This window comes from Coregonus lavaretus (assembly GCF_964263955.1).
Source record: "Coregonus lavaretus genome assembly, chromosome: 17".
Taxonomy (NCBI): Eukaryota; Metazoa; Chordata; class Actinopteri; order Salmoniformes; family Salmonidae; genus Coregonus; species Coregonus lavaretus.
In genome coordinates this window covers 13,155,238-13,227,326 of record NC_140004.1, presented here as the reverse complement: position 1 = coordinate 13,227,326, position 72,089 = coordinate 13,155,238, and the positions used below count along the sequence as shown (strand labels likewise).

The 72,089-nt window shown below is 44.6% G+C and overlaps 1 protein-coding gene across 3 annotated transcripts; it reads right to left on the bottom strand.

Annotated features, from left to right (window-relative positions):
• Nucleotides 1-29,733: 29,733 nt before the first annotated feature.
• LOC311144700 (leucine zipper putative tumor suppressor 1-like) lies at nt 29,734-46,059 on the bottom strand. 3 transcript variants are annotated; one of them, XM_084180796.1, is made up of 5 exons: nt 45,626-46,059; nt 36,104-36,576; nt 33,814-34,656; nt 33,374-33,568; nt 29,734-31,720 (listed from the first exon to the last, which is right to left on the bottom strand). In XM_084180796.1, exons 2-5 carry the CDS (start codon nt 36,452-36,454, stop codon nt 31,211-31,213), a joined length of 1,899 nt encoding a protein of 632 aa, XP_084036922.1. In that variant the 5' UTR covers nt 36,455-36,576; nt 45,626-46,059; the 3' UTR covers nt 29,734-31,210. The 3 variants fall into 3 exon arrangements, with proteins under 3 accessions (XP_084036922.1, XP_084036923.1, XP_084036924.1); XM_084180797.1 differs by lacking the exon at nt 45,626-46,059 and adding an exon at nt 37,588-37,703; XM_084180798.1 differs by lacking the exon at nt 36,104-36,576 and having other exon boundaries at nt 45,626-45,980.
• Nucleotides 46,060-72,089: the final 26,030 nt, after the last annotated feature.

Genomic DNA, 72,089 nt, shown 5'->3' with positions numbered 1-72,089 from the left:
ACGACTGTCTGTGAGATGCGGTAAACGAAGTCAGGCGCAGGACACAGAACTCTCGGATACGTACTTTTAATACAAAAAGGATCCAAAAGGACACAGAAAATAACTCCACGCAGGGAGGAAATAACCCGCTCACAAAATAGACAACCGTGAGGGGGAAAACAATCACACACAAAGTACAGATGAGAGACAGGGGTAATTATAAGGGAAACAATTAACATAATGACGAACAGGTGTAAACAATACAGACAAAACTAAACAAACACCGATAACATTGAACGGCAGTAGCTAGTACTCCGGGGACGACGAACGCCGAAGCCTGCCCGAGCAAGGAGGAGGAGCAGCCTCGGCAGAATCCGTGACAGTACCCCCCCCTTGACGCGCGGCTCCAGCCGTACGCCGACCCCGGCCTCGGGGACGGCCAGGAAGACGCGGAGCAGGGTGAGTTGGGTGACTCCGGTGGAACTCTGTCAACAGGGAGGGATCTAGGACCCAGCACCGTTCCTCCTAGGGACCCAGCACCGTTCCTCCGGACCGTACCCCTCCCACTCCACAAGATACTGCAGACCGACGCCTCGAATCCACGATGGAACGGACTGAGTACGCCGGAGCCCCGATGTCTAGTGGGGGCGGAGGGGCCTCTCGTACCTCATTCTCCTGGAGTGGACCAGCTACCACCGGCCTGAGGAGAGACACATGGAACGAGGGGTTAATGCGATAATTAACAGGCAGCTGTAACCTATAACATACCTCGTCCAATCTCCTCAGGACTTTAAATGGCCCCACAAACCGCCGGCCCAGCTTCCGGCAGGGCAGGTGAAGGGGAAGGTTTCTGGTCGAGAGCCAGACCCGATCTCCCTGTGCATAAACCGGACCCTCACTGCGGTGGCGATCAGCGCTCGCCTTTTGCCGTCTGATGGCCCGCTGCAGAGGGACGTGCGCAGCGTTCCATGTCTCCTCCGAGCGCCGAAACCATTCATCCACCGCAGGAGCCTCGATCTGGCTCTGATGCCAGGGTGCCAGAACCGGCTGATAGCCCAACACACACTGGAAAGGAGTGAGATTAGTGGAGGAGTGGCGGAGTGAGTTTTGGGCTATCTCTGCCCAAGGAATATACCCCGACCACTCCTCCTGCCGGTCCTGGCAGTCGGACCTCAGAAACCTACCCACATCTTGGTTTACTCTCTCCACCTGCCCATTACTCTCAGGGTGAAAACCCGAGGTAAGGCTGATTGAGACCCCCAAACGTTCCATAAACGCCCTCCACACTCTAGAGGTGAACTGGGGACCCCGATCAGACACTATATCCTCAGGCACCCTGTAGTGCCGGAAAACGTGAGTAAACAGGGCTTTGGCCGTTTGTAGGGCTGTAGGAAGACCTGGCATAGGGATGAGATGGCAGGCCTTAGAAAACCGATCCACAACGACCAAGATCGTGGTATTCCCCTGGGAGGGGGGAAGGTCCGTGACAAAATCCACCGACAGGTGAGACCACGGCCGTTGTGGAACGGGGAGAGGTTGTAACTTCCCCCTGGGCAGGTGTCTAGGCGCCTTACACTGGGCGCACACCGAGCAGGAAGAAACGTAAACTCTCACGTCCTTAGCTAAGGTGGGCCACCAGTACTTCCCGCTAAGACAGTGCACCGTCCGACCAATACCAGGATGACCAGAGGAGGGTGACGTGTGAGCCCAATAAATCAGTCGGTCACGGACCTCGAGCGGCACGTACCTCCGTCCCTCTGGACACTCTGGGGGAGAAGGGTCGGTACGTAACGCTGCTCGATTTCCGTGTCGACCTCCCACACCACCGGTGCCACGAGATAAGACTCCGGTAGTATGGGAGTGGGCTCAATGGACCTCTCCTCTGTGTCATATCGTCGGGACAGGGCGTCTGCCTTAACGTTCTGTGACCCGGGGATATACGTGATCTGAAAGACAAACTGGGCCGGAAACATGGCCCACCTATCCTGACGAGGGTTCAGTCTCTTCGCTGCCCGGATGTACTCCAGGTTACGATGGTCAGTCAGAATGAGAAAAGGGTGGTTAGCCCCCTCAAGCCAATGTCTCCACACCTTCAGGGCCTGGACCACAGCTAGCAGCTCCCTGTCCCCCACGTCATAATTGCGCTCCGCCGGACTGAGCTTCTTAGAATAGAAAGCACAGGGGCGGAGTTTTGGAGGCGTGCCCGAGCGCTGAGACAGTATAGCACCGATCCCCGCCTCGGACGCATCCACCTCGACTTGGAACGCCAAAGAGGGATCCGGATGTGCCAGCACCGGAGCTGAGGTGAACAGGTCCTTCAAATGACTAAACGCCCTGTCCGCCTCAGCCGACCACTGCAAACGCACCGGGACCCCTTTAGCAGGGAGGTAATGGGAGCCGCTACCTGTCCAAAACCCCAGATAAACCTCCGGTAGTAATTGGCAAAACCCAAAAACCGCTGCACCTCCTTTACTGTAGTTGGAGTCTGCCAATTACGCACGGCTGAAATGCGGTCAATCTCCATCTCCACCCCTGACGCAGACAACCGGTGTCCCAGGAAGGAGATGGACTCCTGGAAAAACAGACATTTCTCTGCCTTCACATACAGATCATGCTCCAACAGTCTACCCAGCACCTGACGTACCAGGGACACATGCTCGGTACGTGTAGCGGAGTATATCAGAATGTCATCAATATAGACCACTACCCCCTGTCCATGCAAATCCCGGAAAATCTCATCTACAAATGATTGGAAGACTGAAGGAGCATTCATTAGACCGTATGGCATGACGAGGTACTCATAGTGACCCGAGGTGGTACTGAAGGCTGTTTTCCACTCATCTCCCTCCCGAATGCGCACCAGGTTGTAAGCGCTCCTGAGATCCAATTTTGTGAAGAAGCGCGCCCCGTGTAATGACTCCGTCATACTAGCAATCAGAGGGAGAGGATAGCTGTATTTAATAGTGATCTGATTGAGACCACGGTAATCAATACACGGGCGTAAACCCCAATCCTTCTTCTTCACAAAAAAGAAACTTGAGGACGCAGGAGAAGTGGAAGGCCGTATGTATCCCTGTCTCAAGGATTCGGCGACATATGTCTCCATAGCAGCCGTCTCCTCCTGAGACAGAGGATACACATGGCTGCGAGGGAGCGCCGCGCCAACCTGGAGGTCTATCGCACAATCCCCCTGTCGATGAGGTGGTAATTTAGTCGCCTTCTTCTTACAGAAGGCGCTTGCCAAATCGGCATACTCAGGAGGAATGTGCATTGTGGGCATTTGGTTCGGACTCTCCACCGTCGTTGCCCCTACGGAAACACCTACACACCACCCCACACACTGATCAGACCATCCCTTGAGAGCCCTCTGTTGCCATGAAATGTTGGGGTCATGAGATATTAACCAGGGAAGTCCCAACACCACTGGAAACGCAGGAGAGTCAATTAAATACAACTGTATAGTCTCCTCATGACCCTTCTGCGTTTTCATCTTCAGTGGCGCTGTGACCTCCCTAATCAATCCCGACCCCAAAGGCCGGCTATCTAGGGCATGGATAGGGAAGGGCACATCGACTGGTAATATAGGGATCCCTAACTTATATGCGAAATGGCGATCAATAAAATTCCCAGCTGCGCCTGAATCGACTAGCGCCTTATGCTGGGAGAAAGAAGAAACTTCTGGAAACATCACTTGGATACACATATGAACAGCAGAGAGCTCTGGGTGAGTTGGGACCTTACTCACCGGGAATGACTCATCAGTGTGCTGCCTGCTGCCTCGAATCCGAGGAGACCCTCCCCAGCACCGAACCGCCGCGGCCACAGTTGGTGCAGGGGACAGCCTCCTTCCTGGCCTCCCTACTACCAGCACCCCCGAGCTCCATAGGGCTCGGCTCGGAGGTGCTGGGGGATGGAATGGACGGCTCGGAGGTGCTGGGGGATGGAAGGGTATCCAAGCGAATCGACATGTCCACCAGCTGATCGAAGCTTAGGTTGGTGTCCCTGCAGGCCAGCTCTCGACGAACGTCCTCCCTCAGGCTGCATCTGTAGTGGTCGATGAGGGCCCTCTCATTCCATCCCGAATTGGCAGCCAGAGTCCGGAAGTCCAGTGCGAATTCCTGCGCGCTCCTACTCCCCTGTCTGAGGTGGAATAGACGCTTACCCGCCGCCTTCCCCTCCGGGGGATGATCGAACACTGCCCTGAAGCGGCGGGTGAACTCTGCATAGTTCACAGTAGCGGCGTCTATCCCTCCCCACTCGGCGTTGGCCCACTACAGTGCCTTGCCGGACAGACAGGAGATGAGGGCGGACACGCTCTCGTATCCCGAGGGTGCCGGGTGAATGGTTGCCAGGTAAAGTTCCACCTGGAGCAGGAAACCCTGACACCCGGCTGCGGTGCCATCATAAGCCCTCGGGAGCGAGAGCCGAATCCCACTGGACTCCGGATGTGAGACGATAGGAGTAGCCGATGGTGGTGGTATCGTTGGAGGAGGTGTGGGCAAACCTCCTCTCTCCCATCGTCCCAAAGTGTTCATAACGTTATCCATAGCGGCACCAAGATTTTGGAGCATCGCTGCCTGTTGTAGGACGCTCTCCTCGAGTGATCCAGTCGGTGCCGTCGCTCCTGCTGACCCCATGGTAAGGTGTGTGATTCTGTCACGACTGTCTGTGAGATGCGGTAAACGAAGTCAGGCGCAGGACACAGAACTCTCGGATACGTACTTTTAATACGAAAAGGATCCAAAAGGACACAGAAAATAACTCCACGCAGGGAGGAAATAACCCGCTCACAAAATAGACAACCGTGAAGGGGAAAACAATCACACACAAAGTACAGATGAGAGACAGGGGTAATTATAAGGGAAACAATTAACATAATGACGAACAGGTGTAAACAATACAGACAAAACGAAACAAACACCGATAACATCGAACGGCAGTAGCTAGTACTCCGGGGACGACGAACGCCGAAGCCTGCCCGAGCAAGGAGGAGGAGCAGCCTCGGCAGAAACCGTGAAACCGAGAGAAAATGTTGCTGTTTTAAAGCTCATTTCCTGCAATTCTACGCATAATGCCATCGGGCAGAGAGAAACATTCGCCGTTTTATAGCAAATCATGCTATTTTTACTTGGCTCATCAGGCTCTAGCAACTCCTTGTGGCGGGCAGGGCACCTGCAGGCTGACTTCGGTCGTCAGTTGAATGGTGTTTCCTCCGACACATTGGTGCGGCTGGCTTCCGGGTTAAACGGGTGGGTGTTAAGGAGTGTGGTTTGGCGGTCATGTTTTGGAGGACGCATAACTCGACCTTCGCCTCTCCTGAGCCCGTTGGGGAGTTGCAGCGATGAGACAAGATCGTAATTGGATATGATGAAATTGGGGAGAAAAGGGGGGGGTAAAATACAAAGAAAAGTATTTTTTTAAAAGTGGCAATATGTAACTTTTTGGGCAACTGACCAAATGCACATAGAAATGTGAGTTATACAGTGCATTTGGAAAGTATTCAGACCGCTTGACTTTTTCCATATTTTGTTACGTTACAGCCTTATTCTAAAATTGATTACATCTTTTTTTCGTATATCAATCTACACACAATACCCCATAATAACAAAGCGAAAACAGGTTTTTTGAAATTTGTGCTGATTATTGAAAAATAAAAAAACTGTGGTAAATTAAATTGATTGCACATGATTTGGAAAGGCACACACCTGTCTATATAAGGTCCCACAGTTGACAGTGCATCAGAGCAAAAACCAGGACCATGATGTCGAAGGAATTGTCTGTAGAGATTCTGGAGAAGGCGCAAACGACAATCAAAGTTTGGAATGATCGAAAGGCCCGAAGCCGCACTTTCGATGTGGTTGACCAAGTCCTGGTGTTGTTGCCCATTCTGGGGCACCGTTGCAAGCTCGCTTGTCAGGTCCTTACTCCATAGTGAAAAAATGGGTAATCTGGATTAGGTCATTGCCACACTGGACTGCAGAAGAAAAAAAACGTCTGTGTCATGTCAACATTTTGAAACCATACTTCACCCGCTACGACCAGGCAGAGAAGTCAATGGAAACCGGTAGTGATGTTCTGCCTGTAGCCACTGCTGTCACTGTTGACTATAGTCTTCCTCAAGAGCACGAGGAAAGCCCAATACACCCTGTGCCTGTGGGACAGCTGAGTAACTCAGAGATTCTAGAAAACCTTGATGTCTTTTTGGCATACTTGTCTCCGGAGGAAAAAGGTGACTTTGTTACACTGCTTTTAGAATATCAGGGTTTATTCTCAGATGTGCCAACTCAGAGAAATGTACTAGAGCATGACATTCACTTTGGGGACTCTGCCCCAATCAAACAAAATGTCTATTGAGTAAATCCTGAAAAGAGAGAGAAGCTCCGCAGTGAGTTGGAGCTCATGCTGGAGCACGGCATTGCACAACATGGCAACAGTCCATGGATATTAGTACCTGTATATCAGTACCTAAGTCGGATGGGTCTCTGCAGTTTTGTTCCGATTTTCGGAAACTCAGTGCCGTTACTAAGTTGGACTCGTACCCTTTGCCCAGGGTTGACGAGTGTGTGGACCGGGTTGGCGCTGCTAAGTACGACGCTGCTAAGTATGACGATAACATGTGGAGCACCCTGTGGGGTACTTTTCCAAAAAATTCACCTCAAATGAAAAATACTACTCGACTATCGAGAAGTAGACGCTCGCTTTGGTACTGGCTCTTCAGCACTTCGAGGTTTATGTATCGGTCTCTACCCCTATGGTGGTTTATACCGATCATAACCCTCTCGTTTCCATGCAAAAGACGAGCTCCGCAAATCGCTGACTCCTTTGCTGGAGTCTTATATTGCAGGAGTTTCCCCTTGAAATCAGACATGTCTGTGGTAAGGACAACTTGGTTGCTGATTGTCTTTCAAGGGTGGGCAGTCAATACGTTTTGTGTTTAACCAGTGTGTAGCCCTAGCTCATGATGTATTTTGACTGCACATTTTGCGTTTTGGAAATGAGTTTAGGTTTGGTTGGACTCGTTCCAAGTGGATGAGAGTTATAGAAACATACTTGATTTTACCCATTTCTCAAAACATCAGAGATTTAGTTAGCTATATACACTGAACAAAAATTTAAACGCAACATGTAAAGTGTTTCATGTGCTGAAATAAAAGATCCCCGAAATTGTCCATATGCACAAAAAGCTTATTTCTCTCAAATGTTGTTTACATCCCTGTTAGTGAGCATTTCTCCCTTGCCAAGATAATCCATCCACCTGACGGGTGTGGCATATCAAGAATATGATAAACAGCATGACCATTACACAGGTGCACCTTGTGCTGGGGACAATAAAGGGGCACCCTAAAATGTGCAGTTTTTTCACACAACACAATGCCACAGATGTATGAAAAAAATATAGATATTTATATGATCTTCCCTGTTTTCGTTTTGCTCCACTTTTTGGGTTTGCTTCCTTCTGAGTTTTTCTTTTGTTTGCCTCTTCTTGGGAAAATGTAATGGGCACTAAAAAACAGTCATGGGGTGTCTTTTAGGTCCCAGTTATTGTTGCTAGTCAAATGTTCATGAGCGTCTTTCAGAACCCCTCCTAAAACCCCACCTGTTTTGTTTTGGTTGTTGTCAGTGACTCCTTCTGTTTCAGTGACAATTCTAGGTTTTCTTGCTGGGGAACATAACAACCCCTAGCGGTCATACGCAGGACCATATCTGAATTGTGAATTCACATGTAAAACTATAAAAAATGGCTGTTCAGATGTTAAGAAAAATCATACATTTGTCACATCCCTATAAAAGTGTGCTGTTTTCTGTCGATTTATACAGCTTGTGTCATAAGGGGAGGTTCAAGACAGGTTGGATAATTTGCATATAGGGAAAGACCAGGGAATCTGGTCACAATATGGATGCAGTGGGCAGGTAGAGACACATTTTATTACCATGTGTAGACGCAACAAATCTTGATCAGACAGGGATTGGATCATCTTGATAGGATGACGACAACCATATGTTAATGCAAGGTGTAACCATGGCTAGAAGGACGAAATCATGTTGTTCATAAAGCTGAAGTTGTAACGAGTCTGCAGCGATTTGAATGGTGTCTTTGCATCGCTCAGAGGAGGCTTGGCAGAAAATGCTCTGTCTATATGAAATGGGGCCAAATTTGTACTGTCAGTAAATATATAGTTTTTTATATTTTAATAATATTTGTACTATATACAGTACCAGTCAAAAGTTTGGACACACCTACTCATTCAAGGGTTTTCTTTATTTTTACTATTTTTTACATTGTAGAATAATAGTGAAGACATCAAAACTATGAAATAACACATATGGAATCATGTAGTAACCAAAAAAGTGTTAAGCGAATCAAAATATATTTTAGATTTTAGATTCTTCAAAGTAGCCACCCTTTGTCTTGATGACAGCTTTGCCCACTCTTGGCATTCTCTTAACCAGCTTCATGAGGTAGTCACCTGGAATGCATTTCAATTAACAGGTGTGCCTTGTTAAAAGTTAATTTGTGGAAATTCTTTCCTTCTTAATGTGTTTGAGCCAATCAGTTGTGTTGTGACAAGTTAGGGGTGGTATACAGAATATAGCCCTATTTGGTAAAAGACCAAGTCCATATTATGACAAGAACAGCTCAAATAAGCAAAGAGAAACGGCAGTCCATCATTACTCATCAAGAACTTTGAAAGTTTCTTCAAGTGCAGCTGCAAAAACCATCAAGCGCTATGATAAAACTGGCTCTCAAGAGGACCGCCACATGAAAGGAAGACCCAGAGTTACCTCTGCTTCAGAGGATACATTCATTAGAGTTACCAGCCTCAGAAATTGCAGCCCAAATAAATGCTTCACATAGTTCAAGTAACAGACACATCTCAACATCAACTGTTCAGAGGAGACCGTGTGAATCAGGTCTTCATGGTCGAATTGCTGCAAAGAAACCACTACTAAAGGACACCAGTAAGAAGAAGAGACTTGCTTGGGCCAAGAAACACGAGCAATGGACATTAGACCAGTGGAAATCAGTCCTTTGGTCTGATGAGTCCAAATTTGAGATTTTTGGTTCCACCCCTGTGTCTTTGTGAGATGCAGAGTAGGTGAATGGATGATCTCCGCATGTGTGGTTCCCACTGTGAAGCATGGAGGAGGAGGTGTTATGGTGTGGGGGTGCTTTGCTGGTGACACTGTCTGTGATTTATTTAGAATTCAAGGCACAGTTAACCAGCATGGCTACCACATTATTCTGCAGTGATTCGTAGGACTATCATTTGTTTTTCAACATGACAATGACCAAACACCTCCAGGCTGTGTAAGGGCTATTTGACCAAGAAGGAGAGTGATGGAGTGCTGCATCAGATGACCTGGCCTCCACAATTACCCGACCTCAATCCAATTGAGATGGTTTGGGATGAGTTGGACTGCAGAGTGAAGGAAAAGCAGCCTACAAGTGCTCAGCATATGTGGGAACTCCTTCAAGACTGTTGGAAAAGCATTCCAGGTGAAGCTGGTTGAGAGAATGCCAAGAGTGTGCAAAGCTGTCATCAAGAGAAAGGGTGACTACTTAGAAGAATCTAAAATGAAACATTTATTTTGATTTGTTGAACACTTTTTTGGTTACTACATGATTCCATATGTGTTATTTCATAGTTTTGATGTCTTCACTATTATTCTACAATGTAGAAAATAGTAAAAGTAAAGGAAAATCCTGGAATGAGTAGGTGTGTCCAAACTTTCGACTGGTACTGTATATATATATATATATATACACAAAATAATGTGGACACCCCTTCAAATTAGTGGATTCGGCTATTTCAGCCACACCCGTTGGTGACAGGTGTATAAAATTGAGTGCAGAGCCATGCAATCTCCATAGACAAACATTGACAGTAGAATGGCCTTATTGAAGAGCTCAGTGACTTTCAAAGTGGCACAGTCATAGGATGCCACCTTTCCAACAAGTCAGTTTGTCAAATTTCTGCCCTGCTAGAGCTTCCCCGGTCAACTGTAAGTGCTGTTATTGTGAAGTGGAAACATCTAGGAACAACAACGGCTCAGCCGCGAAGTGGTAGGTTACACAAGCTCACAAAATGGGACTGCCGAGTGCTGAAGCGCGTAGCGCGTAAAAATCGTCTGTCATCGGTTGCAACACTCACTACCGAGTTCCAAAATGCCTCTAGAAGCAATGTCAGCACAATAACTGTTCATCGGGAAATGGGTTTCCATAGCCGAGCAGCCGCACACAAGCCTAAGATCACCATGCGCAATGCCAAGCGTCGACTGGAGTGGTGTAAAGCTAGCTGCCATTGGACTCTGGAGCAGTGGAAACGCGTTCTCTGGAGTGATGAATCCAGCTTCACCCTCTGGCAGTCTGACGGATGAATCTGGGTTTGGCGAATACCAGGAGAATGCTACCTGCCTGAATGCATAGTGCCAACTGTAAAGTGCCCGACCTCACTAATGCTCTTGTGGCTGAATGGGAGCAAGTCCCCGCAGCAATGTTCCAACATCTAGTGGAAAGCCTTCTCAGAAGGCCGTATGCTTATTCTAGTCCTCCTCTGTTCCTCTGGTGATGTAGAGGCTAACCCAGGCCCTGCAGCCCCCAGTATCACTCCTACTCCCCAGGAGTTATCATTTGTTGACTTCTTTAACCGTAAAAGCCTTGGTTTTCTGCACGGTAACATCAGAAGCCTCCTTCCTAAGTTTGAGTTATTCACTGCGTTAGCACACTCCGCCAACCCTGATGTTCTAGCAGTGTCTGAATCCTGGCTTAGGAAGGCCACCAAAAATTCAGAAATGTCCATCCCCAACTACAACATTTTCCGTCTAGATAGAACTGCCAAAGGGGGTGGAGTTGCAATCTACTGTAGAGATAGCCTGCAGAGCTATATCATACTATCCAGGTCTGTGCCCAAACAGTTTGAGCTCCTACTTCTAAAAATCCACCTTTCCAGAAATAAGTCTCTCAATGTTGCCGCTTGCTACAGAACCCCCTCAGCCCCCAGCTGTGCCCTGGACACCATATGTGAATTGATTGCCCCCCATCTATCCTCAGAGTTCGTACTGCTTGGTGACCTAAACTGGGATATGCTTAACACCCCGGCCATCCTACAATCCAAACTAGATGCCCTCAATCTCACACAAATTATCAACGAACCTACCAGGTACAACCCTAAATCCGTAAACATGGGTACCCTCATAGATATCATCCTGACTAACTTACCCTCTAAATAGACCTCCGCTGTCTTCAACCAGGATCTCAGCGATCACTGCCTTATTGCCTGCGTCCATAACGGGTCCGCGGTCAAACAACCACCCCTCATCACTGTCAAACGCTTCCTAAAACACTTTAGCGAGCAGACCTTCCTAATTGACCTGGCCCAGGTATCCTGGATGGATATTGATCTCATTCCATCAGTAGAGGATGCCTGGTTGTTCTTTAAAAGTGCTTTCCTCTCAATCTTAAATAAGCATGCCCCATTCAAAAAATTCAGAACTAAGGAACCAATATAGGAACCAATATACACAAGCAGTTAGGAAAGCAAAGGCTAGCTTTTTCAAACAGAAATTTGCATCCTGTAGCACTAACTCCAAAAAGTTTTGGGACACTGTAAAGTCCATGGAGAATAAGAGCACCTCCTCCCAGCTGCCCACTGCACTGAGGCTAGGAAACACTATCACCACCGATAAATCTACAATAATCGAGAATTTCAACAAGCATTTTGCTACGGCTGGCCATGCTTTCCACCTGGCTATGACTACCCCGGCCACCAGCTCTGCACCCTCCGCTGTAACTTGCCCATGCCCCCCCCCCCCCGCTTCTCCTTCACACAAATTCAGACAGCTGATGTTCTGAAAGAGCTGCAAAATCTGGACCCCTACAAATCATCTGGGCTAGACAATCTGGACCCTTTCTTTCTAAAAATAGCCACCGAAATTGTCACAACCCCTATTACTAGCCTGTTCAACCTCTCTTTCGTAACGACTGAGATCCCCAGAGATTGGAAAGCTGCCGCGGTCATCCCCCTCTTCAAAGGGGGTGACACTCTAGATCCAAACTGTTACAGACCTATATCCATCCTGCCCTGCCTTTCGAAAGTTTTTGAAAGCAAAGTTAACAAACAGATCACCGACCATTTCAAATCCCACCGTACCTTCTCCGCTATGCAATCCGGTTTCTGAGCTGGTCATGGGTGCACCTCAGCCACGCTCAAGGTCCTAAATGATATTATAACCGCGATCGATAATAGACAGTAGTGTGCAGCCGTCTTCATCGACCTGGCCAAGGCTTTTGACTCTGTCAACCACCACATTCTTATTGGCAGTCTAAATAGCCTTGGTTTCTCAAATGACTGCCTCGCCTGGTTCACCAACTACTTCTCAGATAGAGTTCAATGTGTCAAATTGGAGGGCCTGTTGTCTGGACCTATGGCAGTCTCTATGGGGGTGCCACAGGGTTCAATTCTTGGGCCGACTCCTTTCTCCGTATATTTCAATGATGTCGCTCTTGCTGCTGGTGACTCTCAGATCCACCTCTATGCAGACGACACCATTTTGTATACATCTGACCCTTCATTGGACACTGTGTTAACAAACCTCCAAACGAGCTTCAATGCCATACAACACTCCTTCCGTAGCCTCCAACTGCTCTTAAACACTAGTAAAACTAAATGCATGCTCTTCAATAGAACGCTGCTGGCACCCGCCCACCCGACTAGAATCACTACTCTCGACGGGTCTGTGGACAACTACAAATACCTAGGTGTCTGGTTAGACTGTAAACTCTCCTTCCAGACTCACATTAAGCATTTCCAATCCAAAGTTAAATGTAGAATCGGCTTCCTATTTCGCAACAAAGCCTCCTTCACTCATGTTGCCAAACATGCCCTCGTAAAACTGACTATCCTACCGATCCTTGACTTCGGCGATGTCCTTTACAAAATAGCCTCCAACACTCTACTCAGCAAATTGGATGTAGTCTATCACAGTGCCATCCGTTTTGTCACCAAAGACCCATATACTACCCACCACTGTGACCTGTACGCTCTTGTTGGCTGGTCCTCACTACATATTCGTCGCCAAACACACTGGCTCCAGGCCATCTATAAATCACTGCTAGGCAAATCTCCGCCTTATCTTAGCTCATTGGTCACCATAGCAACACCCACCCGTAGTATGCGCTCCAGCAGGTATATCTCACTGGTCATCCCCAAAGCCAACACCTCCTTTGGCCGCCATTCCTTCCAGTTCTCTGCTGCCAATGACTGGAACGAACTGCAAAAATCTCTGAAGCTGGAGACTCTTATCTCCCTCACTAACTTTAAGCATCAGTTGTCAGAGCACCTTACCGATCACTGCACCTGTACACAGCCCTTCTGAAATTAGCCCACTCAACTACCTCATCCCCATATTGTTATTTATTTTGCTCATTTGCACCCCAGTATCTAATATCTAATCTCTATTTTCACATCTATCATTCCAGTGTTAATACTAATTGTAATTATTTTGCACTATGGCCTATTTATTGCCTTACCTCCATAACTTGCTACATTTGCACACACTGTATACATATTTTCTGTGGTATTTTTGACTTTATGTTTTGTTTTACCCCATATGTAACTCTGTGTTGTTGTTTTTATCGCACTGCTTTGCTTTATCTTGGCCAGGTCGCAGTTGTAAATGAGAACTTGTTCTCAACTGGCTTACCTGGTTAAATAAAAATAAAAAAAGAGTGGAGGCTGTTATAGCAGCAAAGGGGGGACCAACTCCATATTAATGCCCATACATTTGGAATGGTAAGCAAGTTAGGTCCAAAAAACGGATTTTCACCAAGTCAAATTCATTTATTGTGTTTAGAAGTTTAATAATGCTTGTATCTAAACCAATGTAGATAATTTTAAGATTGTTCTGTACATCAATTGGGGTATCTATATGCTTCAGTATGAGGTCCTAAACCTAGCATGAAAGTGAATTATTGTAGCTGTGTGGGCAAATATAGTCAAAATGTTTGCCTTGTGGTAAGTTGAGCCAACTGTTGAGCCAATGGCAAGTTGAGAAAATTGAAGTGTTTTCTTCACAGGAATAATGCAAGGCATTATTGCTGGGATATGAGGTAACAAAAGGGCCTGTCCTATGTTAAAAGTGTTAAAAAAAGTACAAAATGTTTATTTGTTAAAAGACTCTTAAAATGATCAAAAAACTGTATGTTTACATGATTTCTGATTATTTACATGATTTCTGATTATTTCCAGGGATACACAACATCCTGAAATATATGTAGATATCTTTGTTAGAAAGAATACTATATTTCCCTTGACGGAGTGATGCTGAATATAAAAAATTGCTCAACTTACTTAATGGCCTGCTCTCCAGTTCAGTTCACCTAACCGGGTTGACCTCAAAATGAGGGACAGATGTAAATGAATCATTACATTAAATAAATAATAAACTTCAGAATTGACTTTGTCAAAGCAACAAAATAACTATGGCTTTACAATGACGGCGAAACTTTAACATTTTGGGGATTCAATCTTCCTAGAAGTAACACAGGGTTGATGGAGGGACATGTCAAAATGCTGAATTTTGGCACTTTAGCAAGTCTTTATTCATATACAAAAATCTGATTTATTGAATTCTCCATGTGGTCTCGGCCTATGTTAAAGGGCACTTCATTTAATATAACTGGCTTTTAAAATTCAATATTGGTGCACAATTTCTACTTAAAATATCAGAGACGTAAAAGGTACTCATTTCGTGGAATGACTCTGGCCTACCCTGCCTGTTACGATGTTGATGATGATGTTTTAACAAACTCTGAGTTATGTTGACTAGGAGCAGTGATGGTGACTGGTTAGTCATTGTGACATTCAGAAATACATGTACAATAGAAGTGAGGGTAATGGCTTTGCCTCCTGTAGTTTTCATACAAAAAGCCAGATTCCATACTTACTGAGCAGTGGGGCGGCAGATAGCCTAGAAGTTCGAGTATTGGGCCAGTAACTGAAAAGTCGCTGGTTTGAATACCTCAGCCGACAAAGTGAAAAAATCTTCACCCTAATTTCCTCCAGGGGCGCTGTAATCCTATGGCTGACCCTGTAAAACAACACATTTCACTGCACCTATCCAATGTATGTGACAATAATAATAATAAAAAATAAAAATAAAATCTGTTTGCTCAGGGTATAGCGCAGGCTGTGGTCTGTAGGGTGTTACTGTAGAATCAAAATACATGTCCATATGACCTTTCAGACAAGAGGACCTTTGTTGGCTTAGTAGTGCCATCTTCTGTTTGCTCAGGGTATAGGCTGTAGTCTTCATCGCAACTGTAGAATCACACTTTTAGGTTTAATGTTTATTATGCTTTTTAATATGTTTTATCTTCCTACCCAGGGTTTGCAGTTGAAAACTAGTTAGCGGGCTGAATCTGGCCTTGTTTTGTTGACACAGCCTCTAACACAGAATATCAAATAAACCGTAATTAACTGTAAAACCACCCATGCCATCTACTGACTGGAATGTCCATTGTGCAACGTGTTCTACATTGGATGGACAAAGAGACGTCTCCAGGATCGCATGGCAGAACATAAATACCCCATACATGTAGGTAATAAGTACTACCCCATGGCAAACACTACAAGTCCTTACACCACAGCCGTCCTACCTCTCTAGCCGGACTATTTGCATTGACCCCCCCCACTTTTTTACGCTGCTGCTACTCACCGTTCACTATCAATGTATAGTCACTTTACCCCTACTACATACAGTTGAAGTCGGAAGTTTACATACACCTTCGCTAAATACATTTAAACTCAGTTTTTCACAATTCCTGACATTTAATCCTAGTAAAAATTCCCTGTCTTAGGTCAGTTAGGATCACCACTTTATTTTAAGAATGTGAAATGTCTGAATAATAGTAGAGACTGATTTATTTAAGCTTTTATTTATTTATTCACATTCCCAGTGGGTCAGAAGTTTACATACACTCATTGCCCTTAAATTGTTTAACTTGGGTCAAACGTTTTGGGTAGCCTTCCACAAGCTTCCCACAATAAGTTGGGTGAATTTTGGCCCATTCCTCCTGACAGAGCTGGTGTAACTGAGTCAGGTTTGTAGGCCTCCTTGCTCGCACACGCTTTTTCTATAGGATTGAGGTCAGGGCTTTGTGATGGCCACTCCAATACCTTGACTTTGTTGTCCTTAAGGCATTTTGCCACAACTTTGGAAGTATGCTTGGGGTCATTGTACATTTGGAAGACCCATTTGCGACCAAGCTTTAACTTCCTGACTGATGTCTTGAGATGTTGCTTCAATATATCCACATAATTTTCATTCCTCATGATGCCATCTATTTTGTGAAGTGCACCAGTCCCTCCTGCAGCAAAGCACTCCCACAGCATGATGCTGCCACCCCCGTGCTTCACGGTTGGTATGGTGTTCTTCGGCTTGCAAGCCACACCCTTTTTCCTCCAAACATAACGATGGTCATTATGGCCGAACAGTTCTATTTTTGTTTCATCAGACCAGAGGACATTTCTCCAAAAAGCACGATCTTTGTCCCCATGTGCAGTTGCAAACCATAGTCTGTCTTTTTTTATGGCGGTTTTGGAGCAGTGGCTTCTTTTTTGCTGAGTGGCCTTTCAGGTTATGTTGATATAGGACTCGTTTTACTGTGGATATAGATACTTTTGTACCTGTTTCCTCCAGCATCTTCACAAGGTCATTTGCTGTTGTTCTGGGATTGATTTGCACTTTTCGCACCAAAGTACGTTCATCTCTAGGAGACAGAACGTGTCTCCTTCCTGAGCGGTATGACGGCTGTGTGGTCCCATGGTGTTTATACTTCAGGCATTTGGAAATTGCTCCCAAGGATGAACCAGACTTGTGGAGGTCTTGGCTGATTTATTTTGATTTTTCCATGATGTCAAGCAAAGAGGCACTGAGTTTGAAGGTAGGCCTTGAAATACATCTACAGGTACACCTCCAATTGACTCAAATTATGTCAATTAGCCTATCAGAAGCATCTAAAGCCATGACATCATTTTCTGGAATTTTCCAAGCTGTTTAAAGGCACAGTCAACTTAGTGTATGTAACTTCTGACCCACTGGAATTGTGATACAGTGATTTATAAGTGAAATAATCTGTCTCTAACAATTGTTGGAAAAATTACTTGTGTCATGCACAAAGTAGATGTCCTAACCGACTTGCCAAAACTATAGTTTGTTAACAAGAAATTTGTGGAGTAGTTGAAAAACGAGTTTTAATGACTCCAACCTAAGTGTATGTAAACTTCCGACTTCAACTGTATATGAGCCTACTACTATTGTAATGCCCATACGGTTATGGTATCACATTTTATGTATGAAACATAAGATATTGTTGTTGTAATCCACTATTATTTTGGGCTGAGTTCTCCAAGGCTTTCCATTGGGAATTGTTTATGCCTGTTGCCGCCAGCAGGGGCCGCGGTAGGATCATAGCCATTTGTGTCTCAACACTCGAGGAAGACGCCTGTTACAAATAACTGTTTCCTCCTGTCTCCTTTTTCTTTATTCTGTTTAACATTCTGTTTATCAGTGGAGGCTCCTCAGAGGAGGAAGGGGAGGACCATCCTCCTTAGTGAATTTCTTAACATTTAAAAAGTTATCCTTTTTAGATAAAACTATACTACATATAATCACGTCACCAAATAATTGAATAAAACACACTATTTTGCAAAGAAGGTCTACAGTAGCCTCAACAGCATTATGTAGGGTAGCACTGTGGTGTAGCCGGAGGACAGCTAGCTTCCGTCCTCCTCTGGGTACACTGACTTCAATACAAAACCTAGGAGGCTCATGTTCTCACCCCCTTCCATAGACTTGCACAGTAATTATGACAACTTCTGGAGGATGTCCTCCAGCCTATCAGAGCTCTTGCAGCATGAACTGACATGTTGTCCACCCAATCAAAGGATCAGATAATTAATCTAGTACTGAAAGCATAAGCTACAGCTAGCTAGCACTGCAATGTATAAAATGTGGTGAGTAGTTGACTCAAAAAGAGAGAAAGACAATAGTTAAACAGTTTTTAACAAATTAATTTCTTCCAAAATGAAGGAGAAGCAAGAGAGAAACAGAGAGAGAGTCATTTTTTCCCACTTTTAGTTTCACTTACTTAGCTACCGAAACACCCTGATCAAACAGAGAGGGATGATATGTTAGCTAGCTGGCTATGACTTTCAAACACAACACTGGAACTCTTCCAAGTCAAGGTAAACTTTTGGGATTACTAATTTATTGCCACCAGGTCCCGCCGGTGTAACTGCTTACTGACTGTACACTGATACATTACTGCATGATTATAGCGGGTTTACTAACGCATTAGTTCTATTAGCTATGCTGACTATGACATTACTTTAGCTAATATGATGACAACGATGTAGGCTGTGTGTAGCGGTTTTTGCTTGGAAAGGTTTTTTCGCCTGGTCATATTCAGCTGCTGTGTTGTGCATTGAAGTCCACAAGCAAAGAGAAGAGGTGAGAGGAGGAGAGATGCGAGAAGGAATACAACGTGGCTGCTATGACAACATTATTTAATGCTTTATCAAATGAAAAGAGAATAAACACTTGAGGAAGACGCCTGTTACAACTCTAACAGTTTAGTTCTGTCTCCTTTTTCTTAATTATGTTTAACAGAAACACAATATTATCTGGACATGTGTCCCTGCCACCTGGGACCTGTAACACTATTCAAGGCTAGAACTGGATTGTCTTTTCAAATATTTCAACCTTTAATATGTATTGTGATGCTCATATCTATTTCACTATGTTGAATTGACATTGCCTATTGTTGATAACTGTGCTGTCCACTAATGACTATATAGTATATAACCACTCCCTCAATCAGGGAAGGGGGGACCAGATGGATTCCTGGCTAAGCAGCTAGACCATCCAGAACGACTGCTCAAACAAAATGCCCAGGCTCCTCTGTGTTATTTCAAGCCAGTCATCAGCAAAAATTGCTGAGCACAGTATTGACCCTGTGGGACTTACTCCCCAATTACAGTGTTTACTGTGGAGTTACACATTATACATATTGCAGCAAGCTAATAAAATGTGCAAGCTGGGCAAGCTAATAAAAATACAAGATACTAACTTTATAGGATAACATTTTACCTCAACAAAACGGCACTTCACTAAGCACACCTTACAGTAATACTCCCAATATTGTTGCAAGAATTATATTGTAATTGAGCTTTTACGATGTCAGTAGGAAACAACTGCATTGTATTAATGTATATTTAGTGAAGACAGAATATAAAATTGACAACATATTAACAATTCCATCTGTAGAAGTCAGGAAAATATATCTAAGGATACAACATTTGAAGAGTTTATTTCCAAAACGCTATATCCACACATAAAAGTACATTTGTTTTTTCAGCATAAATTATTGCTTATGGGTAGCTTCATGTGTGTAAAATATTACTGTTCTCAGATGTTTTATTCATAGATTTTAGATGTGTATGAAAATCAGGGTTGTTGAATTGCCTCCAATTCAACTCATGAGTTGAAATTTAAATTGAATTGGCCACACCCCACAGGATGTAGAATTTGAGTTTGAGTGAAAGGAAATTCCACTGTCTATGAACATGAGAGTTTCACTGAATTGGACAGCTCACACTTCTAGATACCAAAGAATATTTCACTTTTCTCTGTAAACAATGTTCATATTCTCTTTTAACCTTAGTGCTTAGAATAGCCAATTATATTTCCACCAACCATTTAATTTGTTTGGATTCTTTATGAAGGCTTTAGGGTCAACAAACTAATGCATTCTGGGAAATGTAGTATTTCCCCCATAATGAACAAAAAGTGATTCATGAAATATAATAACTTAGAATATTCGCATACAGGTTTTGTTTTCGTTGATCACTCATTTCAAGAGTTTGTAGTGAAAATCAATTGTTTCATCAATATTTTATATGCATCGGCAGGATAGAACGGCTGACTCCTGTAAGACAAGGGGTGGCGGTCTGTGTATTATGTAAACAACAACTGGTGCACAAAATCAAATACTAAGGAAGTCTTGAGGTTTTGCTCGCCTGAGGTAGAGTATCTTATGATAAGCTGTAGACCACACTATTTACCAAGAGAGTTTTCATCTATATTTTTTGTTGTTGTCTATTTATCACCACAAACCAATGTTTGGCATTAAGATTGCACTCAATGAGCTGTATAAGGCCATAACTAAACAGGAAAATGCTCATCCAGAGGAGGTGCTCCTAGTGGCTGTGGACTTTAATGCAGGGAAACTTAAATCCATTCTACCTAATTTCTACCAGCATGTTAAATGTGCAACCACAGGAAAAAAAACTCTAGACCACCTTTACTCCACACACAGTGATGCATACAAAGCTCTCCCTCGCCCTCCATTTGGCAAATCTGACCATAACTCTATCCTCCTGATTCCTGCTTATAAGCAAAAACTAAAGCAGGAAGCACCAGTGACTTGGTTAATAAAAAAGTGGTCAGATGACGCAGATGCTAAGCTACAGGACTGTTTTGCTAGCACAGACTGGAACATATTCCGGGATTCTTCAGATAGCATTGAGGAGTACACCACATCAGTCACTGGCTTCATCAATAAGTGCATCGATGACGTCGTCCCCACAGTGACCGTACGTACATACCCCAACCAGAAGCCATGGATTACAGGCAACATCCGCACTGAGCTAAAGGGTAGAGCTGCCGCTTTCAAGGAGCGGGACTCTAACCCGGACGCTTATAAGAAATCCTGCCATGCCCTCCGACGAACCATAAAAACAGGTAAAGAGTCAATACAGGACTAAGATTGAATCGTACTACACCGGCCCTGACGCTCGTTGGATGTGGCAGGGCTTGAAAACTATTACAGACTACAAAGGGAAGCACAGCCGCGAGCTGCCCAGTGACATGAGCCTACCAGACAAGCTAAATCACTTCTATGCTTGTTTAGAGGCAAGCAACACTGAAGCATGCATGAGAGCATCAGCTGTTCCTGATGACTATGTGATCACGCTCTCCGTAGCCGATGTGAGTAAGACTTTTAAGCAGGTCAACATTCACAAGGCCGCAGGGCCAGACGGATTACCAGGACGTGTACTCCGAGCATGCGCTGACCAACTGGCAAGCGTCTTCACTGACATTTTCAACATGTCCCTGTCTGAGTCTGTAATATCAACATGTTTCAAGCAGACCACCATAGTCTCTTTACCCAAAAACAATAAGATAACCTGCCTAAATGACTACCGACACGTAGCACTCACGTCTGTAGCCATGAAGTGCTTTGAAAGGCTGGTCATGGCTCACATCAACACCATTATCCCAGAAACCCTAGACCCACTCCAATTTGCATACCGCCCCAACAGATCCACAGATGATGCAATCTCTATTGCACTCCACACTGCCCTTTCCCACCTGGACAAGAGGAACACCTACGTGAGAATGCTATTCATTGACTACAGCTCAGCGTTCAACACCATAGTGCCCTCAAAGCTCATCACTAAGCTAAGGACCCTGGGACTAAACACCTCCCTCTGCAACTGGATCCTGGACTTCTTGACGGGCCGCCCCCAGGTGGTAAGGGTAGGAAACAACACATCTGCCACGCTAATCCTCAACACGGTGGCCCCTCAGGTGTGCGTGCTCATTCCCCTCCTGTACTCCCTGTTCACCCATGACTGCATGGACAGGCACGATACCAACACCATCATTAAGGTTGCCGACGACACAACAGTGTTAGGCCTGTTCACCGACAATGATGAGACATCCCATAGGGAGGAGGTCAGAGACCTGGCCGTGTGGTGCCAGGATAACAACCTCTCCCTCAATGTGATCAAGACAAAAGGAGATGATTGTGGACAGCAGGAAAAAAAAGAGGAATGAGCATGCCCCCATTTTCATCGACGGGGCTGTAGTGGAACAGGTTGAGAGCTTCAAGTTCCTTGGTGTCCACATCACCAACAAACTATCATGGTCCAAGCACACCAAGACAGTTGTGAAGAGGGCATGACAAAGCCTATTCCCCCTCAGGAGACTGAAAAGATTTGTCATGGGTCCTCAGATCCTCAAAAAGTTATACAGCTGCACCATCGAGAGCATCCTGACTGGTTGCATCACAGCCTGGTATGGCAACTGCTCAGCCTCCGACCGCAAGGCACTACAGAGGGTAGTGCGTACGGCCCAGTACATCACTGGGGCCAAGCTTTCTGCCATCCAGGACCTCTACACCAGGCGGTGTCAGAGGAAGGCCCTAAAAATTATCAAATACTCCAGCCACCCTAGTCATAGACTGTTCTCTGTGCTACCGCACGGCAAGCGGTACCGGAGCGCCAAGTCTAGGTCCAAAAGGCTACTTAACAGCTTCTACCCCCAAGCCATAAGAATCCTGAACATCTAATCATGGCTACCCAGACTATTTGCATTGTACATATTACCTCAATTACCTCGACTAACCGGTGCCCCCGCACATTGACTCTGTACCCCCTGTATATGGCCTCCCTACTGTTATTTTATTTTACTGCTGCTCTTTAATTATTTGCTATTTGTAATTTTTTATGTATCTATTTTTTACTTAACATTATTTTCTTAAAAACGGCATTGTTGGTTAAGGGCTTGTAAGTAAGCATTTCACTGTAAAGTCGACAGCTGTTGTATTATGTGCTCCCGAGTGGCGCAGCGGTCTAAGGCACTGCATCTCAGTGCTTGAGGCGTCACTACAAACCACCTGGTTTGATTCCAGGCTGTATCACAACCGGCCGTGATTGGGAGTCTCATAGTGCGGTGCACAATTGGCCCAGCGTCGTCCGGGTTTAGCCGGTGTAGGCCGTCATTGTAAATAAGCATTTGTTCTTAACTGACTTGCCTAGTTAAATAAAAAAAATGTAAAAAAATAAAACTTGGCGCATGTGGCAAATAACATTTGATTTGAATTTATTATTTGATGTTTTATGTACAATATGTATATTTGTATAGACTACACCTAATGAACAAAAATATAAATGCAACATTTAAAGTGTTGGTCCCATGTTTCATGAGCTGAAATAAAAGATCCCAGAAATGTTCCATACGCACAAAAGGTTTATTTCTCTCAATGTTTATGCACAAATTTGTTTACATCCCTGTTATTGAGCATTTTTCCTTTGCCAAGATAATCCATCCACCTGACAGGTGTGGCATATCAAGAATCTGATTAAAAGCATGATCATTACACAGGTGCACCTTGTGCTGAGGACAATAAAAGGTCCCTCTAAAATGTGCAGTTCTGTTACACAACACAATGCCACAGATGTCTAAAGTTTTGAGGGAGCTTGCAATCGGCATGATGACTGCAGGAATGTCCCCCAGAGCTGTTGCCAGAGAATTTTGCAGTACGTCCAGCCGACCTTACAACTGCAGACCACATGTAACCATGCCAGCCCAGGACCTCCACATCCGGCTTCTTAAACTGCGGGATCGTCTGAGACCAGCCACCCGGACAGCTGATGAAATTGTTGGTTTGCACAACCAAAGAATTTCTGCACAAACTGTCAGAAACCGTCTCGGGGTGCTCGTTGTCCTCACCAGGGTCTTGACCTGACTGCGGTTGGGCATTGTAACCGACTTCAGTGGGCAAATGCTCACCTTTGATGGCCACTGGCACACTGGAGAAGTGTGCTCTTCACGGATGAATCCCGGACAACTATGGACAATGAACACAATTGCATTTTATTGATGGCAATTTGAATGCACAGAGATACCGTGACGAGATCCTGAGGCCCATTGTCGTGCCATTCATATGCCGCCAGCACCTCATGTTTCAGCATGATAATGCACATCCCCATGTTGCAAGGATCTGTACACAATTCCTGGAAGCTGAAACTGTCCCGGTTCTTCCATGGCCTGCATACTCATCAGACATGTCACCCATTGAGCATGTTTGGGATGCTCTGGATCGACGTGTACGACAGCGTGTTCTAGTTCCCGCCAATATCCAGCAACTTCGCACAGCCATTGAAGAGGAGTGGGACAACATTCCACAGGCCACAATCAACACCCTGATCAACTCTATGCGAAGGAAATGTGTCGTGGTGCATGAGGCAAATGGTGGTCACACCAGATACTGACTGGTTTTCTGATCCACGCCCCTACTTAAAAAAAAAAGGTATCTATGACCAACAGATGCATATCTGTATTCCCAGTCATGTGAAATCCATAGATTAGGGCCTAATGAATTTATTTCAATTGACTGATTTCCTTTATATGAACTGTAACTCTGTAAAATTGCATGTTGCGTTTATATTTTTGTTCAGTGTAGAATAGAAGAGGCATTTGAATTTAATTTAATTTCACTGATTGAAATTATATTTCCTTTCATTCTAATTGCAATTCTGTATCCTGTTTACTACTGAAATTCAATAAAAATTCAAGAATTGAATTAGAATTGGAAGCATTCTCAATGCAATTCTGAATTGAGCACAACCTTGATGAAAATGTATTTTTTTGCAAAACACTGTATATCCATTGTTTAGCTGGAATGGAATGTTCATATCCTGTATATTTGAATGTGATATGTGGTTGTCTCACGGTCACCTATCTATCTTTAAGAGTGACTGCCCCTAAAAACCAACTAATCCCTTTGAAAACGGCCTATGTGGCATCGATACGAGTCAGAAACATTTATTCTAGTGTCAAAATTGACAACAAAGTATAAAAATAATAATTTTGGTCAAAGTCAATCTTGTCTAAAACGGAGTTTGGAACCTGAGTGCGTTACAAACCAGTAAATGTAGTTTGAAGTTTTGAAGTTTGAGTTTATTTATTCTTGCTCACAGCTAAAACTGAAGAAATGCAGAATTGACATTACTAATAATTGCAAAACACTCATTTAAAATACATGACACATAATACGTGACAAAAATAGAATACAGAACACTTGAAACATCACAGGACATTTTTCATGATGGAAATTGAAATGTTAAAATGTGATTGTAAAAAATATACTTTTTGGGAAATCCATTTAAGAGCTAGAGTTATTGTACAGTCTGACAGCAGTGTGTAGAGTGGCGTTTCACAGGTGGTTCGTACGGGCAGTTATACAGGACAGTTCGTGGCTGTTTCTCAGGAGCCTGGTGGTGCAGTTACCTCTTTTTGGAGGGAGCAGGTCGTTCAGTGGATGGTCAAAAGTGTGCATGTCCTTCACCATGTGCACTGCAGCCTGCTCTTGCCTGCTCCGCAGTGACGGGAGCTGTGGTTGGACTGCTCCACCTCTGGAGATGATCCTCAAGGCTCTCCTCTGCACCCTGTCTAGTTGGACCTGCTGCTTTTTACTGCATCCAACTAACAGCACTCCACCGTATTCCAGACAAGGCCTGACCAGTGTAGTGTATACTGTGACCAGATCTTCAGTGGGTAGGCCATTTCTGGCAAGAACAGTCAAAAAGTGCAGGCGTTTTGAGGCCTTCCTCACTGACTGCTCCACATGTGTGTCACCACTGAGGTTAGAGTCTAGATGAAAACCAAGATACTTGGTTGTTGCTACCACTGGTACTTCCTGTCCTCCAAGGATTAGTGGTGCAGGTTGTGGATGGTCTCTAGAAAAATATTTTTTCCACAGACTTTGTCCCATTCAGGAGCATGTTGTTGGATGTGGCCCACTCTTCCAGCTGCTTTGCCTCCAAGCCCATGGAAGTGTCCTCTTGGATGCTGATTAATGGTATGGCTCGGGACAGCCCTACATCGTCTGCATACCCAGGGTCCAGAGTGTCACTGAAGACAATTTTTCAGGTGGACATGTGAAGGAGAAACAGATATGGTAAAACCACGCCCCCTTGTGGTACACCAGAGGTGACCTCTGACCAAGGGCTAAATGTGCGATTTGCCATCACTCTCTGCCTTCTTCCGTTGGTGTAGCTGTGGAGCCAGGCTAGTAACCTTGAACACAGTTCAATGTCAGACAGAAGTTGCAGGAGCTTTGCGTGATCTACTCGATCAAAAGCTTTGGAGATATGAGCAAGTAACACCCATCACCATTGTTGGTTTTCTGGAGTCTGTAGCTGTCAGCCAGGAGTGTGTGGATTTCACAAGGGCGGGAGTAGTGCTGGACTTTAGGAGGAAGGCATACTGATTTGTGCACTCAGATAGAACTGTTGGCATGAGTTTTTTCATGATGAAGCTCTCCTGGATTTTTCCAAGGGCCTTCAGTCAATCATTGTACATGGGTTTGACACTTTTGGTATGGGACACACATTGGCAATTTTACAGGCAGCAGGAATAGTCCCCTGCCAGTAGGAAGTGTTAACAACGTGTGTGATGACAGGGGCTAGATCTTCTGCATGCTCTTTTAGTAGCCCGGCTGGAATGCCATCAGGCCCAGACGCTTTACGTGAGCTGAGTCTGGTCAGAGCTTGCTTTACAGTCGGGGTATTGTAGTAATTCTTCAGATTTGTAATGATCAGATCGAGGATGGAGTCCCTTCTGGTCTTATTTTTGACCACTTGTTTCATGTCTGGATGGGAGTTTGTCAGCATCTTGATGGGAAGTCTCCACACAGGATGAGACCCATTTGGGGAGAGGAGATCCTGATCACATTGACAGTGTTTATGAGATAATCCACAGTGTTCTGCTAAAGTGTTTTCTCTTTCGCCCATGGTGGATGGTAGAGTACTCCCACTACCATAGTTGAAACTGAGCTGGGGAGTCATTTAGGATGAAGCGGAAGCCACATACAGTGCTTTCAAAAAGTATTCTGAACCCTTGACTTTTTCCACATTTTGTCACGTTACAGCCTTATTCTAAAATTGATGAAGTTATTTTTTTCCCTCATCAATCTACACACAATACTCCATATAGACAAAGCAAAAAAAGGTTTATTATTTACATTTTAAAAAATCTTATTTACAAAAGTATTCATACCCTTTGCATCCTGTTTCCATTGATCATCCTTGAGATGTTTCTACATCTTGATTGGAGTCCACCTGTGGTAAATTCAATTGATTGGACATGACTTAGGAAGACACACACCTGTATATGTAAGGTCCCACGGTTGACAGTGTATGTCAGAGCAAAAACCAAGCCATGCGGTCAAAGGAATTGTCTGTAGAGCTCCGAGACAGGATTGTGTCGAGGCACAGATCTGGGGAAGGGTACCAAAATAATTCTGCAGCATTGAAGGTCCCCAAGAACACAGTGGCCTCCATCATTCTTAAATGGAAGATGTTTGGAACCACCAAGACTCTTCCTAGAGCTGTCCACCTGGCTAAACTGAGCAATCGGGGAAGAAAGGCCTTGGTCAGGGAGGTGACCAAGAACCCGATGGTCACTCTGACAGAGCTCCAGAGTTCTTCTGTGGAGATGGGAGAACCTTCCAGAAGGACAACCATCTTTGCAGCACTCCACCAATAAGGCCTTTATGGTAGAGTACATTTACATTTACATTTTCGTCATTTAGCAGACACTCTTATCCAGAGCGACTTACAAATTGGTGCATTCACCTTATGATAGCCAGTGGGACAACCACTTTACAATAGTTTTTTTGGGGTGGGGTAAGGGGGGGGGTAGAAGGATTACTTTATCCTATCCCAGGTATTCCTTAAAGAGGTGGGGTTTCAAGTGTCTCCGGAAGGTGGTGAGTGACTCCGCTGTCCTGGCGTCGTGAGGGAGCTTTTTCCACCATTGGGGTGCCAGAGCAGCAAACAGTTTTGACTGGGCTGAACGGGAACTGTGCTTCCGCAGAGGTAGGGGAGCCAACAGCAGTGTCTTGACTGTTTTCAGTTGCAGGTGGAACTCCATAAACCAGAGAATATTCCCGAAAAGATGATTAAATCCACTTTTTGCTTTGAATGAGGAGTTCCCTCACCATTTTAGTTGCCGGACATCTTGCATTTCCCAAATTATTTTGCTGGAATTAGTCATTTCTAAGCGACGTGGCCACGACCACATGTACTGTGAAGCCTGTCACATGCTTCCCAGTCTAAACAGTTTGCGCATATATTATGACAACATTTTGTGACGTTTTTGTTCAATTTGGTGTTCGGCAGGGGGTTTTTCCCGGCTGTTCGAGCACACACATTTTTTTCTTGAGGCAAGTCAAAATTCAGTAGCTGACGTCTACACCCCTTCGGTGGTGATCGGTCAACAGAACTACTGCTAGTAGGAGCAATAACTATGGAAGGGATTCTTCAATTAAGTGTTTGTTGTCATTCAACAAGATATGACTAGTTTTCATGCAAATTTTTTCACAGAAAGACTGCACCAAACGTTTTAGTTAGATGTAAAATTGACCTCCTCGGCAAGACCTCCTAGGCAAAAACATCTAAATTAATGACAGATTTCATGCAGACACCTTTAGATGACAACGCATCACACAGCACGACCCAAACAACACAAACAAAGATCTACACACATGCGAGAGACATTTCTCACTCTGTACAATTAAATATCTTTCTGAATATTTCCTCGTTATCAGAGCTCCACCAGCAATTAGCCTTCCAAATCGAGAATTAATTAGTATTGCCAACTAAAGGTAGGTTGAAAATATCTCTACCATGCATATCACTTGCCACTAACGTTAGCGTCTATTCACGAAGGTATCTTCCGTCCGGGGGGGTTTTGTTAGCAGCTTCGATGCTCGGTCTGAAATGTTAATATGCTTCGCTTGCTGTACGGTTTTGGAAAAATTATCTTTCATATCAGCTAGAAAGAATAATACAATTTTGGTTAAATTACAACACACCGTATAGGGTTAGGGTTCCCATATGGCCATATTTCCATGTTACAGCGATTGTTTACGGAAGACTGAGGCGACCACTTGTGCTAATTAGCTATCTAGCGTGCTCCGAACACCTATGTGTAACGGAAGGAAGGATGCCAGAATAGCGTTGTAACTGAAAAATATAGTCAAATGCAACTGTGTTAAATAGTGTACAGTAAGTGTATATTTTGCATTTGTGAAATTGGTTTTACGTGATATGCAAGTAAAGGGATTCATTTTTCTAGAACCATATTTGAGAATTGATTTACGTTTAGATGGAGTATTTGTTTTGGCTGCCAGAGCCAGTCTCCCTCTAAACATAACATATACAGCAAGGTCCTTGGAGGTTAAGGAGTAACGGTAGGCTCGCCTACACTCCTTAACAGTACATTTTTGGGCTATTGCCAAGCTAGAACCCTATGGAGGATATCCATCCATCCAAAATACAGCCATGTTTATGTTTACTTTGTACTTTTTAAGTACTAATGTTATAGGACCAAAATACCAAAACATGTCATTTTAGCCTGTGGTGCCTGGCTGTAAGATCATTTGTTGAACTTGATTAATTATACATGCACTTGTACATATTCCATATTCCAAATTGTAAATAATATATATACAGTATTCTGTTTCATAATTAATGTGTGGATTTATTGAGTGCTTGGTTATTATACATCTGCAAAACAGCTAGTTTTTCTATGACCAGAGACCGTAAAAATAGCCAGTGTCCTTCTTTTGTACATTGCACATGTGCCTCCCCCTGCTAATTTATTCAAACCTCTTTGTGCTTGAGTGTTGTCTGTCCATCAGAATCACAGCAGGATAAGGCTCCATTATCATACTATCTCATGTGCTTAACTAGTGTCCAATTACTGATACAGACTGGACTGCCTCTATTGGTCTGAGAAAACCTATGCTTCCCTTTCTAAACTTTATGGTGTCATGTTAGAAAGGTAGATTGAAAAACATCCATGTGATGGCAGAAAAAGATTTGCAGAGATCTGAGTACCCATGTATTGTATTTATTATTGGTTTGTGATTCTCTATTATCTTGCGGTCTCAATAAAAGTATCTGTAACCCTTACATTTATGTAAACGTTATTGCTATTCTCTATAGAAACACAGTGCCAATATAGAATAACATTTAATAGCCTCTCTGCCTTTTACTGACTGTAATTATTTGTATTATTTGTGTGATTTACTTTATGTTTCTGAAATTCCTTGGTTGAGCTGTGTTTGTGTTTTCATTGGTTTGCATTGCATGTCAAGCACATCAGATAAAAGTTGGAATGACGTTCTCAGCCTGGTGACCACATTGTTCCATTTACAGCCTTGTAGGCCTATATCCTAACAATAGTCCTTAATTAAATTTCAGCCTTGATGCTGTATGTCACAATCAGGCTAGGCTGAGAGTGAACAGGATGTTGTGCCAAATTTACCTCTGTGAGATATCTGTACCAGTGAGACAGTCTCAGTGTAGTGTAGGATGTACTTTGACAATCATGTTCTCCTAGTCCCTCTTACAATGGAAGTGCATTGATGTACATTCTTTATCATCTCAGTTTAATTAGTTCCTTTCAAACAGTAATCAGTACAATACTGTGTTGAACATCTGTGTCACTTCTATCAATAAATAATACTGATGATAATTCACAAAATATACATCCAGTGGTTTGACACTTAGGCAGACTCAGCCATACGGTTACCACAAAGAGTGGGGCGACTTCCGACAAAAATAAAGACTGTGTGACGCAGGAGGCTGCACTCCTCAGCATTTGTTGCCATGCAGCTACTATATCACGTTGCAGGAGAGAGATGTGAAGTCCCATACACATGCAGATGCCAGCCAGTATCTGTGTGGGTGCTGACGAGGGCATCCTCTTGCCTCACACTCTCTGCAATATCTCTGGCCACAGTGATGCTTGTGATCAAAAAAGTTAAATACAAATAAATCACGTCATATCGATGAGTCTCAGAGGTTGTTGTGGAGACTTGCAACATCCTATGTAGGACTTGTCACATGCAGAACGAATGCCTTAATTTAACTATAGTACTGGGAAACTGCTGAAGAGGAATAACCACTTTGTAGGCTACTGTCAATTGAACATTATGGGACGGTTTCCTGGACACAGATTAAGCCTCGTCTTGAATCTCCATCAAAAATAATTTTTGGTCCAAGACTAGGCTTAATCTGTTTCTGGGAAATCAACCCTATGGGTAACGTAACAAAAGCTTAAAGCCTGCTTTACACAGTCATAGAGAATTACAGTGATTTTAGTAGTCAGACCTGACCCCAATTCTGTCATATTGTGCAGCAATATGTTAGCCAACTTGATAACCTTTAAAAAGCTGCACCTGCCAAGGCAGCAATGGATCATCTGTTTTCTGGCCAGATATAACAAATTATATGTTTAATATGATTGTTTAATTACCCTGTTATAACAGTTGATTATATTGTTTTATTATTCTCTGTGCATTTCTCCCTCAAATTTCTGTGGCGATCATATCCTCATAGTGAAACCCTGAGCTGTGGATGTCCACGTCGAGCTCCGACCGACTCTCCAGCTCCACTGTGAGCTCCAGCAGGATTCTCTCCAAGTCTTGGTTCTTCTTGTGCATCTGCAGATAGTTGAGCTGAAGCTGGTTCTGGTACTTGATGACTCTGTCCTTCTCCTTGTTCCACGTCTGTCTCTCATGCTCAAAGCTGTTCGACAGCCTCTCCTGAATCTCTCTCTCTTCCCTGAGCTCTCCTTTCAGTCTCTCCACCTCTCCCTGGAGGGAGTAAGTGCTCATGCACCCTTCACTCCCCCCACTCTGGTCTGACCTCTGCTGGGCCTGGGCCTGGGCCTCCAGTTTGGCCTTCTGCTGCTGCTTCTGTTCTTTTGCAAGGGCCAGATCCTTTTTCATTCCTTTGATGTCTGTCTCCAGTATGCCCACCTTTGTTCTTAGAAGATCAGCCTCGTTCTTCTTGCGCTGGAGCTCATTGTGGCATACCTGGGGTGGAATAGATTAATTGTGTCATTATAAAATGCACTTTGCTGTTGAACATGGAGGCCAAGTACAGTCGTGGTCAAAAGTTTTGAGAATGACACAAATATTAATTTTCACAAAGTCTGCTGCCTCAGTTTTTATGATGGTAATTTGCATATACTCCAGAATGTTATGAAGAGTGATCAGATTAATTGCAATTAATTGTAAAGTCCCTCTTTGCCATGAAAATGAACTTAATCCCCAAAACATTTCCACTGCATTTCAGCCCTGTCACAAAAGGACCAGCTGACATCATGTCAGTGATTCTCTCGTTAACACAGGTGAGAGTGTTGATGAGGACACGGCTGGAGATCACTCTGTCATGCTGATTGAGTTAGAATAACAGACTGGAAGCTTTAAAAGGAGGGAGGTGCTTGAAATCATTGTTCTTCCTCTGTTAACCATGGTTACCTGCAAGGAAACACGTGTCGTAATCATTGCTTTGCACAAAAAGGGCTTCATTGGCAAGGATATTGCTGCTAGTAAGATTGCACCTAAATCAACCATTTATCAGATCATCAAGAACTTCAAGGAGAGAGGTTCAATTGTTGTGAAGAAGGCTTCAGGGCGCCCAAGAAAGTCCAGCAAGCGCCAGGACCGTCTCCTAAAGTTGATTCAGCTGCGGAATCGGGGCACCACCAGTGCAGAGCTTGCTCAGGAATGGCAGCAGGCAGGTGTGAGTGCATCTGCTCGCACAGTGAGGCGAAGACTTTTGGAGGATGGCCTAGTGTCAAGAAGGGCAGTGAGGAAGCCACTTCTCTCCAGGAAAAACATCAAGGACAGACTGATATTCTGCAAAAGGTACAGGGATTGGACTCCTGAGGACTGGGGTAAAGTAATTTTCTCTGATGAATCCCCTTTCCGATGGTTTGGGGCATCCGGAAAAAAGCTTGTCCGGAGAAAACAAGGTGAGCGCTACCATCAGTCCTGTGTCATGCCAACAGTAAAGCATCCTGAGACCATTAATGTGTGGGGTTGCTTCTCAGCCAAGGGAGTGGGCTCACTCACAATTTTGCCTATGAACACAGCCATGAATAAAGAATGGTACCAACACATCCTCAGAGAGCAACTTCTCCCAACCATCCAAGAACAGTTTGGTGACGACCAATGCCTTTTCCAGCATGATGGAGCACCTTGCCATAAGGCAAAAGTGATAAGTAAGTGGCTCGGGGAACAAAACATCAACATTTTGGGTCCATGGCCAGGAAACTCCCCAGACCTTAATCCCATTGAGAACTTGTGGTCGATCCTCAAGAGGCAGGTGGACAAACAAAAACACACCAATTCTGACAAACTCCAAGCATTGATTATGCAAGTCAGGATGTGGCACAGAAGTTAATTGACACTTATGGAACGCTTGTAATTATACTTCAGTATACCATAGTAACGTCTGACAAAAATATCCAAAAACACTGAAGCAGCAAACTTTGTGAAGACCAATACTTGTTTCATTCTCAAAACTTTTGACCACGACTGTAGATAATGACCTAGATTCAGCATTGTCACTCACACTTAAATGCTCACCACTAGTGTAGCGTCCGCACTTTACTAAAGAAATCTATTCTGTATGCATATCATACTATCTCTAATTTTATTTTAACAAAAGAGACCCAATACCTCGACCTCCACACTGTGAGAGCGTATCTTGTCCTCTTGTTCTTTGTTCTGCTGCTCTAATGCCTCCATTTTGGCCCGAGTCTCCTTCAGCAAGGCCTTGAGGCTGACGATGTCATTCAGCTTGTGAGTGACATCAGCCTGGGAGTCCCTGAGCTGCTGCTTCAACAGGGAGATCTCCCCAGTCTTTTGACATACCTAGTAAAGAATGCAAAAAGTAAAAATTGCAATTGAATTACTGGCTGCTTTCGAGAAATTTTAGAAATTACATACTCTCTGGCCTGTGCAAACCCTGTGCAATGTGCTCAGTACCTATAACTAGTTTTTTCTAGTGACTTGACCAGGAAATACTTTTGGCCCACTCAGTCACAACTAGGGTCCTGATTTTCATGGTAAGGCCATGTGGTCAGGAAAAATGTATAACACATGCTGGCCACACTCACCTCCCACTGGGTCTCCTCTAAGGTGGGCTCTAGCTGGGTTTTCTCCCTCTCAAATGACCTCAGTTTGACCTCTGTCAGGTCCTTCTCCTGGGTCATCCTGGCCAGATCATCCTGGAGCTTCTGCTTGTCCTGTTGCAGCTGACTGACCTGCAGCTGCAAGGCCTGGTGGTTCCTCACGGCCCTCTGCGAGACCTGCCTGAGCTTGGTGGAGCACCGCTGCTTCAGGCCCTCCATCTCCTCAACACAATACCTCTGCCTCTCCTCAAACAGCTGGCAAGTGTCCACCTCTTTCTCCTCAAAGCTCACCTGCAGCTCCTGCAGCTCTGTCTCACTCTCCAGCAGCCTCTGCTCCAGCAGCTCAATGAGGGACTCGTCCATTGAGATGGGAGAGCGATTACAGCCTCCCATCTCCTCCAATAGAGGAATAGGCTGCTGAGTGGACAGTATGGAGATGGAATCCCTGTTAGCCTTCACTGCCCCACCATTACTTAGAGCTGCGACCCTAGCACTGGCAATAATGCCATTCCCATTGGTCCATGTAGAGCGGGGGGGCTGCAGGGGATGGGTCATGCCATGGGCTGAGCCTCCTGCACACTGAGACAATGGGCCTGTGGAAGCACTGAGGCTTCCATTGGTGCTGTGAGTAGGCAGGCTGGACATTGAATCCTGCCCAGAGTCTGAGAGTGTCCCTGAAAAGGTGTCCTGTTTGGGCCCCTGGGAGTCTCTGGTCCTTTCTGGGGGAATAAGCAGGTGGGTGAGATTGTCGCGAGTCTCTGTGGAAGAGGTGCTCCTAGGGATGACTGGCTTGAAGGCTGTGGGCCGGATCAAAGCTTTCTCAATATTCTAGAGACGGAAGGAGAGCAAATAGTCGATCAGAGAACCTGTTGGTTTTGGTTTTCAACCTTCATTTTAGCAATGGAGATGATCATGTAAGCAAATAGTGCTACCAATGAATAATCAATTATTTAGTGCTGACGAGAACAGATAACCACCCAGAAATTGGAGATTTGTACATGTAAAAGTGCAATGTAAGAATATACAGAATACATGAAACTGTCATGAAAGATGTGAAACATGAGTTTATTCCACATGTCCCATCTGTGCTGTCTGGAAACACCACCAGTTTTACCCAACCTCCTACTCCACCCTGTTGTACTGTCTGAGAAAATATGAATAGTCCTACTCTGTGATATTAATAATGTGTTGCGCTGTTGAAGTGGGAGTGGTAATCTTGTGGACTCAGCATTCCTGTCCAGTGACTTCATCCCTGGAAAGCACTTTTTCTACTGGGGCATAAAGGCCTATTCAGAGAGCAGGGTTTGGAGAAGAACATCACTGATGACATCTTACAAAAGATCAAGGCATTGCAATCTGCAATATTTAATATGATTTTAATTAATAAAAATAGCCTACACATTCATTCTTGAAGAATATCACTTATAATGCCTCATAAGCTTAGTACAACTGTCCAACCCAATCATTAGGTTGTATAAGGTTATTTTACACCATTGTTTGTTTCTGCTGTCATTTTAGTCTTTCTAAACTAATAATGTATAGCTTAAAAATATGTTTAAAATTATAATTTAAATCTCTTGGACTGTCAGTCCTTGCATCGAGCTCTGTGTATGACTTTGAGTGTGGTTACATGCATCTGCAGTTAGGCTGAAAACCAAACTCAAAATTATTGCTTAAGTCATCAACCTTGGAGATGGTTAAAAAGACTGGACATGTGACGAGGTGTGAAAGAAGGAGTCAGGTGCAGGAGGTAAAATACCGAAGTCCAGAGTTTAATCCGTTTGCATAAATCAAACGCCCCAAGCGTCAAACTACACTGTACAAGGGAAAACATCCACCTTGGCAATAACACAGTGAAATGTAGCTCAACCGAGCTACACGCTCTCACAACAAAACAATCACTCACAAAGACAAGGGGAACAGAGGGAACATTTATACACATACTAATTAGGGGAATGAGCGCCAGGTGTGTGTGATTGACAAGACATGACAAGTGGAGTGATGAGAATGGGATCGGCAGTAGCTAGTACTCCGGTTACGACGAACGCCGAAGCCTGCCCGAACCAGGAGGTGGGGCAGGCTCGGCGGAATCGTGACAGGACAACACAAAGCTTGGTGTTTCAACAGGGGTAATGTTTTTGTTTGCTATCTACTGTGCTTGTCTGATCTTGAAGTTGTGTTTGAAATTGTCTTCCTGGCTGTCAATTGTACAACACAGAAATATTGACACAGACAAGTATGTTGAGCAAGTATGTTGAGCAAGTCAGAGACTCACCTTCTCCAGTTTCCCAGATGTAGGCAGCAATTTAGGTGGCACTCTACTGTCTGGTTCCATATCAGTACAATGTCCCTCTCCTAAATGGTCCTCTGCTGGGATGCCTCTGTGGTGAGTCATCCACGGCTTGTGGCTCACTTTTATGTAAAAGAAGTCCTCACTCCTGCCTGCCTGAGAGATCGCTTTAGGTGTGTGGTTGGAGGATCCCTGTGCAAAGCTGTACTTCAGTAGACCATCCAGGCTCCGGCCTGTCTTCCGGTGATGGCCCGCTTTCTTTAATTTGTACTCTGTGGCCTGACAGTGCTTGCTGTGAAGACTGTGACCTGAGATGAGGCTGCCGACGCTTCCCATGGTCTCTGAGCATAGGGGAGGGCAGAAGGAATGTCCTGACAACTTTAACGTATGCTGTTGAAGAGGTACTTGTAGTGGGGGATAAACTCATGACCCCAGGGAGATATTGTCAATGTTTCGATCTGAAGGGAAGAAATTGAGATTTAAATTGAGATTTTTTGTTGTCGTTGAATTTTGTAAATGCTACTTTTCTCACTATTACTTTCGCAACAAACCATATTGTAGACGTACCCTCTTTTCATCATCCCTGCCCTGGGAGACACAAGGTCCCAGATGTTTCTAGCCATGATCTCTAACCCTCTAGGGAACAGACTTAGTGCCTTTCAGTTGTCACTAGTTACTAAGTATCAGAGGTCTCCAAAGTGAATGATATTACCCATGGGCTCCCCAGCCACCTGGTGTCCTTTCTTTAAGCATAATGTCGACAGGAACAAAAGCATGGCGCAACGGGCCAACTATAATAGTCACATTAAGTAGTACGTATCTGACAGCTAATCCGTTGCAAATCATTCTTTCCACGGTGTGGCTGGCCTAGAAGACATGCATTGCTGTCACTGTTAGTGTTATTTTTTTATTAGAGCATGGTGTAAGTGCTGTTGTTTTGAATTAATAAGGAGTGTTAGTATTGTACTGTTTGTCTCTCAGGACGAGATGAAAAGACTGACAAAACATGCACCAAGTAAGAACTCTTCTGCTCACCTTATCTTTTCATAGAAAATGCAATAATAGCTATGTGGACATGGACTAGAATCACAATGGACGAAACAGAATACAGCCTCTTGGCCACTATCCAATACAGCATGTCAGAAACAAACAAATATTTAGCTTCGTTCAGGAGGAGGATACATTCTACGTGTTTATACTGTTTGACATGGTACTGTTTGGCATGATACCTCTCACAATTTTCCTCAAATAATAGCTAATTATTGTTTTGATTTGTACCAGTTCAAGTACAGAACAAATGCCAGATGCCATATGTAAACAATCTTTGACATCATTCTCTCCCCCCCACCCCCCGCCTATCTGTCTGTCTGACAGTTGTATCTCACCTCATTCTTTCACAATCCCTCTCAAATTCTAGAATTCACCACCAAAATTAATCACAAGACTAGAAAATATTCACATTGACTTACTGCCATGGCAAAGCATCCATCTACAGACTAACGCGCAGCAATCCCTTCAGTCCTGGAAATACCATGTAGCCGTGTGTGTCTGAGTGTGTGTGTCCTGAATAAACCATTCATGCAGTGAACACACCACCACTATCACCAGCCAAGAGGGTACCATTCTGAGGGGGTGGGTCTTTCTTTGCTTTATTCAGAGGCGGCCTTTGCATAACTGACATGTAAATTCAGCTAGACGGGAGATTGGACCTTGGAAGCCCCCCAGGGAATGGGGTGTACAGCATGTGCTCCTTTTACACTGGCACACTGCGCTCAAGTGATTAACTCCTTTTCTTCACAATAGATTCTTTAAACCCCCTGTACACCCCCAAAACTCCCTCCGCCCCCTTTTCTCCATCAACTGACTGCGTAATACCCCCTTCCCTTCCCTGTTCCTCCCACACTGCCCTGCACCCACTCTGAACAAACACCTCTCTGGCTGAAGAGAAATAACCCCTCTTTCTCTTTATCTGCTGAAGTGTGCCAGTCTTTGTGTGGACTTTTGTCTGGTAGTTGATTTATTCCTACTGAACTGCAAACACCATATTTGAGTGTTAAATAAACGGCTACACTTTAGAATAAGGGGCAAATTGTGCAGTAAGAGTGATTTACTGCTGAGGGCTTTGAGCAGCTTTTGAGCGGCTTTGAGTTGCTCTTAGTGCTGCTGTATCAGTTTCAGCTTGCCCACTTTCTCAGCCTCTCTAGGAATATACTGTAGAAGTAAACCCTTGTTTTAGGCAAGCAGCCTAAATTGATTCAATCTTTTAACATACAAACATTAATTGATCAACTTTTTTTGGTTGATCAAAGGAATATTTTGTACAATGTTTACAGATGGAACATGATTGATTTTAAGAAGATCCATTGCTTTCTAAATAAATCAATTTGTTGAGTTTCAACTCCTGATGAACAACAGGGCACAACTGTATTAGCAGTAGGGAAATATTTCCCCCAAAATCTATCGCTTTCCTTTTAGTCTATAATAGATATCCAAGATTATGTATGTGAGCTGTCCTTACTACACCCTATCAGAGGCTCTTCTTGTATTTAGGAAGATTTTGTAATTTCATCAAGATTACATAATTGAAATGTATTATACAAATCCATCTGACCCTCAGGCCTTCTAGGATCACCATGATGTAAGGCCTTCAGTCACTGGAGAACGATTGGGGGTATTTGGGGCGACACTGAGAATGGGGTTTGGGGGAGTGATCTCTTAGCGTGAGTGTGTGCATAGTGAGGGGGAGGGTTTGAAACACGTGCCCCACCAAGCCACAGCTGACCTGCCTGACACAAAGGCCTGCCACACAGTGGACCAGCTGACACTCAGACACACAGTGACGCGTAGCCAATCCATTACCTCATAGAGGCGAGAGCAGGGCCATACAGGACAGGATGTATACCTGTCCCACAATGAACAAGCTGCTCTGCTGTACTGTACCTCTTTAGCAGGGGTTCCCAACCTAGGGGGTCCTGTTTCGTGGGGACCTCTGTTAAAGAGGTACAGTAGAGCAATTAGCGATTGTTTATACTGATCTAAAACGACTCCTAAATGCGTAATGCTTTAGGCTAGACACAAGCGATAAAATGCCAGATGAAGTCGCGACTCTAGTGCACATGGGAATATATTTGGTTTGTCTCTATGACATTCAGAAGCTGAGCTATGACCTAGTCAAGGAGTCAAAGAAATTGGAAGTAATCTTCCACAATGTGTGACTCTGTCACTATCAATTGATCAAATCACTTTCTGTGAAATAGAATATGTATAATTAAATTGATGGTTCATATAAATTATCATATAATAAATAAAACATATTTGGTAGCAGAATAACAGGGGGGGTCATGCAATTTTGTGTCACACAGCCCAGTGTTATTTTCAGTAGAAATATGGTTAGGCTTCCTCGTGGCGCGTAAACTGCGAATAGATGGACTGAAGAGACATAATTATAAAGCGTTTTTAGCCTTAAGTCCTTGCAGTCATGACAGTATTCAGACCCCTTGACTTTTTCCACATTTTGTTACATTACAGCCTTATTCTAAAATCCAATCTACATACAATACCCCATAACGACAAAGAGAAAACAGGTTTTTAGAAAATACCTTATTTACATAAGTATTCAGACCCTTTGCTATGAGACTAGAAATTGAGCTCAGGTGAATCCTGTTTCCATTGATCGTCTTTGAGATGTTTCTACATCTTGATTGGAGTCCACCTGTGGTAAATTCAATTGATTGGACATGATTTGGAAAGGCACACAACTGTCTATATAAGGTCCCACAGTCAGAGCAAAAACCAAGCCATGAGGTCGAAGGAATTGTCCATAGAGCTCCTAGACAGGATTGTGTCGAGGTACAGACCTGGGGAAGGGTACCAAAAAATGTCTGCAGCATTGAAGCTCCCCAAAAACACACTGGCCTCCATCATTCTTAAATGGAAGAAGTTTGGAATCACAAAGACGCTTCCTAGAGCTGGCCGCCCGGCCAAACTGAGGAATCGGGGGAGAAGGGCCTTGGTCAGGGAGGTGACCAAGAACCCAATGGTCACTCTGACAGAGCTCCATAGTTCCTCTGTGGAGATGGGAGAACCTTCAAGATTGACAACCATCTCTGCAGCACTCCACCAATCAGGCCTTTATGGTAGAGTGGCCAGACGGAAGCCCCTTCTAAGTAAAAGGCATATGACATCCCACTTGGAGTTTGCCAAAAGGCACCTAAAGGACTCTCAGACCATGAGAAACAAGATTCTCTAGTCTGATGAAACCAAGATTGAACTCATTGGCCTGAATGCCAAGCGTCGTGAATGGAGGAAATCTGGCACCTTCCCTACGGTGAAGCATGGTGGTGACAGCATCATGCTGTGGGGATGTTTTTCAGTGGCATGGACTGGGAGACTAGTCAGGATCGAGGGAAAGATGAAAGGAGCAAAGTACTTGATGAAAACTTCAGACTGTGGTGAAAGTTAAATTTCCAACAGGACAACAACCCCAACAGATCCACAGATTGCGCAATCTCAATTGCACTCCACACTGCCCTTTCCCACCTGAACAAAAGGAACACCTATGTGAGAATGCTGTTCATTGACTACAGCTCAGCATTCAACACAATAGTGCCCACAAAGCTCATCACTAAGCTAAGGACCCTGGGACTAAACACCTCCCTCTGCAACTAGATCCTGGACTTCCTGATGGGCCGCCCCTAGGTGGTAAGGGTAGGCAACAACATGTCTGCCACGCTGATCCTCAACACTGGGGCCCATCAGGGGTGTGTGCTTAGTCCCCTCCTGTACTCCCTGTTCACCCACGACTGCGTGGCCAAACACGACTCCAACACCATCATTAAGTTTGCTGACGACACAACAGTGGTAGGCCTGATCACCAACAACGATGAGACAGCCTATAGGGAGGAGGTCAGAGACCTGGCAGTGTGGTGCTAGGACAACAACCTCTCCCTCAATGTGAGCAAAACAAAGGAGCTGATCGTAGACTACAGGAAAAGGTGGGCTGAACAGGCTCCCATTAACATCGACGGGGCTGTAGTGGAGCGGGTCGAGAGTTTCAAGTTCTTTAGTGTTCACATCACCAACAAACTATCATGGTCCAAACACACCAAGACAGTCGTGAAGAGGGCACGACAACACATTTTCCCCCTCAGCAGACTGAAAAGATTTGGCATGGGTCCTCAGATCCTCAAAAAGTTATACAGCTGCACCATCGAGAGCATCCTGACCAATTGCATCAACACCTGGTATGGCAACTGCTCGGCATCTGACCGTAAGGCGCTACAGAGTATAATGCGTACGGCCCAGTACATCACAGGGGCCAAGCTTCCTGCCATCCAGGACCTATATACTAGGCGGTGTCAGAAGAAAGCCCAAAAATGGTCAAAGACTCCAGTCACCCAAGTCATAGACTGTTCTCTCTGCTACCGCACGGCAAGCGGTACCGGAGCGCCAAGTCTAGGACCAAAAGGCTCCTTAACAGCTTCTTCCCCCAAGCCATAAGACTCCTGAACAATTAATAAAATGGCCTACCTAGATGTACAAATTACCTCGACTAACCTGTACCCCTGCACATTGACTCGGTACCAGTACCCCCTGTATATAGCCTCATTATTGTTATTTTATTGTGTACTTTTTACTTTAGTTAATATAGTAAATATTTTCTTAACTCTATTTCTTGAACTGCATTGTTGGTTAAGTGCTTGTAAGTAAGCATTTCACAGTAAGGTCTACACCTGTTGTATTCGGCGCATGTCACAAATAAAGTTTGATTTGATGTGAACCCTAATAACACAGCCAAGACAAGAGTGGCTTTGGGACAAATCTCTGAATGTCCTTGAGTGGCCCAGCTATAGAGCCCGGACTTGAACCCGATCTAACATCTCTGGAGAGACCTGAAAATAGCTGTGCAGCGATGCTCCCCATCAAACTTGACAGCGCTTGAGAGGATCTGCAGAGAAGAATGAGAGAAAGCTTGTAGCATCATACCCAAGAAGTCTCGAGGCTGTAATCGCTGCCAAAGGTGCTTCAAGAAAGTACTGAGTAAAGGGTCTGAATACTTATGTAAATGTGATATTTCAGTTTTTTATTTGTAATACATTTACACACATTTCTAAAAACCTGTTTTGCTTTGTCATTATATGGTATTGTGTGTAGATTTAATCCATTTTAGAATAAGGCTGTAACGTAACAAAATGTGGAAAAAGTCAAGGGGTCTGAATAGTTTCTGAATGCACTGTAGATTGTGTGTGTGTGTGTGTGTGTGAATGTGAGCCATCAAAAATGACAGCAAAAGCATTTCCAGTGTGTGATGAGGTGAATAATTGAAAAGGAAGGCCCTGTCTCTATCTCTGTATGCTGTCAAGGATTCCCCTCACATCGCTTGACATTGTCCCTTATTCATTGTGTGGTCATGTAGAAAGTATGAGTTATCTTCTTTAGACTAAATGACACTATGCTGGGAAACAGAGACAAGAATCGATCTGTCACTTTCCCTCTTAATTCCCCTGCTATCCATCCATCCAGGCTATGCATGCCCTAGTGTGATGTATCCTCAGAGCATACAATGGAAGCTAATTGAATATTCCACTTAGTACATTGGTGAGGAGGCTGTGAGTGAATGACCCCTCAGCGCTGAAGAGGGAATCGCACACACTCATTACTACTGCCACTGAGGGAAGAGAGAGAGTTTTTGTGTTTGTGTGTCTGTGTGCGGGGGGCCAGTATGAAAAATGTATGCACTCACTAATTGTAAGTTGCTCTGGATAAGAGCGTCTGCTAAATGACAACAACAAAAAAATGAGTGAGTGATATCAATTAAAATGTCTACTTCATGTTTGAATGTGAGGTTGCATGATATAGTGGTGGAGGAAAGGGCCTTGTGTGGATGGGGGGCAAGGTTAAATGAGTGGTTGTGGTGAAGTGAGCACGCACTAGTCATTAATAAAACTCTATTGCTTTTCATTAAGGTAAGAACAGCCAGGTCTGTTTTAATGGAGGCATATCTCTGAAATTAGAATGCTTGCCTGAAGCGATTCAACCCTTTCAAATTAGACTTTAGGCCGACAAACAATCAACCGTTACTCTACAAAGGTGATGTCCATTCTATTAATTGCATATCTGGGCTGCCCGGTGTTAACATTGTGAAATTAATTTGCATAAGCCTAGCAGCTGGGCTCTGTGCAAGGAGAAACGTGTCCTTAATTGCATCCAAATGGTACCCTTAATTAACGACCAGGCCAAGAAAATTATGTTTGTAAGTGACAAGGCTTTATGCCTAATGTACATATTGTTTTACATTTCCTTATTGAGAAACAATATACACATTCTACATTTATTAATCTTCTCTGATGTCTGTACACTTAACGTTCCTCAGCATTGAAGTGGCTGGAATCTATCCAAAAATTGTTTTAGAGAGTTGTGTGCGTCGTACATTAGATTCTACAGATCAGTAGCCTCTCCGTAATCATAAAATATTTACTTCTTAGGCTTTTATCTCTGAGAGACTGAAAATGAAATGCCACAGTGAGAAAGTATGGCAGCAAATAGCAGTATTTATCTACCTTTATCTAAAAGTGAAACTGTAGAGACTGATACTACTTGCATCCACTTATAGATAAGTAGTTACTTTCAAAGTAAGTTCGTAAAAGTATCTCTAGGCCTATCCTTCTTCAATAATGCAGGACCACAGACAGAAAGCTTGTGAACCCCCACAAACAATCAGAGGCCCCCAAAAAGTGACAAGAGTGTCTTCTGAGATACATTAGAGGGGAAGTAAATTTAGCTCCAAACTTTCCAGCCTGGCCTCAAAGACATTTACTATATGTATTTCTGTCTAAAGTCTAGTTACTTGAAACAGAAACGAAAGTGGGGAGGATGGGTGGGCGAATAACGCGACTGTCTAGCAATCCAAAGGTTGCGTGTTTGAGTCACCTGTAGCATTTTAGTTAACCCTTCCCCTAACCCTTATTCTAACCTTAACCCAATTCACCTAACCTGCTACGAAAAATTATCCTAACCTTTGTCGTTAGTTCTCCTAACCACTAACGTTAATTCTCCCTGTAATTCTCCTTTGTTGTTATGACGCAACAAGCAACCAATTATACCAAGACGTATGATAAGTTACAGCATCCAATTTGTATGCTATTGCACGACCGGGTAAGACGTATGATATTATACATCCTCTATGTCATATGACATTGTACGACCGCTATTTCATTCATAATGTAAAATAACGTAACGTAATATATCAACCAAACGGAGGGACAGATTTACATACCAAATCCTACTAATTTCCATGAGACCAGGTTGAACTTGCAAATCACCATTGGCATATTAACAGTTTGAATAAAAGAGAAGGTATTGGATAAATGAAATCCTGATAACTGTAAGTGATAAAAGACATGAGCCACAAGTAGGGCCTGGAATTTTTCCTGGTCAGATGTTGTGGTCAGAAAAACAAATGTATAAGGCATGAATTTGAGAGTGGTTACATTTCTTCAATCCCACCCCTCAAGCTTATGTGGCGAGGCAGCTGTTGGGCTGAAATACAAATTCCAAATTGTGGCTTTAAGACTCATTCTGAAGTTTATAACTAGTGTGCAAGGTTAACATTAGCCATTGATTGCACAGCCGACTTTTGAGGACTACATGTACTTTATGTACACATTTTTTAAGGAGATCAATTTATACATCAGATTTGGGGTGGGGAAGCAAATATTTGTACTTATTCACTGCAATAGCATCCCTACATTAGCATCGCTGAACCAAGCCTCGTATACAGATGCTGTATCTGGGTATCTGGGCCAGTTATTTTGAGAGCTTCTTTAGCAGGTCATGACAGTTTTAATGGTTAGTCTGAAGAGACTACAGATGGGATATTAAAAAAATACAGTTCTGTGCTGCTCTCCAAAGCCTGTCATCTCCAGTTTTTCTACACCCACACATTTCTGTATTCCTTTTGATTCCCCTGCATAAAGCTGCACTACAATGCATGTCTGTGCAGGTGCCCTGTTTATCCAATGTCTCATCTTGTCACCAGAACCTGTATTTAAATCTGTCTGCAGGTTTCAACACATAATGTGGTCACAATGTTTTGTGGTTATAGCAGCACACACTCATTTCCTTGTTTGATGTACACTGGGGAGGTCTGTTGTCTGTTAGAGAGTAATTACAAGCTGTTGAAAAGCTGTAGTCTGAAACAGTATATTGCTACATATTATATTGCACTTGATAGTGTTTAGAGACAGCAGTGGAAAGCTGCTGTCTGGGGGATGATCAACTTTTCTACTCTTTATTTGTTAAAATAAAGGTTATTCTTTAATCATAGACTGCAAAACATTTGCTCTACCTACAGTAAAACATTGCAGAGTCAGAACATATTCACATGCTCCACTTCTTTCCATTGCCTTTCCATTACTTCCTAGCATGTTTGCCCTGGGCTAGTCATCGATTTGAACCACTTGTACCCCATCACATCCAGCCATGACATTTGAGCCTGAGGTGACCTACCTCCATTACTGAGTGCTGTGCTGCTTTCCCGGGTCTGCCTCTTCCATGTGGAGGATGGCTTGCGCTGCTGAGTGGGACACACAGGGGCAACGTCTCTTTTGATGTTTGTGTTAATTTTTCTTTGTCCTCTAAGCCCGTTTTTGTCTCTCCATACTGTGTGTTCACTTCATCCCATCTCCCAGGAATTGAGCGCTGTTACCCTCCCACAGAAATACATAGCTACCCTTTTGCTCTCTTCCTCTTTCTACCTCTCCTTTCTCCTTGTTCTTTCCCTCTTTAACTCTCTCCCACTCTCTCTCTCTACCGCTCACTCCCCCTTTTTCTTGCTCCCTGCTATCTCTTCCTCTCACACTCCCATCATCCTATCTATTGAGCTGTATTTCTCCCACTCTGTTTTCTTTACTCCTCCCTCTTCCTCTTTCAGCTCTCCCTCTATCTGCTCTCTCTCTCTTTCTCTCTCTCTCTCTCTCTCTCTCTCTCTCGCTCTCTTTCTCTCTCTCTCTCTCTCTCTCTCTCGCTCTCTCTCCACCTCCTTGGCACACAGCCTAGAGATTCTGTTATCCATCATAACTCACTCCACTGCCTGTGTATACCCACATACCATCAGCCCACTGTTCTTATTGGATGCCTCCACAGTCTTCTAAAGCTATTCCTATTCCTGTGTGTGTGTGTGTTTGAGTGTGCACACTGCCAGTTTTGTAATTCGACCCACTGTGCCTTAAACATTTCCAATCTATGTTGATTTACTCCACGTTAATAATACAGAGGAGCAGGCAAATCAATTATAAAACAGTAACAACCTAGTGGTTACACAATGTCTCTACTGTATTCATTTGACAGTTTGTGAATATTAGAAAGACTTGTGTACTGAAAAATGGTTGGTTTTAAATGAAAAATAAACTCTGACAATGCTCTGGAGCTGATGATATGACTTATCCTCTGTGTCTCCCTGGTCTAAGCGCTCAGTGTTTAGATCCTGAGGATTAAACCTGCTTCACTGGTTTCTCCAGCCCTGCTCAATAATTCACACAGGGATATATTTAGGTTCATAACAGTTATGTAAAAGATGAATTAATGTACAGCTGGATGCAGGTTAGAACTGTGGTGTTGGTGGAAGACACCTTCCAAACCTCTACCAAGATGTGCTGCATTAAAAGTGACCTTTCTGTAACAATTGGGGGATTAGATCAGCTTTAATATTACAAATATATTTTCCTTCTTTATTATTTCCCCCTAACCCTACCACCCCTCCCCTAATTGGAGTAAACTAACGGACAACAATACTTAGGTTTCCACTTCAAGCTTATACTGTATATACTACATACATTTCACGGACAGTATATTTTACATGAGTTATCTTTTGTTTGTTTTTAGTCCCAGCCTTCTGCTACCCTCAGCCCCTCCCATCTATCTCTGAAGACCATCCAGTTTTGATTTCTAGCTGCCATATATATTTTCCACTGTGCTGTGATGTTTCACAAAAGTTCTGAACCTTTCTATTCTCATAGTTTCTACAGATTGTAAATGAAAGATAAACACCTCTGTTAAGAATATTATTATGTTATTGATTGATTGACTATGATTATCAAATCACCCAGCAGTGCTATTTGCAGACTTAGCTCTAAGTAAATGTTGCATTTTGTCAGCCATTCCTGAATCTGTGACCAAAAACAAGCTACATACAGTTGAAGTTGGAAGTTTACATACACCTTAGCCAAATACAATTAAACTCTGTTTTTCACAATTCCTGACATTTAATCCTAGTAAAGATTCCCTGTCTTTTTTTTTTTTTCTTTTTTTTTTTTGGGGGGGGGGGCGTAGATCAGCTTAATATTGCAGATATATTGTAACTTCCATCAATGTAATTGTCTGCATCACTTCCAATCCCCCATGTTTTTTATATATAATAATAATAATATGCCATTTAGCAGACGCTTTTATCCAAAGCGACTTACAGTCATGCGTGCATACATTTTTTTGTGTATGGGTGGTCCCGGGGATCGAACCCACTACCTTGGCGTTACACGCGCCGTGCTCTACCCGCTGAGCTACAGAGGACCACATATACTCCCCTTTATTACTTTTCAACCCCGCCATCCTTTCCCTACTTGGGGTAAATTAGGGAACAACAATGCTTAGGCCTCTACTTCCAGCTTATACTTACTATCTACATTTTATGGACACAGTCAGTTTTACAATAATTATATTTTATTTGTTTTTGCTCCTGAACTTCTTCTACTCTCAACCTCTCCGATCATTTTCATGATGTCCATCCGGTTTGCTTCTATATGCCATATCTTTCTAACTGTGCTCTTTCCCAAAAGCTCCCAACATACAACCTATATACTTATTATGGACACAGTATGCTTACATTATTAGTTATCTTGTTATTATTTGTTGTTATTTGTTATTAGTCCCATCCTTCAACTCCATTCAACACCTCCCATCTATCTCTTAACACCATCCATATAGGATTTCTATTTGCCATATATATTTCAACTGTACTGTGATGTTTTACAAAAGTTCTGAACCTTTCTATTCTCATTGCTTCTACAGATTGTGAATTAAAAATAAAAATGTTTGCTAAAAGTATTATTATATTATTGATCGTTTGACTATGACTTTTCAGATCACCCAGTAATGCTATCTGCAAGGCTAGCTCCAAGTAAATATTGCAATCCTTCAGCCATTCCTGGACCTGTGTCCAAAAACAAGCTGCAAATGGACAGAACCAAAACAAATGATCTAATGATTCTGTCTCTTCACAGCAAAATCTGCAGAGCTGGGAAGATTGTATCCCCCATATAAATAACATTCTATTGGTAGCAAGAATTTTATATAATAATTTAAATTGAAAGATCAGTTCATAAACACTATGCCATGGGATCGGTACGTCAAAAATCTCTTCCCAACTATTTTGCAATCTATATGGGACGACTGTCAATCCTTTGGTCCTTAAATGAAACTGATATACTTTTTTATTTATCACAGTTTTCCTTAACCAATTATGTTCTTTAATGCAAGGCCGACAGACAAGTTCCTTACTTTCTCCCACTTCCACTTTCCTCTTCCATTTTTGCGGTAAGGCTGCAATTATTTGGTTGTAATTTTGTGTCGAGCAGACATTTTCATATGTTTTTGTTAGCTGCATGTGCGACATAACTCCACCAGTCCTACCGATGATATCATTTACGAAGATTATACTTTTTTAAACATTTTGTCAAAAAATAAAGGTTTTTTGTCAATTAGTATTGTCACGCCCTGACTTATGGGACTCTTGTATGTTGAGTCAGGGTGTGGATATCTTTGTTAGTATTTCTATGTTTTCATTCTAGGTTTGTGTTTCTATGTTTGGCCGGGTGTGATTCCCAATCAGAGGCAGCTGTCGCTCGTTGTCTCTGATTGGGGATCATACTTTAGTAGCCTGTTTGCATCATTAGTTGTGGGATCTTGTTCTGTGTAGAGGCTTGTATTGTGTTTAGCCTGAGGACTTCACGTTACGTTGTTTTGTTCGTGTGTTTATCGTTATAATAAACATGTATGCATTTCACGCTGCGCCTTGGTCTGACCCGTCCTTCAATGTCCGTGACAGAAGATCCCACCAAACACGGACCAAGCAGCGTGCCCAGGAGCAAACACCCTGGACACAGGTGGGGAAGATTTGGTCTTGGGGGGAGATATTTGCGGGGAAAGGACCCTGGGCGAAGGTGGAAGCCCAGGCAGGAGAGGAGCAACGGCAACACAGAAGGCGCCGGCCGAGGAGGAAGCCCGAGAGGCAGCCCCAAGACATTTTTTTTTGGGGGGGCTAAAGGGGTGGTCAGGGAGCGAGAGAGAAGAGCCCCGACCACTGCACCCGGTTTGTTTCCAGGTTGAGTCCCTACGACCTTGGGAACAAGAGTGGGAACAGTTTTATACTGAGGAGTCGGAGGATGACGACGACGATGAGTTTCTGTTCCCTAACTCGTGGGGGCTTCCGGAGGAGTCCTCAATGGAGGAGGATTGGCGAGAGAGAGAGAAGGATCGGATCTGCAGGGTAAGAGAGGAGGCCACCACATTACGGGGGCTGATAGCGAGAATAGAGCGGGAGCGCTCCATTCAAGAGGAGGCACTGCAGGAGGCTCGTAGGGAGAAGGAGGAAGTAGATGCACGGAGAGAGGAGCTGGTCAGGCAACATAAGGAGCGTGGGTTAATTGAGGAACCCATGTATGCGGAGATACGCACTGTATCGCCAGTGCGCATGCACAGCCCAGTGCGTTCTGTGCCAGCGCCCCGCACGTGTCGAAAATGGGCATCCAGCCAGGACGGGTTGTGCCGGCTCAACGCTCCTGGTCTCCAGTGCGCCTCCACGGTCCAGTATATCCTGCGCCAGTCCTACGCACTGTGTCGCCAGTGCACGTTCACAGCCCAGTGCGTCCTGTGTCAGCGCCCCGCACTTGCCATGCGAAAGTGGGCATCCAGCCAGGACGGGTTGTGCCAGCTGTACACTCCAGAACTCCAGTACGCCTCCAAGGTCCAGTATATCCTGCTCCAGTTCTACGCACTGTGTCACCAGTGCACCTCACCAGTCCTGTACGGCCTGTACCTGCTCCCCGCACCAAGCCAGTGGTGCGTGTTCCCAGTCCGGCCCGGCCCGTTCCTGTTCCTCGCACCAGGAAAGTGGTGCGTGTTCCCAGCCCGGTACGACCCGTACCTGCTCCCCGCACCAAGCCAGTGGTGTGTGTCCCCAGTCCGGCCCGGCCCGTTCCTGCTCCTCGCACCAAGCCAGTGGTGCATTTTCCTAGTCCGGTCCGGCCCGTGCCTGCTCCTCGCACCAGACCTGTGGTGCGTGTGTCCAGTCCGGCACGGCCCGTTCCTGTTCCTCGCACCAAGCCAGTGGTGCGTGTGTCCAGTCCGGCACGGCCCGTTCCTGTTCCTCGCACCAAGCCAGTGGTGCGTGTTCCCAGTCCGGCCCGGCCCGTTCCTGCTCCTCGCACCAGGCCAGTGGTGCGTGTTCCCAGTCCGGCCCGGCCCGTTCCAGCTCCTCGCACCAAGCCAGTGGTGCGTGTCGCCAGTCCGGCCCGGCCCGTTCCTACTCCTCGCACCAAGCCAGTGGTGCGTGTTCCTAGTCCAGTCCGGCCCGTTCCTGCTCCTCGCACCAAGCCAGTGGTGCGTGTTCCTAGTCCGGTCCGGCCCGTGCCTGCTCCTCGCACCAGACCAGTGGTGCGTGTGTCCAGTCCGGCACGGCCCGTGTCCGCTCCACCGGTGCCCAGTCCAGCTCCGGTCAGCAGCTCCACTCCGGAGCCAGAGCAGTCCGCTCCACCGGTGCCCAGTCTAGCTCCGGTCAGCGGCTCCACTCCGGAGCCAGAGCAGTCCGCTCCACCGGTGCCTGGTCCAGCTCCGGTCAGCGGATCCACTCCGGAACCAGAGCAGTCCGCTCCACCGGTGCCTAGTCCAGCTCCAGTCAGCGGCTCCAGTCCAGACCCAGACGTCAGCCCCGCTCCAGGTTCAGGGTCTCCCAAACCAGGGCCCAGACAGGGCTTGGTGCATCGCGGGAGGATTGCCGATCCAGGCCCAGACGTCAGCCCCTCTCCAGGTTCGGGGTCTCCCACACCAGGGTCCAGACAGGGCTTGGTGCATTGTGGGAGGAAGGAGAGGGGAAGCAGCGCGCCGAGGTCCAGACCAGACCAGGGGCGCAACGGGGAGGCTGAGAGAATGTAGTCGTCACGCCCGGAGCCGGATCCGCGAATGTCAGGTTTGTGCGGTCGGAGTCCGCACCTTTGGGGGGGGGGGGGTACTGTCATGCCCTGACTTATGGGACTCTTGTATGTTGAGTCAGGGTGTGGATATCTTTGTTAGTATTTCTGTTTGCATTCTAGGTTTGTGTTTCTATGTTTGGCCGGGTGTGATTCCCAATCAGAGCCAGCTGTCGCTCGTTGTCTCTGATTGGGGATCATCCTTTAGTAGCCTGTTTGCATCATTAGTTGTGGGATCTTGTTCCGTGTAGAGGCTTGTATTGTGTTTAGCCTGAGGACTTCACGTTACGTTGTTTTGTTGTTTTGTTCGTGTGTTTATCGTTATAATAAACGTATGCATTTCACGCTGCACCTTGGTCTGACTCGTCCTTCAACGTCCGTGACAAGTATATTTGAATTTAACTACAATATTTGTTGCATTATTTGTTCTGTCGTTTCTGGAGGATTACATTGAAATTGCAACCAACTTTCTATGGCTTGTTTTAGAAATAGTGATATTTGGGAGATTATTTCCTTTTCAAATAACTGAAAATGAGCGGTTGTAATCTGAATAAAGGGAAAAAGGCCATTCTTGAACATGGGGTGAGACAATCTTACTAATTTGCTTGAGAACCAGTTCGGATTTAAGTACAACTTTTGTATGACTGAAGCTTTTAGTGATAGGTCTAATGCTTTATTATTTAATAATTTCTGTCCTCCGAATTCATATTCATTACATAAATAGGCCCTTTAAATTTTGTCTGGCAAATTTTTTTCACATATAATTAAAAAAACTATTCGCTAGGCGTAGGCAAGACCATAAGCAAATAGGTAAACTGGGATAATACTAAAGAGTTAATCATGGTGATTTTTCCACAAATTGACAGGTATTTACCTTTCCATGGTAGCAAGATCTTATCTATTTTTGCTAACTTTCTATTAAAATGTATTGAAGTGAGATCATTTATTTCCTTTGGGATATGTATTCCGAGTATATCCACATCACCATCAGACAATTTTATTGGTAAACTACATGGTAATGTAAAATTTATATTTTTTAGTGATCCAATATGTAATATAGTACATTTGTCATAATTTGGTTGTAATCCAGAGATTAGAATATGTATCTAGATCCTCTATGAGGCTGTGGAGGGATTCTAGTTGTGGATTTAAAAGAAAACATGAATCATCAGCATACAATGACACCTTTGTTTTTAAGCCCTGGATTTCTAATCCTCTGATATTATTGTTGGATTTGATTTTATTAGCTAACATCTCGATGGCCACAATAAATAGATATGCCGATAGTGGACCACCTTGTTTCACACCTCTTGACAGTTTAAAACTTTCTGAGAAATATCCATTATTTACTATTTTACACCTAGGGTTACTATACATGATTTTGACCCATTTTATAAAAGATTCTCCAAAATTGAAATGCTCCAGGCATTTATATATAAACCCCAGTCGTACTTTATCAAATGCCTTTTCGAAGTCTGCTATGAATAACAGGCCTGGTTTCCTATATTTTCCATAGTGTTCTATTGTTTCCAATACTTGCCTTATATTATCTCCAATGTATCTTCCATGTAAAAAACCTGTCTGATTAGAATAAATAATATCCGACAATACCTTTTTAATTCAATGCGCTATACATTTTGCTAGAATTTTTGCATCACAACACTGAAGTGTAAGGGGCCTCCAATTTTTTTAATGGACTGGATCTTTATATTTTCCACTTGTATCCTGTTTCAGTAATAATGAGATCAGACCTTCTTCTTGAGTGTCAGATAATCTACCATTTACATAGGAGTGATTAAAACATGCTAATAACGGTCCTCTTAGTATATCAAAAAAGGTTTGGTATACCTCGACTGGTATGCCATCCAACCCTGGAGTTTTCCCGGACTTAAAGTCTTTAATTGCATCCAGAAGTTCCTCCTCTGTAATTTCACATTCACATGAGTCTTTCTGTATGGCTGTTAATTTTACATTATCAATAGAAAAAAATCTCTACAATTAGCTTCAGTTAGAGGAGATGGAGGCGACTGAAAAGAAAACATATGCTTAAAGTACTTTGTTTCCTCCTTCAAAATATCATGGGTGACTCCGTCAACTGTAACCAGTTTCATTAAATTATTTTTGGTAGCATTCCTATGTTGAAGATTAAAAAAAAAAAATTGAATTTTTCCCCATATTCCATCCAGTTTGCTTTATTTTAATAATATATTACACTTGATCTTTCTAGAATAAGTTTCTCCATTTCTTTTTGTTTTTCCTCAAATTTATTCTGAGCCTCTATGTTACAGGTTTTATTGTTATCTATCTGTTCTGTTAGACTTTCTATTTCCTTTCTTAGTATAAACTCTTTTGACCTAAATTGCTTTTGTTTTCGAGATGAGTACTGAATTGCATGGCCTCTAAAGGCACATTTAAAGGTGTCCCATACAATAAGGGGATTTGCTGTACCTATGTTATGTCGGAAAAAGTCAGTTATAAATTCCTTTGTTCTAATTATAAATAAATTATCATCCAATAGGCTTTGATAAAATTTCCAATATCCTCGCCCACGTGGAAATTCAGTAAGAGTAATGTATATGCCAATCATATGATGGTCCGACCGCATTCTGTCCCCTATCAACACTTTTTAAACTTTTGGTGCCAACAAGAATGAGATAAGAAAGAAGTCAAGACGACTAGCTTGATTGAGTCTCCGCCATGTATATCTCACTAGATCAGGATATTTAAGCCTCCATATATCTACTAGTTCTAATGTATCCATGACATTCACAATTTCCTTAAGAGCATGTGGGTGTTTGTTTGTGGTGTGATTTCCTTTACGGTCCATTGAGCTATTTAAAATAGTATTATAATCCCCCACCATAATAATATTGTCTTGAATTGCTCGCAGGGTTGATAATTTATTATATATATTGTCAAAGTAGTCCGGATCATCATTTTTTGGTCCATAAAGGTTAATGAGCCATATCTGTTTACGGTCCAATAACATATTTAAAATAATCCATCTACCTTGTGTATCTAGCTACTGAGTAACCCTTCAATTGTTCTCCACAAATTCCCCCGCTAAAGCCCCTCCCCATCCCAAGTTGAGCCGTCATCCCAGTGATCGACATCCCACCCACGTCCCTCCGGATCCCTAAGGCCCCGAGAGGCCAGGACCCATCCATCGAGAACAGCACACAGTGCCACCCACAAAACAGAAGCAGATTAACCACCAAAATAATTTCCAATGCTGTCACCTCTCTCTCTCTATATATACAGTGGGGAGAACAAGTATTTGATACACTGCCGATTTTGCAGGTTTTCCTACTTACAAAGCATGTAGAGGTCTGTAATTTTTATCATAGGTACACTTCAACTGTGAGAGACGGAATCTAAAACAAAAATCCAGAAAATCACATTGTATTATTTTTAAGTAATTAATTTGCATTTTATTGCATGACATAAGTATTTGATCACCTACCAACCAGGAAGAATTCCAGCTCTCACAGACCTGTTAGTTTTTCTTTAAAAAGCCCTCCTGTTCTCCACTCATTACCTGTATTAACTGCACACGTTTGAACTCGTTACCTGTATAAAAGACACCTGTCCACACACTCAATCAAACAGACTCCAACCTCTCCACAATGGCCAAGACCAGAGAGCTGTGTAAGGACATCAGGGATAAAATTGTAGACCTGCACAAGGCTGGGATGGGCTACAGGACAATAGGCAAGCAGCTTGGTGAGAAGGCAACAACTGTTGGCGCAATTATTAGAAAATGGAAGAAGATCAAGATGACGGTCAATCACCCTCGGTCTGGGGCTCCTGTCAAGATCTCACCTCGTGGGGCATCAATGATCATGAGGAAGGTGAGGGATCAGCCCAGAACTATACGGCAGGACCTGGTCAATGACCTGAAGAGAGCTGGGACCACAGTCTCAAAGAAAACCATTAGTAACACACTACGCCGTCATGGATTAAAATCCTGCAGCGCACGCAAGGTCCCCCTGCTCAAGCCAGTGCATGTCCAGGCCCGTCTGAAGTTTGCCAATGACCATCTGGATGATCCAGAGGAGGAATGGGAGAAGGTCATGTGGTCTGATGAGACAAAAAATAGAGCTTTTTGGTCTAAACTCCACTCGCTGTGTTTGGAGGAAGAAGAAGGATGAGTACAACCCCAAGAACACCATCCCAACTGTGAAGCATGGAGGTGGAAACATCATTCTTTGGGGATGCTTTTACACAAAGGGGACAGGACAACTGCACCGTATTGAGGGGAGGATGGATGGGGCCATGTATCGCGAGATCTTGGCCAACAACCTCCTTCCCTCAGTAAGAGCATTGAAGATGGGTCGTGGCTGGCTCTTCCAGCATGACAACGACCCGAAACACACAGCCAGGGCAACTAAGGAGGGGCTCCGTAAGAAGCATCTCAAGGTCCTGGAGTGGCCTAGCCAGTCTCCAGACCTGAACCCAATAGAAAATCTTTGGAGGGAGCTGAAAGTCCGTATTGCCCAGCGACAGCCCCGAAACCTGAAGGATCTGGAGAAGGTCTGTATGGAGGAGTGGGCCAAAATCCCTGCTGCAGTGTGTGCAAACCTGGTCAAGACCTACAGGAAACGTATGATCTCTGTAATTGCAAACAAAGGTTTCTGTACCAAATATTAAGTTCTGCTTTTCTGAGGTATCAAATACTCATGTCATGCAATAAAATGCAAATGAATTACTTAAAAATCATACAATGTGATTTTCTGGATTTTTGTTTTAGATTCCGTCTCTCACAGTTGAAGTGTACCTATGATAAAAATGACAGACCTCTACATGCTTTGTAAGTAGGAAAACCTGCAAAATCGGCAGTGTATCAAATACTTGTTCTCCCCACTGTATATATTTTTACCCATATAAAAAAAGAAAATTGGCACTAAACTACGCCCATATACTTCCGTACATTTTTTCAACTTGTACTGGGGTACCTTAAGATGAGTCTTGTGAGGATTGTGTGTGTCCTAGAGCAAAACATGTAAATTAGTATATAGCCAAAACTGTTCGGACGCTACAGACAGAAGTTGGCAGATCGGCGGTAGCGACTTCAGACGTGTCCCGTGACGCTGGGGGTCCCAGAGCAAAACTTCGAACACCATCGTGTTCGTGGGAGTCTCATCTTTCCACAGAGTGGTCATATTAGCTTGTACGCCGTTTGGACGCTACAGACGTTTTCGTGATAAGACCGATTTTCAGGATGTCTCATGGTCTGACAAACACCGCTTGTAGCTCAGCCACCTTCCACTGCAGATGCGGTAGGCCGCCATTGGTGGATGCGGTGGATTGAGACGCAGCTCATGCAAAAAAACTGATATCTACAGTTTAAACAGATGGATTTTGATGATGATTTAATGTATTATGCTACCTAGAATCGTGAAGGGGAGGACATCAACTCTAGATTATTATTATTTCTTTTTTAAATAAAGAACATTTTGACTGTCTGAGCAAGTTTGGAAATGACTGTTCCAGACTCCAACCCCCCTAGTGTGCTAATTTGTCTTCAAGTGATTTTCTGTGTTCTAGATGATTATCTGTAATCAAAATTCAGGAAAAAAGACAATAACAGCATCCCGTGTTCAGTGGTGTAAAAGTAAATCCTGTCTCCTGTCTGTGCCAGATGTAGGGCAGCTCTCTATTCTCTCTGGTGAGACCAACGTGAGGTGGTGAATTGGTGATCTCATTATATGATACGCTGTGGAGGGAGAGTGATAGGGATGGGGGAATAGCTTTTTGTTTCCTCAATGTCACTGTAGTTAGTAATGTCATGTGGGCTGTGTTGTCTGTGATCACACTGTGCCACCTGGCTCTGAGGTCTCAGGAAGCATTAAATCAGAGCATATGCTCAGTGTAAGGTGACATGGGTGTGTGTGTGTGTGTGTGTGTGTGTGTCTGTGTGCGATTACTCTCTCAGACAAAGTCAAGCTTTGATATTTTCCCACCCGTTTCATTATTCTGCTCTCTGTGGTATAAAAGTGTGTTTAGGAGTGTCTGTTTGTGAACTTTAGCTCAAAGACGTCCTTTGAGGGGCTCTGGGTGTTAAAGAAATGGAAGACTTTGTTATTCCTGACATGTTCCAGCTTGCTCCTGTAGTAGGATTTATGTTGTTGAGGGGGTGTTAAGAGCTGTGAATTCAAATCCATTGCACTAATTTAGAAATATTCTGACAAAGCTGCAATGGAGGTGTTAAGAAATTATTAACAGATGTTTTTCCTCAATATGTCTGAATAGTTCAATTAGACATTTTTGTAATTAGAATGTTTTTGATCATTGTCCTGCGACAGTACATTGCTGATGAGTGTTATGCTGTCTTGTCAGTATCGAAAGGTGGTATACTAGGCAGCATTGAATGGGTGAAAGTAACTGACATACTAGCAAAGCAGTTGTAGCCTTGTGTCTATTTTAGCCTTATGGTTCAATATTATTTTCCCTGACGTTTATGACCACATTAAACACACACACACACACACACACACACACACACACACACACACACACACACACACACACACACACACACACACACACACACACACACACACACACACACACACACACACACACACACACACACACACACACACACACACAACCATACACACACACAGATCAATACTCTTTGTGATATGCAGAGAAAGCCCTAGCATAATGCGCTTAACCCTGCTGGCAGACACCCTGACCCCAGGGAGGAGCCCTCTGGTGGGGTTTTTGTAGGGGTTGTGGTCCAGGCCTGGCCAGTCACAGCTGACCAGTCAACCAGAGAGGCCGGAGCTCAGATCTTACATTTGGACGCCTGTAGAGTCCTGCAATCCAATGTCATATATAGGCCTGCTATCTGTCTGCACATATGCCTTTTGGCAGACTGGAGGCAAACAGCTTCAGATGCTTCCATCTGCAAACCCAAGACAAAGGAGTAGCAGACAGTGATATCACATCAGTTCCCTCCATCAGTATAGTATTAAGTGTTTGCTCATAATAATGTCCTTAATCAAACATCAGTCACTGGCTTCATCAATAAGTGCATCGATGATGTCGTCCCCACAGTGACCGTACGTACATACCCCAACCAGAAGCCATGGATTACAGGAAACATCCGCACTGAGCTAAAGGGTAGAGCTGCCGCTTTCAAGGAACGGGACTCTAACCCGGACGCTTATAAGAAATCCCGCTATGACCTCCGACGAACCATCAAACAGGCAAAGAGTCAATACAGGTCTAAGATTGAATCATACTACACTGGCTCTGACGCTCGTCGGATGTGGCAGGGCTTGAAAACTATTACAGACTACAAAGGGAAGCACAGCCGCGAGCTGCCCAGTGACACAAGCCTACCAGACGAGCTAAACCACTTCTATGCTCGCTTCGAGGCAAGCAACACTGAAGCATGCATGAGAGCACCAGCTGTTCCGGACGACTATGTGATCACGCTCTCCGTAGCCGATGTGAGTAAGACTTTTAAGCAGGTCAACATTCACAAGGCCGCAGGGCCAGACGGATTACCAGGACGTGTACTCCGAGCATGTGCTGACCAACTGGCAAGTGTCTTCACTGACATTTTCAACATGTCCCTGACTGAGTCTGTAATACCAACATGTTTCAAGCAGACCACCATAGTCCCCGTGCCCAAGAACTCTAAGATAACCTGCCTAAATGACTACCGACCCGTGGCACTGACGTCTGTAGCCATGAAGTGCTTTGAAAGACTGGTCATGGCTCACATCAACAGCATAATCCCAGAAACCCTAGACCCACTCCAATTTGCATACCGCCCCAACAGATCCACAGATGATGCAATCTCTATCGCACTCCACACTGCCCTTTCCCACCTGGACAAGAGGAACACCTACGTGAGAATGCTATTCATTGACTACAGCTCAGCATTCAACACCATAGTGCCCTCAAAGCTCATCACTAAGCTAAGGATCCTGGGACTAAACACCTCCCTCTGCAACTGGATCCTGGACTTCCTGACGGGCCGCCCCCAGGTGGTAAGGGTAGGTAACAACACATCTGCCACACTGATCCTCAACACGGGGGCCCCTCAGGGGTGCGTGCTCAGTCCCCTCCTGTACTCTCTGTTCACCCATGACTGCATGGCCAGGCACGACTCCAACACCATCATTAAGTTTGCCGACGACACAACAGTGGTAGGCCTGATCACCGACAACGATGAGACAGCCTATAGGGAGGAGGTCAGAGATCTGGCCGTGTGGTGCCAGGACAACAACCTCTCCCTCAACGTGACCAAGACAAAGGAGATGATTGTGGACTACAGGAAAAAAAAGAGGACTGAGCACGCCCCCATTCTCATCGACGGGGCTGTAGTGGAACAGGTTGAGAGCTTCAAGTTCCTTGGTGTCCACATCACCAACGAACTATCATGGTCCAAACACACCAAGACAGTCGTGAAGAGGGCACGACAAAGCCTATTCCCCCTCAGGAGACTAAAAAGATTTGGCATGGGTCCTCAGATCCTCAAAAAATTCTACAGCTGCATCATCGAGAGCATCCTGACTGGTTGCATCACCGCCTGGTATGGCAACTGCTTGGCCTCTGACCGCAAGGCACTACAGAGGGTAGTGCGTACGGCCCAGTACATCACTGGGGCAAAGCTCCCTGCCATCCAGGACCTCTATACCAGGCGGTGTCAGAGGAAGGCCCTCAAAATTGTCAAAGACTCCAGTCACCCTAGTCATAGACTGTTCTCTCTGCTACCGCACGGCAAGCGGTACCGGAGTGCCAAGTCTAGGTCCAAAAGACTTCTCAACAGCTTCTACCCCCAAGCCATAAGACTCCTGAACAGCTAATCATGGCTACCCGGACTATTTGCACTGCCCCCCCACCCCATCCTTTTTACGCTGCTGCTACTCTGTTAAGTATTTATGCATAGTCACTTTAACTCTACCCACATGTACATATTGCCTCAACTGCCTCAACTGGCCGGTGCCCCCGCACATTGACTATGCAACGGTACCCCCCTGTATATATAGCCTCCCTACTGTCACTTTATTCTATTGTATATATAGCCTCCCTACTGTCACTTTATTTTTTACTTCTGCTCTTTTTTTTTTCTCAACACTTTTTTGTTGTTGTTTTATTCTTACTTTTTTGTTTAAAATAAATGCACTGTTGGTTAAGGGCTGTAAGTAAGCATTTCACTGTAATGTCTGCACCTGTTGTATTCGGCGCATGTGACCAATAAAATTTGATTTGATTTGAAATAGTGATTGAACAAGTGTTTACATAATATAAACATGTTATGGGATAACTTCATATTTATATATTCTTGATTTCAAATGTGCAATTACATTATTGTAATGAATGCAGGAATACTTTGTGCTCCACAGGAAATGGCTTGGTTGGACGGTAAACAGGTTTGATGACATTGAAACCCCAGTTTACTAACAGTGAACTGCTCCCTGGTGTTCCCTCTATCTTTACCATAGTCATTTACATGGAGACTAAAGGGGTTTGTGTGTAGTACCCAAAGGATCTATATCATGTAAACAGTCTCTCCTAGTGCTAGGCTAGAATATCCAGACGTCTGATGTAGATGCTATGATGTGTGGCAGCAAATGGGCCTTCAGTAGCCAGCCGACCTGGGTCTTAATGAACTATTCTCTTCTCTGCAACCAAGGCTGAATCCTCCTGTGTATAACAGCTTGTACACGTGGGGCAGCAGGAAGGGTTAGAACAGATAATATTGACAGAAGTTGTCTTTAGACATAGACATAGCCAGAGGAAGAGAGCACTGGAAGAAAAAGTGGGGAGAAGAAAAAACTCAGAGGTTAGCAATGTGTGTAGAAGTAGGACTTGGGCCCAGGCTTTATTGATTCACAAGACTTTGTCTCTCTGAGCCCACAGGACACAGCTGTAGGATGATGTATGACCACTCTATTTTCAACCGCTACAGAAAGGGACAATAGTCAGGTTCAGAGACGACAGGGACCTTGTGATTCACCCCACTACTACACCATGACCGAAGAGAAGAGAACAGAGACATGCCATGATTTGTTTTCAAGTTCCAAAATCAGCTCTGAAACAGGGCAAAGATAGACAGCTACACTCTGGTTTTTCATTTGTGTTGGCTGTTGACCTAGATGTGAACAGCTCTCTGTGGTGACAAATTGACAAATCCCCTAACACTTACTTCCAGACAAGGACGACATTTAAAAAATAGAGAGTGTGCAACCTGGATTGAGTCAAGTAGTGCTAGATGCCAAGACTGAGTGCATATACTGACACATCAAAGCAGTGTGACTGACGCCTCTCTCTATGCAAAGGGAATTTGCTCTCCTTCCTCTGGCAGCATATAAATAAGGCTAGCACCAACAATCCTGGGCAGAGAGAAACTGCCTGGGTTGGCTGAGGACAATTGAATCGTTTCCCTTCTTCTATACAACTGAGATGGAGTGATGGGGAGACGGTCACAGTCAACCCTGTGAACTGCACCATGGGAGGTAGCACCATGTGCTCTGTTAATCTCAATGCCTGATCTCATGCAGAGGGCCAGGAGTTTTTCCTGGTCAGGTCACATGGTGGTCAGGAAAAGGCTCTATGCCCTATAAATCACTCAAGCCAATGTAAGTCTTACCCCCCGTATCCAAAAATGTCTGTGAGAGAGGTTGATGATTGATAGGATATAATAACATGCCTGGGCTCAGAGGCCTCATCTTTTCTGTCTATGTTGCACATCCCATCGACCAATATGCTTTATTCTGATGATGATTCACTCTTAGGGTGAACCATAGTTGAATCATAGTTGACCGACCCCAATCATCCCCAATAAGATATCTTTATTAGTTTGTCACACCTCTACTGTGTCATTGTCAGAGGAGGGCTCTACTACACTTGACCACAAACATCAGCATTTATGCAGTTATAGAGACTATGGGCCAGTTTCCTGGACACAGAAAAAGCCTAGTCCTGGACTAAAAAGCATGTTCAATGGAAATCTCCAGGACTAGCATTATCCTGTGTCCGGGAAACCGGCCCATAGAGTCTCTATAACTGCAAATGCTCATGCTTGTGCTGGATTGTAGTAGAGCCCTCCTCAGACAATGCATGGCATGGCTCTGGGTATTTGTATGACAGCGCCCCCCACTGTTGATGACTGGTTCCATATATTTGTTTTGAACCCTGCTGTGCTATACCGACATGGGTGCTCTGGGAAATACAGCTCTTGAGAGAGGCACTTTGGTTCCTCTGACTATCACGACTAAAGACATTTCTCATTTCTCATTGTTAATACTTACATAGTTAATGACAGTTAATTGCGTGGAGGAGACTTAAGCAGCTGTTAATGGCTATTGGATATAGATATAGAGTGAAATGGATCTATGAACGCAAGGTCTGCATGTTCATTTACCGTGAAATAAATACAACCATGGCTAAGGCAGGCAGCACTGCACATTCATTACAACTGGCTTCAGGATTTAGCTGTAAACTAGTGATGGGTCGTTTGCGAATGAACAGCTTTTTTTGAATGTCTATTTTGGGTGAACGTCGTGAACGGAATCAAATCTTTGAAAAATACGTTCATTTGGCTTCCTGATTTGCATACTGTTACTACTGCTTTTTGAGTTCCAGACAATGATAATCTGCAGATAAATTAAAAAAACATTCTCTGAAGATTGTAATTCCTCACTACATGTCACGTTCGTTCATGAACGGGTCAAACCAAGGCGCAGCGTGATATGCATTCATGTTTATTAGACTTATAAACACAACGACGAAACGTGAAGTCCAAGGTACACAAACAACATACCTAACACGGAACAAGATCCCACTACACACTAGTGCCAATAGGCTGCCTAAGTATGGTCCCCAATCAGAGACAATGAGCGACAGCTGCCTCTGATTGGGAACCACACCGGCCAACATAGAAATAGAAATACTAGAATATACAACATAGACAATCACCACATAGAAAATACACACCCTGACTCAACAAATAAGAGTCCCCAGAGTCAGGGCGTGACAGTACCCCCCCCCCCAAAGGTGCGGACTCCGACCGCACAACATATACATAACAGGGTAGGGGCCGGGTGGACATTCCGCCTCGGAGGCAGATCCGGCTCAGGGCGTGACGATCTCTCACTCTTCGCCTCCCTGTTGCGCCCCTGGTCTGGTCTAGACCTCGGCGCGTTGCTTCCCCTCTCCTTCCTCCCACTATACTCCAAGCCCTGTCTGGACCCTGGTGTGGGAGACCCCGAACCTGGAGAGGGGCTGACGTCTGGGTCTGGACTGGAGCCGCTGACCGGAGCTGAACCAGGCACTGGTGGAGCGGACTGCTCAGGCTCCGGACTGGAGCCGCTGACCGGAGCTGGACTGGCCGCCGGTGGAGTGGACTGCTCTGGCTCCAGAGTGGAGCCGCTGACCGGATCTGGACTGGACCCCGGTGGAGCGGACTGCTCTGGCTCCGGAGTGGAGCCGCTGACCGGAGCTGGATCAGGCACCGGTGGAGCGGACTGCTCTGGCTCCGGAGTGGAGCCGCTGACCGGATCTGGACTGGACCCCGGTGGAGCGGACTGCTCTGGCTCCGGAGTGGAGCAGCTGACCGGAGCTGGACTCGACCCCGGTGAAGCGGATTGCTCTGGCTCCGGAGTGGAGCAGCTGACCGGAGCTGAACTGGGCACCAGTGGAGCAGACTCCTCAGGCTCCGGACTGGAGCCGCTGACCGGAGCTGGACTAGGCACCGGTGGAGCGGACTGCTCTGGCTCCGGAGTGGAGCCGCTGACCGGATCTGGACTGCACCCCGGTGGAGCGGACTGCTCTGGCTCCGGAGTAGAGCAGCTGACCGGTGCCGAACCAGGCACCGGTGGAACAGGCACGGGCTGTGCCGGACTGGACACACGCACCACTGGCTTGGTGCGAGGAGCAGGAATAGGCCGGACCGGGCTGGCGACGCGCACCACTGGCTTGGTGCGAGGGGCAGGAACAGTCCGGACCGGGCTGGCTGGATGCCCATCTTCGCACGACACGTGCGTGGTGTTAGCACAGGACGTACAGGGCTGTGCCGGCACACTGGCGACACAGTACGTAGCTCCGCATAACACGGAGCCTGCCCAGTCACACGCCTCCTCGCGTGAGTACAGGGAGTTGGCTCTGCTCTAACACTAGGCTCTGCCAACCACCCTTTTAGCCCCCCCCAAAAAAAAATATTGGGGCTGTCTCTCGGGCTTCTTCCTCGGCCGGCGCCTTCTGCGTTGCCGCTGCTCCTCTCTATACCGCGCCTCCACTTTCTCCTCCCAAGGACGGCGATCCATCCCGGCCTGAATCTCCTCCCATGTCCAGGAACCCTTTCCCTCCAGGATCTCCTCTCATGTCCATGCTGTCTGCTCCTGGACACGCTGCTTGGTCCTCGTTTGGTGGGATCTTCTGTCACGTGTTAGGTATGTTGTTTGTGTACCTTGGACTGCGCCTTGGTCTGACCCGTTCATGAACGAACGTGACACTACAGGAACAATAGATAGTGAGGAGAGAGATTTTTTTGGTCCACACACATTTTTGCTGTGGGTAGAAAACATTTGCAGGCCATCTAATAATTTGGTCCAACCTGGTCTCAGAGCATTTCATATTATTCTGTTTGTAAATCTGTGACACTCCATTTAGTACGATATGTTACGTTTCGTATGGTATGTATTAATTTGTGGACGTACATTGCCCATTTCGTCTGATATGTTACGAAGTACAATTTGTATTATATGTTAGGAATTTGCAAAATGTATGTTATGTTACGAATTCTAACTAGGTGGCTAACATTAGCTAGCTGGCTAATGTTAGCTGGCTAGGGGTTAGGCTTAGGGGTTAGGGTTAAGGTTAGGGTTACGTTTAGGAGTTAGGTTAAAGGGTTAAGGTTAGGGTTAGGGGAAGGGTTAGCTAACATGCAAAGTAATGCTGCTAAAGCTAACTCTCTCTCCTCTGCTCTCGTCCTTCTAGACCTATCTGCTGCTTTTGATACTGTGAACCATCAGATCCTCCTCTCCACCCTCTCCAAGTTGGGCATCTCCGGCGCGGCTCACTCTTGGATTGCGTCCTACCTGACAGGTCGCTCCTACCAGGTGGCGTGGCGAGAATCTGTCTCTGCACCACGTGCTCTCACCACTGGTGTCCCTCAGGGCTCAGTTCTAGGCCCTCTCCTATTCTTGCTATACATCAAGTCACTTGGCTCTGTCATATCCTCACATGGCCTCTCTTATCATTGCTACGCAGACGACACACAATTAATCTTCTCCTTTCCCCCTTCTGATAACCAGATGGCGAATCGCATCTCTGCATGTCTGGCAGACATATCAGTGTGGATGACGGATCACCACCTCAAGCTGAACCTCGGCAAGACAGAGCTGCTCTTCCTCCCGGGGAAGGACTGCCCGTTCCATGATCTCGCCATCACGGTTGACAACTCCGTTGTGTCGTCCTCCCAGAGTGCAAAGAGCCTTGGCGTGACCCTGGACAACACCCTGTCATTCTCCGCTAACATCAAGGCGGTGACCAGCTCCAGTAGGTTCATGCTCTACAACATTCACAGAGTATGACCCTGCCTTACACAGGAAGCGGCACAGGTCCTAATCCAGGCACTTGTCATCTCCAGTCTGGATTACTGCAACTCGCTGTTGGCTGGGCTCCCTGCCTGTGCCATTAAACCCCTACAAATCATCCAGAACGCCGCAGCCGTCTGGTGTTCAAACTTCCCAAGTTCTCTCACGTCACCCCGCTCCTTCGCACACTCCACTGGCTTCCAGTTGATCTGCTACAAGATCATGGTGCTTGCCTACGGAGCTGTGAGGGGAACGGCACCTCCGTACCTTCAGGCTCTGATCAGTCCCAACACCCAAACGAGGGCATTGCATTCATCCACCTCTGGCCTGCTGGCCCCCCTACCTCTGCGGAAGCACAGTTCCCGCTCTGCCCAGTCAAAACTGTTCGCTGCTCTGGCACCCCAATGGTGGAACAAGCTCCCTCACGACGCCAGGACAGCGGAGTCACTCACCACCTTCCGGAGACACTTGAAACCCCACCTCTTTAAGGAATACCTGGGATAGGATAAAGTAATCCTTCTACCCCCTCTTACCTCACCCCCCAAAAAAATATAAATAATAATATTGTAAAGTGGTTGTCCCACTGGCTATCATAAGGTGAATGCACCAATTTGTAAGTCGCTCTGGATAAGAGCGCCTGCTAAATGACAAAAATGTAAATGTCTATCTAGCTAGCCATCTGATTGAAATATCAGCGACTATCTACGCTCATTATCTGAGAGTCCGTTTTTGTTTGTTTGGGGGATGTCTGTTGACACGGGACGTTAAAAAAATTGCCTTATGTTCGGCCACTGTCAGCAGCGTCTCTTTCTACTTTCCACTTGCCAGCATTGGTCTGGGCTGAGGTAGTTCACTTCACGTCTCGGCCTGTGCCATGGGCAGAGTTTGCCATTGGACAGAGCTGTGAATGAATGCGCTGCTAACAAGACAAATCCAGGGGGAGCAGGCGAACATAACGAGCATACCTGATCATTACCAAAATAAAAAGGTGCGTAAACAATGCCAGGGTTGTGGTTTCGATTCCCACGGGGAGCCAGTATGAAAAAAAATGTATGCACTCACTAACTGTAAGTCGCTCTGGATAAGAGCGTCTGCTAAATGACTAAAATGTAAATGTAAATGTAATTGAAAAGTTGCTAATTAGCTAAAATGCTAAAGTTGTCCGTGATGACATTCAAACTCGCAACCTTTGGGTTGCTAGACGTTCGTGTTATACGCCACCCATCCACCCCGGCCAATTTTTATGGTTTTAGGTAAATTTTTAACCCTCCCGTTGTCCTAGGGTCAAAATGACCTGCCACTGTGTTGAACCAACTTTATTTAATTTTTATATTTTTGGGATCATTTGTGAGAAGGAGGCAGTGAGACTTTAAAGAAAGTATCACTGCCTCCTTCTCACAAATGATCCAAAAAATATAAAAATTAAATAAAGTTGGTGGGTCACAGTGGCGGGTCATTTTGACCCTAGGACAACGGGAGGGTTAAGCCGTTTGGGAGCCAAATTAACAGCTTTTTGAGCTGACCGGAGCCTAAAGAGCCAGCTCACTGAAAAGACTACTACCCATCACTACTGTCAACTGGCTGAGGAGCCGCATCAGTCCACAGGGGGGCACTGTTGTCCTTTGCTCCTCAAGCAGATATCTTTTGCTACATTTAAATGATTCTCTTCCCCAGATAATAATAGACACAAAATGACAATATGTTATTTATTGTAGGGAGAACATTTGCTAAAGCTATTCTTGGTCTTCCTTGGTTGAATTTAGCACCATGGTATGGGGGGTAGATTCTCTGTTGTATCTGTGTGTGTTTTAGCACATAAGGGTCTATGCTAATTTCATAGCTTGGTGGTAAGGCATTCATTATCTGAGAATGTGTATCTACAATGAATAATTAGTCAGGGAAGGATTTAAAATAGAGGAGAAAATACCCCTGTTGGCAGGGGCAAAATGCACAAAAACACAAAACAGCAGTTAGTCATTGCTATTACATGTTCTGTCATCTTTCCAAATCAGCAGTGGTGATTTTGTTTAAACTCACAAACAGTTCAAAATCATCTAGATCGTTTTTTGGGGTTTGCCATCCTGGTGTAAAATGACATTGCTGCGAATAAAATATAAAATATTTTGTGAGGCAAAGAGAATGTCTGACTGCAGTCAGAGTGCGGTGGCTGGTACTCACAATGAATTATTGTCAGTAATTACTACTTTGGTTTCAAAGCAGCATATGGCAAAGTAGCCTGTACTAAATGTGACATTTTGACTAAGAAACAGAGTTCTAGTGATGAGGGATATTAGGTTACTGAACCCCATGGTGATTAAGATCGTCATCCACTGCCAATCATTGACTCATAGAAGCACAGAGAGACTGTGACATAAATACTGTATGTCAACGTCTCTCTCTGACGTTCAGAAGGCTCATATCCCATCTGCCCTTCACTCAAAACCATCCCTCTACTCCAGTATGACCCAGGTCTAAGGCAGCGACCTGACTGCATGGCGCTGTAGAGAGCTAGACCATTGGTGGATCAAATCAAATCAAATTGTATTTGCCACATGTGCCAAATACAACAGGTGTAGACCTTACAGTGAAATGCTTACTTACAAGCCCTTAACCAACAATGCAGTTTTTAAGAAAAAGAAAAAAAAATAGATAAGTAAAAAAATAAAAATAGCAAATAATTAAAGAGCAGCAGTAAAATAAAATGACAGTAGGGAGGCTATATACAGAGGGTACCGGTACAGACTCAATGTGCGGGGTCACCGGTTAGTCGAGGTAATTGAGGTAATATGTACATGTGGGTAGATTCCCACGGGGGACCAGTATAAAAAAATATGTATTCACTAACTGTAAGTCGCTCTGGATAAGAGCGTCTGCTAAATGACTAAAATGTAAATGTAGTTAAAGTGACTATGCATAAATAATAAACAGAGTAGCAGCAGCGTAAAAGAGGGGGTTGGGGTGGGGTGGGGTGGGGTGGGGGAGCAATGCAAATAGTCTGGGTAGCCATGATTAGCTGTTCAGGAGTCTTATGGCTTGGGGGTAGAAGCTATTAAGAAGCCTTTTGGACCTAGACTGGCGCTCCGGTACCGCTTGCCGTGCGGTAGCAGAAAGAACATTCTATGACTAGGGTGGATGGAGTCTTTGACAATTTTTAGGGCCTTCCTCTGACACCGCTTGGTATAGAGGTCCTAGATGGCAGGAAGCTTGGCCCCAAGTGATGTACTGGGCCGTACGCACTACCCTCTGTAGTGCCTTGCAGCAGGCATGGTCGTGTCCTCTTCACGACTGTCTTGGTGTGTTTGGACAATGATAGTTTGTTGGTGATGTGGGCACCAAAGAACTTGAAGCTCTCAACCTGTTTCACTACAGCCCCTTCGATGTGAATGGGGGCGTGCTCAGTCCTCTTTTTTTCCCTGTAGTCCACAATCATCTCCTTTGTCTTGATCACGTTGAGGGAGAGGTTGTTACTGGTGGCAATGCGGCGCTGCTATAGCCATATAATTGGCTATACTGTCTGAAAATGCAGATGATTTAAAGATAAGTAGATCTGCCTGGTGCCTGGTCCAAGCTAATGCTTATGAACTCACGTCAGCAATTGGCCTCCCCTTTGCATGAACTCATTAGACCTGAGTGGAGAAGGTGCAGCAGTACCACACATCAGTCTCTCAAGGCTGCTCCTCATGAACTGCTGATTATGCTAAACCCCCCTCAAGCTGTGCATTTATTTAGTAACTAATTCACCATATCAACCTCTTTAATACAATTGAGTAGTTTAGATTAGTAGAAAATGGAGGTGAAGGTTTTATGCCATGGCCTTGGATTAAGTATTTTTGTGGTTCAGAATGTAAATGGTAATTGGACATTCAGCTCAACAGAGGGGAGATGTCTATCAAATTAGAAAATATACACTGTGTGTACAAAACATTACAAGCATTACAAAACAAAACAAGCTCTTTCCATGACATAGACTGACCAGGTGAATCCAGGTGAAAGCTATTATCCCTTATTGATGCCACTTGTTAAATCCACTTCAATCAGTGTAGATGAAGGGTTAAAGAAGGATTTTTAAGCCTTGTGACAATTGAGACATGGATTGTGAATGTGCCATTCAGAGGGTGAATGGGCAAGACAAAAGATTTAAGTGCCTTTGAACGGAGTATAGTAGTAGGTGCCAGATGCGGCAGTTTGAGTGTGTAAAGAACTGCAAAGCTGCTGTGTTTTTCATGCTCAACAGTTTCTCGTTTGTATCAAGAATGGTCCACCACACAAAGGACATCCAGCCAACTTGACACAACTGTGGGAAGCATTGGAGTCAACCAGTGGCGTGTATTTATGGATGCCAAGGGAAGCCAGGCTTCCCCCAAATGTTTTATTCAATTCACAAGAGGTTGAACGTATCTCACAGGAGAAAGCATCCGAGCGAGCAAAACAGCGCCCTCTACATGTAGGCTAGCTATCTGATGCTGTCTGGTCCAAACGAGTATGACATTGTTGCCGCCCGTAGCATTGAAGGCAAGAGAAGCCAGTGAGCATTTGGCCTCCCTTGCTAAAAAAAAGTATAAAAAATGTGCCAATAAGCATTGAGCTAAACTGAGCGAGCTCAACTGTGAATTGTCCTGCGCACCTAGCTAAAATGGGCCCTTTCCTAAATTAGCCATGGATGGAGATAGGGATTTGGACGTGTGGATTTACTTAATTCTCCATACTGGCCAGTGATTGTAATGACGATTCTGATCCAACCATTAATTCATACATTGTTGTGCCCCTGGCCTGAGAGGATGTAGCTAGATGTACAGTGAGGGAAAAAAGTATTTGATCCCCTGCTGATTTTATACGATTGCCCACTGACAAAGAAATGATCAGTCTATAAATTTTATGGTAGGTTTATTTGAACAGTGAGAGACAAAATAACAACAACAAAATCCAGAAAAACGCATGTCAAAAATGTTATAAATTGATTTGTGTTTTAATGAGGGAAATAAGTATTTGACCCCCTCTCAATCAGAAAGATTTCTGGCTCCCAGGTGTCTTTTATACAGGTAACGAGCTGAGATTAGGAGCACACTCTTAAAGGGAGTGCTCCTAATCTCAGTTTGTTACCTGTATAAAAGACACCTGTCCACAGAAGCAATCAATCAATCAGATTCCAAACTCTCCACCATGGCCAAGACCAAAGAGCTCTCCAAGGATGTCAGGGACAAGATTGTAGACCTACACAAGGCTGGAATGGGCTACAAGACCATCGCCAAGCAGCTTGGTGAGAAGGTGACAACAGTTGATGCTATTATTCGCAAATGGAAGAAACACAAAATAACTGTCAATCTCCCTCAGCCTGGGGCTCCATGCAAGATCTCACCTCGTGGAGTTGCAATGATCATGAGAATGGTGAGGAATCAGCCCAGAACTACACGGGAGGATCTTGTCAATGATCTCAAGGCAGCTGGGACCATAGTCACCAAGAAAACAATTGGTAACACACTATGCCGATAAGGACTGAAATCCTGCAGAGCCCACAAGGTCCCCCTGCTCAAGAAAGCACATATACAGGCCCATCTGAAGTTTGCCAATAAACATCTGAATGATTCAGAGGAGAACTGGGTGAAAGTGTTGTGGGCAGATGAGACCAAAATCGAGCTCTTTGGCATCAACTCAACTCGCTGTGTTTGGAGGAGGAGGAATGCTGCCTATGACCCCAAGAACACCATCCCCACCGTCAAACATGGAGGTGGAAACATTATGCTTTGGGGGTGTTTTTCTGCTAAGGGGACAGGACAACTTCACCGCATCAAAGGGACGATGGATGGGGCCATGTACTGTCAAACCTTCCCTCAGCCAGGGCATTGAAAATGGATCGTGGATGGGTATTCCAGCATGACAATGACCCAAAACACATGGCCAAGGCAACAAAGGAGTGGCTCAAGAAGAAGCATATTAAGGTCCTGGAGTGGCCTAGCCAGTCTCCAGACCTTAATCCCATAGAAAATCTGTGGAGGGAGCTGAAGGTTTGAGTTGCCAAACGTCAGCCTCAAAACCTTAATGACTTGGAGAAGATCAGCAAAGAGGAGTGGAACAAAATCCCTCCTGAGATGTGTGCAAACCTGGTGGCCAACTACAAAAAACGTCTGACCTCTGTGATTGCCAACAAGGGTTTTGCCACCAAGTACTAAGTCA

What these genes read in the sequence shown, in the direction of transcription:
- LOC311144700 (XM_084180796.1), bottom strand. Translation starts at nt 36,454, where the DNA reads ATGGGAAGCGTCGGCAGCCTCATCTCAGGTCACAGTCTTCACAGCAAG. An exon ending in TAGAGGAGACCCAGTGGGAG is followed by an intron (nt 33,569 to 33,813) that starts GTGAGTGTGGCC and finishes ATTCTTTACTAG; the next exon opens with GTATGTCAAAAGACTGGGGA. An exon ending in CTCACAGTGTGGAGGTCGAG is followed by an intron (nt 31,721 to 33,373) that starts GTATTGGGTCTC and finishes ATTCCACCCCAG; the next exon opens with GTATGCCACAATGAGCTCCA.